This window comes from Neophocaena asiaeorientalis, unplaced genomic scaffold (assembly GCF_003031525.2).
Source record: "Neophocaena asiaeorientalis asiaeorientalis breed wild unplaced genomic scaffold, Neophocaena_asiaeorientalis_V1.1 scaffold59, whole genome shotgun sequence".
In the NCBI taxonomy this organism is placed as follows: domain Eukaryota; kingdom Metazoa; phylum Chordata; class Mammalia; order Artiodactyla; family Phocoenidae; genus Neophocaena; species Neophocaena asiaeorientalis.
In genome coordinates, this window is record NW_020174268.1 from 3,897,488 (window position 1) to 3,969,576 (window position 72,089).

Below are 72,089 nucleotides of genomic sequence, written 5' to 3' on the forward strand. Positions count from 1 at the left end.
TGGTTCAGCAGCTCAGGAGAAATCCGACGGAGGAGGCGGGCAAAACTGCCTGCAGGGCTTTCCAACCGGATTTGAAAATGCTTGGAGGCAAAAACTGTGTGGCTGGCGCCCTCTTGTGGGCACATCTGACACCTCGAACAACTACAGAGCCTTGAGGAAATCACAAAATCAGAGCACCAACAAAACACTTAGATGATAATGGTTAACGTTGAGTTGAGGGCTTAGTAAATGTGCCTGCTGGCCGTTATCTCCATTAACCCTGTGGCACCCCTGCCACTTTAGATGAAACTTAGGAACCCCAGGCTGAAGCCACCTGTCCAAAGTCACAGCTCACAGAGCGATCCCACTCAAGAAGCAGGATTCCAAGCTGTATTTCAGAACTCGACGTTACGCTGTCTCATCAGAGGAAAATGCCTCTAAATGTTTTTTAAAATGCAAAAACCACGTTGGAGATCATCTTGCCAGCATCTCCCCAAATGGCCCACGGTCTGGAGGTCGTTGTGCATGAGGAAAATAAAGTTATGGGTCTGTGATGGTGGGGACAGGGTGGCAGAGTGTTCCATGATCAAACGAGGCTGAGAAACGCCGGGTCAAAGAGCACTTACGGTGATGCTTCTGTCTTCATCATGCTAATGTGTGTGGAGAAAGAAGGTGATGGGATACGCTCCGTAAGTCTCAAGCTCATTAGACCAGGGTTTCTCATTAAATCTTAGTTCCTCAAACTTATAACACCCTGGGAGGGATAATTCTTTGTCCTGGGGACTGTCCTATGCATTGTAGGGTAGGTAGCAGCATCCCTGGCTTCCACCCACTAGAAGCCAGGGCCGTCCCCCTTTCCTAATCTGTGACAAAAATGTCTCCAGACATGGCCAGATGTCCCCTGAGGGGCAAGATCAAAACGACTGCTTTAGACCACAGAACTCTTTTCTTCATGGAGCAACTCAAAGGACTAATGTTCCAGGGAACTCACTGCTGGAAACACTGATTTAGTTCAGTTCTGCTCAGTTTAAAGGCAAGGAGATGAAGGCCCAGAGAGGTGAGGTGACTTGTGTATGTCAGTCGTATAACTTAAGCGATGCAGGGAAGACCTATGTTTCCAAATAAACCCTGGCCCTTTGGGCTTCAGGCCTATCCTAGCCTCTCTTAGGTGACACTGACAATGTGGGCTGGGGGTGGGATCAGGAGACAGCCCTCACTCAGCTCTGTGAAGCCCTATCTTTGTCACTGGTGCTGCTTCAGAGATATTCAAATACTGTACACATTTTTTTTTTCTTCTCTTATTGATGCAGCTCATGGACCCAGGGCACTTAGACACTCACTGAAGGACAGACCAGCTCATGGCTGACCCTGTGGTCCTACTGTAATGAATTTCTGGTTTTCAACCAAAAGGAAGAAAAAGGCTAAGTTCAGAAAGAGTCCCTTTTCCATACTGGATTCTCCAGTAGTCACTTTCCTTTGTGGATTTCCTAACAGTGGTAGTGTTGGGGCCAACGTTGGCATCTCACACCTTCTTTCCCTCAAGAACCTTTGGAATGGGGGCAGATTTCCATTTATTGAGGCTGATTTGAATGTGGAATTAGGATCGGGGTGTAAATGACAGGGGGTCAGTTGACTTTGGGAGAGCACACGCTGTGCTTTCTGAGGCCAGGACGCCACAGGAGCGGGAGGTTGGACCAGGTGCAAATTTAGGTTCCACTCTGCCTCTCCATGGGCTTGACGTGTAGCCCATTCTAGAAGCAGGGACACACCTTATGCCTCTCTGTCCACTTCAACTTGGGGTTTTGACCACCTGGATTCTATCCTTGAGAAAATAAGGAGGTATTCTGTGACCCGTTGCTCCTGGCTTGGGGTGGTGAGTGCTTGGTGCTCTGCAAAGCTGTTCTCACCCTTAAAACGCACACACGCGATAGCAACAATATGCACCATCAATTGTATCGTGCTTCCCAATGCAGCCAGTACTGCTCTGATGCTTTACACTTACAACCCATTTAATCTTCACAACAACCCCATGTGACAGACGCTGCTGTTATGTACATTTTACAGATGAGGAAACTGAGACACAAGCATTACATAACTTGCACAAGGTCATAGAACTAGTAAGTATGAGACAGCTTTGAAACTCAAGTGGTCTGGATCCTGAGGTTCCTAAGCTTTGCTCTGCCCATCCCCCCTTCTCCACCCCCCCCACCCCCACCCCAGCCCCAGGTCTAAGAACAGCCCTGGGAGTTCCACCTTTAAAGAGGTAAAGACACTGTAGATTTAACCAGGAAATCACTCCTGGTGCAGTGTGGTGCTTTGTAATGGCTGGAAAGATAGGATAAACCGACTCTTCCTTATAAAAAGGTGATATGTTGTCCTTACGGGAAATGACATGTTTAAATTACAATCTGATCGACCACCTTCCTAAAGGGTGATTTTCTAGATGATGATAATGATTGATTCGCTGCTTCTTTGCCTGTGGAGACACCAAAGTGAGCTTGAAATGCTGTTGATTTTGGTAGCTTTGATGTGAACGCTTCACTGCTTGAGGCTCAAACTCAAAGCCGTGCTGCCACCTGCTGTAGAGATGGATGATATTTTTTTTCTTTTTTTCTCTTTCCTCAACCATGTTAACAGTCATAGAAACAAAGGAGGGAGAGAGGAGATGATCAGTCTCAACCGATCTCCCCAAGCGCTGAGTGGGGTGCCTAGCTGCGGTCGTGGCCAAAGATGTAATTTTGTTACTGCATTTCTTCTCACAACGGAGCCTAAGTATACTTCGAGGTCTTAATCACAACATTGATGCCTGGACAACAGACCATCAACTTCTCTCAACTCCACTGCTGCCATTGCAGTTTTTGGCACCATTAGCTCTTGCCTGGACTTGGGTTGCCTCCGGCTCAGCCACCACTTCTTCCCCTAAACATGCCCTTCTCCGGGGTGATCACTTTATTTATTTATTTAACTTTTTATTTTATACTGGAGTATAGCCGATTAACAATGCTGTGATAGTTTCAGAAGCAAAGCAAAGGGATTCAGCCATCCATGTACATGTACCCATTCTCCCCCAGACTCCCCTCCCATCCAGGCTGCCACGTAACATCGATGATCACTTTTTTTTTTTTTTTTTTGCGGTACACGGGCCTCTCACTGTTGTGGCCTCTCCCGTTGCGGAGCACAGGCTGCAGACGCGCAGGCTCAGCGGCCATGGCTCACGGGCCCAGCCGCTCCGCGGCATGTGGGATCTTCCCGGACCGGGGCACGAACCCGCGTCCCCTGCATCGGCAGGCGGACTCTCAACCACTGCGCCACCAGGGAAGCCCACGATGATCGCTTTTAAATGTAGAGCAGACCATGCTACTCCCCTTCACGCAATCCTCCAATGGGCTTCTGCTTCACACAGAACGAAATCCAGACTCCTTCCCATGGCCTCGGCAGCCTCACGTGCTCCAGCTCCTGCCTGCTCTCTGATTGCTGCCTGGGTTGCTCTAGCCATGATCTTCTGGTTTTTGGACTTGGCACTTTGGGTCTTCAGCCTTTGCCATTTTTCCTGCCAAAGAATGCTCAGGCCACGGATCTTTGCATGTCCTTCTGCTCTTTGTTATTTAAGGCTCAGAATCAACGTCATTGCCCCAGAGAGAATTTCTCCGGCCATTTATTTTTAAGATAGAAAACCTCAGTCTCTACCACATAACAGATGCACAGTAAATATTCATTTTCTCCCTTTTCCCAGACATCCCAGGCTCTGGTGCTGTTAACACAGACAAAGCTGGGGGCAAAAGATTTATCGTTTGAAGTCCTTACCTGCCCCCAGCTCTGAAGTTGGTACAAAACTGGGAGAACGCAATAACCTGTTAGCATAAGTTAGTGTAGCTGGGAAGGCTGAGGGGATAGTCATAAGTAGGTGAGTTTGGCTTGTGTCGATGTGAGGCTGAGGCCCTCGGGACACGGAGGTCTAGTTGAAGCATCAGAGGACCTCGTTAAAGGAACTGGACTAAACTAAGGGAAGGCCGGGGTCCATAGCCATCCTCCCCCTACACACCTGCCTGTTCACCCTTACAGTTACCCACACCCTGGGTCCCCTACTGCTACCACCAATCCACATTTATAAAAACAAACACCTCCAGATTAGGTCTCTCCTCTCAGGCCGAATATCAGAGAGGGGTCTTGGGACAGAGAGAAACGAGAGAGTGGAAGGAAAGAAGTTGTTTCAAGGCCAGACCGGAAGTAATGGGCACCATCTCCACTTGAATTTCACTGGTCCCTCTTTTGCTACATTGGCTGAGCCAGATGCATGGGGCTAGGACCATGTGCCCAGGAAGAGAAGAGCAATACTGATGGACATGCTACAAGCTGGAGACACATCTTTCTTTCTGTTTTTTTTTAATAGACTCATGGTTCACGGGAGCCACTGTCCATTAACTTGATGTAATAAAGATCGCCCACCAGCTACTAATAAGCCATCTTCTGTTCAATATTAATAGAGAAGCTGTCCCCAGAGGCCTCCCCCTTCAGCGGGAAGGCACGGTGCTCTTGTCTGCCACTTGTGGGGTCCATAATGAGAAGAGTTCAGGGGAAGGAGTTCAGACCCTGGTACCTCGAGTCTGGGTTCTAGCCCTTTCCCAAAGGTACCTTTATGTGCCTGGCAAAAGCACCCCCCAACAAATGGCCTATGGAATAGCATCGTTAATTTGTTTTCAATGTTGAAATTTGTTTAAAGTGAATGGGACCGAGGGCAAGAACAACAGAGTGGGGATAGGGCGGTGGCAGAAGGGGACACTTCCCAAATGAGCAAGTAGAAGCTTCTCTGCCTCTTTGTAGCTGCGGCAGGAGGGCTCTGTGGGCGGAAGGCTGCTTTGCGGGCTCGTGGCTCTGGACGCCAAGACCGGACCTAGTGCATCCTGGCGGCCTCCCTGCAGCCGCCTTCCTCTTCTCGCTGAAAGGAACAGTGTAGACATGTGAGCGAGGTGTTGGGAACCTCGGTCCCTGCCGCCACGGCTCAGCTGGTTTCACGCCAACCGGATATCACATACACGAAGCCTCCATCACGAGACTTCTCAAGGTCATTTCCGAAGGGGGACGTGGGAGAGAATCTCACCGTCTCATTGTCAACATCCTTTATAAGGTGCTTCCTTATAAGGATCTCTATCTTTAAATAATCCCCCAACTGGTTTGGAAAGAGGAATCAGAGTTCTCTTTTTCACTTCACCAGAAACTAAAATAGTGCTTTCATGAGTGATGTCACAGATGGCAGACTGCAAACACAACTGGAAAACCTCAGCCTAAAACTGAGAAAACACGCTTCTCCGCTTCCTCACACACGTAGGGCCAGCTCTCCTGGCCGACAGGACTAAGGATGTGAGAGATTAACCCCAGAGTTGAGGCAAATCCTGTGCTTCTCTCTGCATTTTGTCAGGCTCCTGCCTGCACCTCCAGGCATCTCTCTTCCCAGGGCCCCATCTTGCTGCGTTCCTGCCTCCATGCTCCTTGCCTCTGCTGGGTGCTTCATTTTCGTGTCAAATCCTCATATCCACTACAGATCGTTATTATCCCCCAGTTTTCACACAGAAGCTCAGGTACTGATAATTTAAGTAGCGTGGTCAGAGTCACACAGGTAGGAAGTGGCAGATCTGGGATTCGGTCCATAGTTCTGGCCAAAGATTCTTACCCGAGTCATCACACCAGGACGACTTTGGGATGGCTCAGCCTCCTTGCCCCATGTCCCCTGGTATAACTCCCTACTTGCAGCTGAGAATCACGACTGTAAAGGACATGTTATTGGGATTTTCCCAGTAAAGAGCATAAAGGCAGAAGATTGACCCCTGAGATCCTGGGACTGAACCCCAGTGCCTCACGGTGGGCGATGGCCTGATGAGAAATGCTAGGTCTTCGTCTACCTTCCAGCAGCCATGGGAAAACCAGGCAAGGAGTAAATCCCATTAAAGAGCAAAATATGTCACAACTAATTACTCCCCTCCGGGGTGGGCTGAGGCCACTTCTCTGTTCCAACAGGTACCTTACTGGGAAGGAGCCTCTGTTACCAGGGCAGGGAGGAACCACAGCCCAGTCAAACCTGTGGACTGGTGATTTAAATGGCCTCATTCTTCCTCAAAATAAAAAACCAAAAGCATCACTTCCTGGTAGCTCCTGTGCATGCTTCCTCAACATCAAAAGTGTGTCTCACACCCATACACACACACACACACACACACACACACACACACTCACCAGTGCCTTACAGACCTGGCAGCCTGAACACAAAGCCCTTCAAGCAATGCATAAGCCACAGCAACTCCCTCAAATCAACGCAAGGGAAGAATGTGAGAAAATACTCAGCCAATGCCACCAGCTGAGGTTTGACCAGCACTTAGAAGTTAAAGTGTTTTTTTGGTATAATCTAAGAAAGATGCCACGGAAGAAGTGGGAGTTGGAACATGGTCTTTGGAGGCAGGCAGCATGCATAACTTGTGGGAACCTAGGTAAGTTACTTCTCTTCTCTAAGCCTCAGTGCCCTTACCTGTAAAATGGAGATATTGACATGAACCTCGTAGGACTGTTATAAGGAATATCAACATGCCCCTCGGATCCTAGATTCCTAAGACAGAATATAAGCTATGGGTGAAAATGAAACAGTGTCTTAAATTTCATCTCATTTATCTTATCCTATGTGCCTGAATTTCTATTTAAAAGAGACCTAGCTTGGACTTCCCCAGTACCCAGTGGTTAAGACTCCCCGCTCCCAATGCAGGGGTGCCCGGTTTGATGCCTGGTCGGGGAACTAGATCCCGCATGCATGCCACAACTAAGAGCCCGCATGCCACAACTAAAGACCCCACACGTGGCAACAAAGATCCCGCGTGCTGCAACTAAGACCCAGCACAGCCAAATTAATTAATTAATTAATTAAAACACACTGAGATTTTTTGTAATTAAAAAATAAATAAATAAAAGAGACCTAGCTTAAATAATGAATGGGGGCACAGCTCCAGCAGAGGCATCTGGGACGGGAAAACAATTGACAGGATGAGAAGATGCCAGATTTATAGTAGACACTCATTTCTTGCAAGTACTCAATATCATCCCACTGAATGAAACACACACACATACACACACACACACACACACACACACACACACACAACACTGGATGAGGTGAGGGAACGACCTGTCCCACTTTACTGCTTGCCTGTGCTGTTTGACAAGTTCATTCTGAGTAGGTTTACTTAGGGCGTGAGAATCCTGGGGACATGACACCACGTTCCAGACTAAAGATGTGCCGAGAAGGGACCCAGCCCCAGGGCCCTTTCTGAAGCGGGAGAAAGTATATAGGAGGTGGAAGAAAAGCATGTAAATATAAGAAATATTAGGAAAAATAAATTTATAAAGGTTTAGTGATTCACTTAACCTTGTTAATGGAATGTCTATGATTTTAAAGTTATTACTACAATCACATTGTGTTCATCAACAGCATTTCCCCACAGCGTATTTAAGTCTTCAAATATCTTATGGTCCATTTTATGTCTATGAGACAAAACACTGAAAGTTCTACCCACCCATGCGTCCCCTGACTTTGTGGAACAAAGGTGACAAATACAGGTTTGATTTGTGCCACCTGAAAGAGCGCCATCTAGAGGCAACTGCTTCAAACGGCACCTGCGTACCCCGCTAAGCATAAACTCATCTTGACACAGATGTAACTGCAAAAGTCATACGTACCCTCTGTACAAACCCTGGAATAAGTAAATCTGTAAGACTGATACAATTACAAAATGGAATTTAAGTTGGAAGAAAATGCCTGAGCAAACAGATTTTTGGTTGCCTTTTTGTTCCTTGGAAGTACCAATCCCTTTCACGAAACAAGCTTCACGGGAAGAGGAACTGAGTCATTTGCCTTGTCAGTTACAATTCATAAAAAATAGGTTCTACCATTAGCTAAATACAACTATTCAAATACAATTTAAGAATTATCAAAAGAAAAAAAAAACCTTAAAAAACCAGTAGCAGCAAAAACATTGAACATCTGTAAACAAAATCACCGGTAACAACCCTAGGCTTAATAACAAAGGATCTGCATTCTTGTAAAATATTAAATATATATAATGAAGAGAATATTGGCCATCTTTTTTCTTAATAGACAACACTCAATAATAAAACAATCTTGGGCTTCCCTGGTGGCCCAGTGGTTGAGAGTCCGCGTGCCGATGCAGGGGACGCGGGTCCGTGCCCCGGTCCGGGAAGATCCCACATGCCGCGGAGCGGCTGGGCCCGTGAGCCATGGCCGCTGCGCCTGCGCGTCCGGAGCCTGTGCTCCGCAACGGGAGAGGCCACAGCGGTGAGAGGCCCGCGTACCGCAAAAAAAAAAAAAAAAAAAATAATAATAATAAAACAATCTTATCAACAGGAGACGTGATCATAACAAGTGTTTCACAGTCTTTCTCACGACAGTCAAGGGCATGATGTCGCCACAGAGGGCAAACTTTCCAAAAGTCTTCTCCTCACCGCGATCCTCGCACACCGGGGGCACTCGGAGGCCTGGAAGCACTGCTTGTGAAAGCAAGCCCTGCATGCTGCAAGCAAGGAGGACAGCCGTCAACTAACAGGTAGCTGGTTTTCTCAAATATGTACAGACGCTTATCCCCATCCCGGGGAGAGAGGGGATCTGAACCCAGAAACCAGAGTCTTCCAAAGAGAAGTCAGGCAGGTTGGAACTCAGAGGGACTATAAAGTCCCCAGTAGGTCATGAGGGCCAGTAGAACATGAGGCTCAGACAGCTTGATGTCGTGGATGCTGCAGTGCCTCCCAGATCTGTCCAAAGACCACCCCCCAGGGTGCTAAGAGCGCATCACCACATCAATGGCTGATGGCTCAGGAGGGAGCATCCCTTCTCTGGAAGTGGCCCTGACTAAAGAGAGCTGGATTGATCAAGGTCATGCCCCCTCGCTGGCCCCAGCCCGCATCTAGTGACTGGTCAGTATGAGGTTTAAAGACCTGGCTGGCTCTCTTGTCTCCAGTTTGGCAAAATGCCGTAAAACCATCCCAGCTCCCCTGAGATGCACTGAGTCTTCATGGCTACCCCACCACAGTTCAACTTCTCCCTCTGCCCAACCCTGCTGCCTTCATACTCTCGCAGGTGTTGAACCTGAGAAGTGCCCTAGTGAACTTGGGATTGACTGTGATTCAATTACAAAACAGGGGGGCAGCTGGGGCTTCCCTGGTGGCACAGTGGTTGAGAGTCCGCCTGCCGACGCAGGAGACACGGGTTCCTGCCCCGGTCTGGGAAGATCCCACATGCTTTTGAGCAGCTGGGCCCGTGAGTCATTGCTGCTGAGCCTGTGCGTCCGGAGCCTGTGCTCCGCAACGGGAGAGGCCACAACAGTGAGAGGCCTGCGTACCGCAACAAAACAAAACAAAACAAAACAGGGGCAGCTGTACCTTGCCCTGATGTAGAAGAATTGGGGGACAGGCCAAACAGGGACCACCTCCTCTCTCCAAACCCTGTTCCATAAGACATCATCCTTTAGCTCTGCCCCACTCAGATTCTCCCCCCTGTGCACCCAAACCTTTATAGGCTCCAATTCAACACAGAAGCACACACCAGCATTATTATACTTTAAAGAAATAACACAGTGCTTTAGTTATTAAGCTGTTTTTAAGCTTAAGTTATTTGTGCTTAAGTCATCAAACTTAACTTTGCACTTAAGTTATTAAGCCACTATAAAGCTTAAGGTATTATCGCATTATGATACCTGAACATCTTCTACATGTCGCGGTCTGAAATGGGAAGATGACAGCTGTACTCCGGCAAAATTCACAAATGAAACCCTTTCCTTGACACAGCTGTAAGAATAGGAGTCAAAAAGTGAGAGTCCTCATTGGTAATGCTTCTGACGCAGAAGCTGCGTTACCACTTTCACAGAACTTTATAAACACCAGTTTTTTCCCCAGGTATTGAAATCTTTTATTCTAGCATCCCCCAGATTGACTGTGGAAGTAACAAGTTTCTGCATTTAAAACGCTTATATAAATTCATGAATTGCAATTTTCATAGAAGTCAAATGAAACATTCTGCATAGGACAAAAGATATGCCTATGCAACATATCATATTTGCACAAGGCAACTGAATGTCGTGGACATACGTAACAATTAAAAAGCTTGTCTACAGCAGATGATGTAAAGATTTCAGCTTGGTATTCTATAAGCCAAGACTGTACGCTGCTCTTACTATACAAGAGTTCTAATGACATACAGAGTTCTGTAAACACCAATGTTTAAATGTCTATGACTCTAGCCTCTAGAAGGAACGGGATGCTGTAACCTGCCACAGTGGAAGAATCAGAACAATAAATGTGCATTTGTTTTGTCTGGAGAAATTGCACATCAGGGCAGTTTGAGGCACCAGAGAAAGATCATGATTTTAAGTAGGATCTCATTTTGTTTCTGATAGCTCCCCTGCAACTTGTCAGGCTCTGAAGACACAGAGGTCCTGATGGACTGGATCCTGAGTCTACACAGCTGCATTTGGCACGTCAGGGCAGATGGGAGTCGAGGGAGGCCCCCGCACAGCGCTGGGCGCCCAGATGACAGGTCGCTTGGCCCAGGCTTGCATCCCAGTAAGATGCTCTTGGTCTGGTACTTAACAGCTCTGAACCTCATTTTTTCTCATCTGCAAATAGTGTTGCTGGTACTTTCCTCAGAGTTTGTGAGGGTTAAACGAGGCAAGTGCAGAACACCCTGCCCAGGCCTGGCCACAGAAGGGACAGTTCAGGGATGCACCCACCAGGGCAGACAAACCTCACCTCACAGCTGGCCACGTGCGCGAGGGAAACTTTCAGAATGTCCTTGAGCAGGGGCGCCAGCAGCCCTTTCTTGACCCGGACCAGGTCCTCCAGGGAGAACAGGTTAAGCTCATCAGTCAAGTGTCCTGGCACCTGTTCAAACTCCTTTAACGTGCTGCCGGAAAGGAAACCAAGGGGAAATCAAACCCACCTGACACAGGCAAGGGCAGAAACAGGGGGGTGCTTTTTCCTGGCACTCACACTGAATATTTTGAATTCAACTTTTTAAAAAATTGCCCCAGGAACAAGTTAACTTTACTCCCCACTTTACATTTTGCCAATCTGCTTGGAAGCCAGGAAGTTAAAATTCCATAAACGCCGAATTTCAAAAAGCTGAACAAGAAAAGTGTCTCTGGCAGCCTGCCCATGTGCACGTTGAGCAAAAGAAAACTGAAAATTTGTTTTTCCAGTCCTGCAAACGTGTACTGAGATAAAAATTACCACTTGATTCATTTCCACTACATTTCAAGTCCATCAGCATCACTGAGTGATGCCTCAGGGTTACTATGACTCCCAAACCACTGGTCCAGCACTGAGATTAAGATGCAGGCATCCAGTGCTTCCCTGGTGGCGCAGTGGTTGAGAATCCGCCTGCCGATGCAGGGGACGCGGGTTCGTGCCCCGGTCCGGGAAGATCCCACATGCCGCGGAGCGGCTGGGCCCGTGAGCCATGGCCGCTGAGCCTGCGCGTCCGGAGCCTGTGCTCCGCAACGGGAGAGGCCACAGCAGTGAGAGGCCCGCGTACTGCAAAAATCTCTGCTAAATTCATGCCTGTGCCTTTATGGACATGGCCTTCAGAAGTTCATCCTCAGGCTATACCTATGGATGTGGTCAGAGATTCAGCTAAAGCTTAGTGCTTTTTTTTTTTTAATAACAAAAGATATTTAAAATGTATGAGGTGTTCAGTAATAGGACAATACTTAATACCACATCATAGTACAGACTCTAACACAGCCAATAAAAGTTGACATGCCTCTCTATCAGCATAGTAACACTCGTCACAACAAGCAAAAGAAAGCAACCCAAGAAGGGTGGATGGGTCCACAACAGGTGGAATATACATACAATGCAGTGTCATTCAGCCTTACAAAAGAAGGACATCCTGACACAGGCCACAGCGTGGGGTGAAGCTCAAAGACATGATACTACATGAAATAAGCCAGTCACAAAATGACAAAAACTGTTTGATTCCACTCATATGAGGTACTTGGAATAGTCAAAATCATAGAGGCAGAAAAGAGAAGGGTGGTTCCCATGGGCTGGGGGAATGGAGGCTGGGGAGATGGTGTTGAATGGGTACAGAGCTTCAGTTTTACAAGATGAAAAGAGTTCTGTGGATGGATGGTGGTGATGGTTGGCCAGCAATGTGAACGTACTTAACCCCTTAACTGGACACTTACAAAGGGTTAGGATGGTAAATTTTATGTTATGTGTATTTTATCGCAATTTAAAATAATGATAATAATAATAATAGCCCACTGGTTAGAGCTGTTCCATCCTTATACTGGTCCATTCTTCTTAACATGTTAAATTCCCTGCTAGTGAGCTAGAAGGCTTCGCAACACTCAAGAGGGGCTCCGCATCCCCAAGGAGAGTCACAAGGTGATTGCTATGTACTGGAGGAGCTGGGCCTGGAGGCACAAAGGGTCAGCAAGTGCGTGGGGTTATCAGACCTCCCATTCACAGGCCCGCCCGCCAGCCCAGCCAGCAGTAGCACCTTTCAGCAAACCTGCAGGTCTTCAACAGCTTCCTGATATGAAATAGCTGCTCCTGGATTTCCTGATGTGAGGAACCAAACGGGGGGAAAAGTAAATGTGATAAAATAACACTGGAGGATGTATGTACACGTGTAGCTGATTCACTTTGTGATACAGCAGAAACTAACACACCATTGTAAAGCAATTCTACTCCATTAAAGATGTTAAAAAAAAAAACCACTGGAAATGTACAAGTCAAAATTAAATGTTATTTCTAACCTTGAAATGCTACAACTCTAGAAAATAAGCTTTTGAAATACACGGTCTTTATAGCAGGGGTTCATTACTGAGTCCAGAGATCTACAGAGGGTCCAGGAGGGACCCAGGTCTCGGGGAACCTGAAGCTTATACAATGTTGGGGGCCTTCTTTAAGAAAAACACCAAACTATATACAAAAGGATGAGGTCCTGCGATTTGACACACCATGGGTGAACCTGGAGGACATTATGCTAAGTGAGATAAACCAGACACAGAAAGACGAAAACTGCATGATCTCACTTGTATGTGGAATCTAAAAAAGTCAGGTACATAAAAGCAGAGACTAGAAGGGTGATCCCTAGGGGAGAAGAAGTGAGGGAAATGGGGGGATGCTGGTCCAGGGTACAGAGTTGCAGTTACGTAGGAAAAGTCTAGAGACCTCATGTATAGCATCATGACTACAGTTCATGAGACTATATTAAATACTGGGAATCTGCTGAGAGAGTAAATTTCAGGTGTTCTTACCACACACACCCAGCAGGTAACTGTGTGTGGGGACGGCTATGTTCATTAGCTTGACCAGCAATCATTTCACCACGTATACGTATACCAAATCGTCATGTTGTACACCTTAAACACATACAATTTTTATTCAAAAGAGAATAAAATTCAAAAGCTAGGTATAAATGAAAACTACGCATAAATGTGAAATTTGGTTTGGGACCACGGAAGGAGCCCAAGCAGGCGAGGGTCTCTGAAGCATAAGCTCCATCCGCTGGATGGTAAAGCCGCCCCTTTGAGGGTCTGTCTGGATGCCCTGAGCTGGGGGAGATGTCCATTTACTGCCACAGGACCCGTTCAGCCACTGGACTCCCTTCCCCGGAAAGGCAGTTGCTCACCCTCACTCTGTCCAGCTCCTTGGCCTTCGTATACAGGCCGTGGCCGACGTGCAGCAAGTTGAAGATGGGCTGGTGCCATATGCTATCCAGCAGCCGTTTGGAGAAATTGCTGACATAGTACCTCCTGAAGTCCCACATCCTGAGGATGCGGGCAGGGATGCACGACTCCGCGTACGAGTGGCAGCAGTCACAGAAATACTTGCCCAGGTATTCGCAGTACCGGAGCCGCTTCACAAATTCTGCAGGACACACGGAAGGATGAGCACTGATCACCTGACGCTGGAAACCCACCCTTGCCTGTCCCCGCCTCCAATTCCCTCCCAAGGGCAAGACTCAGCTCGCTGTTTTCACGACGCTGAAGCCGTGCTGGGGAAGCTCTGGCAGACACCGGAGGCCTTGAGTCATGGCCATGCATGAGCTTTGCTTTTGTGTAACAGATGTTGGGAAATAGAACCCTCCCGAAACACTCTTGGATTTGGAAGATGGGCCTTTTAAACTGACGTGTGGTCAAAAGAATATGAGATTCAGGGTCTGGGGATTTGGTGGGAGTCCAGTCTCAACCCCTTACTGGCAGGAAGACTCTTATAAGCCCGAATCTCTTCGGGCTAACTGTCCTGAAGCCACGAAAACAACTCAGAACTGGATTCCGTGATATCACACATATGAAAAATGCTTTGGAAATGATAACGCATTCTGTGTAGACTGTTAGGAAGTAGCACCCCAAAGAGTTCTTGAATAAATCAGTGAGGAAAAAAATAAAAACACGCACAAAGGCTGGGAATACATAGGAAGAGGAAACACAGCCAGTAAAGATGTAAAAAACACTCAGTCTCAGTAACACAGACATGCATATAAAATGAGTGAAATACTTGGCTTTGCCTCAGACTGTCACACATTTAAGAGATCCAGAGCTGGTGAGGTGTAGAGTGGTGGGCACTCACTCACAGGGCTGACAGGAGAGGCTACCTTTTAGGACATTTCCGTGATACAGTTCAATTCTTAAACATGAGGCAGTAATCTTAATTCTGCAGCATTAGACAGAAATGCTAACTTACACGTGTAGCAATAGAGAAAAGCGTTCATTACAGCACATTTATAATAGATGCGGGGGGCGATCTAAATATCCATTAAGAAGCAACTGGTTAGATAAGCATGGCGCACTCAACAGTGAGATGCCCGGGGGTCTATGAAATACAGGGAAGAGTGTGGGCAGTGGCCGTGCAGGTATAGGTGTGTATAATGTGATCTGTATTTTGTTTTTAAAAATAACCTCACACAGTCCGAAAAAGTGCCCACCAAAAAGCCATCACTGAATACTTCTAGAGGGTGGGGGAAAGAAAGGAGTTTTGCTCTTTGCACTTTTTAATTTGCTAAAATGAACATGCATTGCTTTTGGAAATATTGTTAATAGAACATATTGACAAACAAAAGGTATAGAAATTAATGCAACCAATACCTGGGTGCCCACCCCCTGGCTTAAGAAAGAAAATGGCAGTTCAGTTAAGCCTCCTGTGCGCTCCTCCCTCAAGACTAGGGTCTAAGATGAGCCGAGGGTGACCTTTATCATTCATGAAGGAAGCTGATTTTCTCCTTAGGGCACATCACAGCCTTCCTGTGGTTAGGAACACTGGACAGCATTTCAGCACTATGCTTGGGGGCCATTTTAAACAGCTGAAACCATCCCAAAATGCAAAAACGTAAAAACACATGGCACTAAACAAACTGTGAAAAGGACTTGTTTACAGCATGAGAGCTGAAACAAGGAGGCAGAGCTGCCTTGTTCAATTTCAGCTGAGAGCGAGTGCGTCGGGCAACTCACATTTCAGGCGACACATTTTTCGGTGCTTTGCACATACCTGTGAATGCCTGTGCAAACACCGTGAGCACTGATTGTGGAGTCACAAGTAAATTTTAGGGAGTAGGCAAATTTGCAAATACGGAATTCGTGAGTGATGAGGGTCAACAGTAAGTACATATGTACACACGCTATTATCAAACTCTACATTAACATATGACACTTCTCTAGGGTTGACAAATTATTTGTGAAGAACTTATTAAGTGCTTAATGATTCATGTCTGAGCTCTCAAATTTGAAACTTTGAAAAGTCTACTGTACTGTGTCTACTTCCCACCTTGGATTAAGATCTCTGATATGAAGAATAATGAGTATTATTTTGCGTATGATAGGGCCTCAACACGTTTTATATTAAACGGGAAAAACACAGGGATATCCCGGCCCCTGAACTCTATTTTCCTGATCGAACTTAGCAAGATGTGAAGACAGAGGAGGACAGAAGGGGCCAGTGCATTTTCCTGTCAGAGTGCATCTTTCTCTAACATCTAAAATCCTAACGTTTCAACATCCAGCCACTCATTCACCAAATTTCACTGAATACATACTAAGCATTATACTATCAATACAGAATGAATTACATCCATCTCTTTTGGTTTCCTCAGTCCTTGAATTAAAACAGAACAAAACAAAGCACCCTAAACCAGCGGTTCTCGACCAGGAGTGATTTTCCCCCTAAGGGACATTTGGAAATGTCTAGACAACTTTGGCTGTCACCACTGGGGAGCTGCTAGAGGCATCTAGGGATGCTGCTCAACTTCCTACAACTCACGGGGTAGTCTCCCCCATGCCCCTCCCAACAACGCACAGCATAGTCTCTCCCACCCCATCCCCCACACATAACAAAGTCAGCAGCACTGAGGTTGAGAAACTCTGCTCTGAACCACAGTCGTCCTCATCTCAGGAAAAGTCAGTGTCATAGAAAAAAAATAAGAGGGAAAAATTCTAGAACAGCGCTGTCCAACAGAGCTCTCTGTGAGGACAGAAACGTTCTTGATCTGTGCTGTCCGATACAGTCACTACTGGCCAGAGGTGGCTGCTAGGCGCTTGAAATGTGACCCGTGTGCTTGAGAAACTGGATTTTTTATTTTAATTAACTTTAATTTTCAGTAGCCGCAGGGGCTAGTGGCTACCATACTGGACAGTGCAGTTCTAGCATAAAGCTGACTAAAGAGAAATAATGACAAAATGCAATGTATGAAACTTGGTGGACAAATTAGCTATAAACATCATCTTGAGGACCACGAATGAATCTGGACTAGTATTAGACAACATTAGAGAATCGTTGTTCATTTTCTTTGGTGGGATAACTGTTCATCAGCCTTATTTTTAGGACCTGCTAAAGGGTAAAATACCATCCTTTCTGCTGCTTACGTTTCAAATGATTCAGTTTGTGTGAGATCGGAGGAGAGTAAGAAGATACGACAACTAAATTGAGTGTGGAATTCTGGATTGGACCCTGGAACGGATAGCGGTCATTAGTGGAACCCAAATAAACACTGTAGGTTAGTTACCAGGATTGTATCAATGCTAATGTATCAGTTTTAATAATTATACTATGATTATTGTAAGGTGAAGGGTGGGTGAAGGGTATATGGGTTGTGCCTGTACTATTTTTGCAACTCCTCTGTAAGTCTAAAAATATCTCAAAATGAAAAGTTAAAATTATCCTAAGAACTATAGGAGGTTCACGGGAAAAGTCCGGAATGATTTCCACAGTTGCTAACGCTCCTGCCGTCTGTGCTCTGCCTACCTCTGTGGCATGTTGTCTGATCTTGTTCCTACTCTCCAGTCATACAGGACTTCTTTGCAGTAGCCTTGGGCCCTTTACATATGGTGACCCCCCAAACCCATACACACACACACACACACACACACACATGGGGACAGTCACTTCCTTATGAAACCTTTCACTCCCAGCCCCCTGAGCCCAGACTAAGTTCCCTGGCTTAAGTTCCCATAGCACTCTTGCCTTTCTCTTTTGTCGCAGGCATCACCCTGTTATTTACTTGGCTGATGACTTCCTGTCAGCAAGCTCCATGAGGGAAGGACCATGCTATTATCAGTGGTGCAGGCCTACGTCTCCACATGTGAACAGACTCTGGGAAGTACTTTAAAAGTTGGTGGAATCATAGGCACGCATTCACACTTTCTGAGTCATGCATTCAATATTTACTGAGGCACCAGGATACAGTGGTTAACCAAAGAGACATGGTCCCCACTAGACTAGCGGGGAAGAGGGTCATTCAAAGAAAATTAGTTACAACCGTGATACGTGGCAGGCACTATCATTCAGCATGGCAGAAGGAAGTTCAGATAGATTTCTGCTTTCTATTTTTATTTCTTGAGGTGGAGATGCTCAAAGTCTTTTTCCTTCCAAGATTGCCTATCAAAGGAATGCTTTCCCACAAAGCTCCTTTCCCAGCCTTCTCAGGTTAGACCTATGGATGCCTTCACAGCAAAACAAGTGATTCCCAGTCTCAAGAGAGCAACTCGCCTTTCTGACGGGGTGAAACCTAATTTTCTAGGCCCTGGGGCCACTCCCTGAAACCCTCTTAGAGGAGTCTGGCTAGCTCCTGCATAAGCCATTCAGTCATTCAACAAATATCTTCTGAGTCCCAACTGTGTGCCAGGTACGCTTGTAGGAGCAACAGATAAAGCAATGGATAAAACAGACCACATATCTGTCCTCATGGAACTAGAGTCTTCTGACGGAGACAGACAATAATAAGAAAAATCAGTAAAATAGGAAAGAATATTTTAGGGAGATAAGCAGTTGAATAAAAAATAGAAAGGAAGGGGAATATAAAGTGTGTGTGTGTGTGTTTGTGGCCAGGAGGGTGGTGAGGTGGACAGTTTCGATAGGGTAGCCAGGGAAGATCTGTGAATGAAGATGGGACGGAAGGAAGAGAACCAGTCAGGGGGACGCTGTAGGGAGGGCATTCCAGGGAGAGAGAAGCACAAATGCAAATCCCGGAGTCAGGAGAGAGCCTGCCGCCTTCAAGGACCAACAGGGAGGCCTTGTGGCTGGAGCTCAATGCCCGACGGGGAGAAAGTTAGGAGATAAGAGTCGGAGAGGTAATGGGCAGTCACAGAGCCTTGCACGTCACGGTGGCCTCTTCATGAAAGAGAGGGCAGCATCATGAAACACCTAAAACTTCTCATCAAAGGCATCTCTGACAAAAACAATGCACCGCCCAACTCTGATGTAGAGAGGGATAAACAGGAAATATAAGAATTGGTTATTTGGGGGTGCTTTTTAACTTACAGTATTTAAAAATGCAAGGGTATGGACATGAAATTATGTAAATTTCATTCACATGCTTATGAATCAAATCATTGTTGAACAGAAGATTTGTTGCTGTGTAATTATTGCTTGTATGCATTTGAGAGAAAAATATACCCATACTTATGTTTTAAGAAAACAATGTTATCACCTAATAAGCAGGCAACCCATTTTCCATACTTACTAGGTTCTATCGGAGTTCCACAGCCAGCACAGAAAAAATTTTGGGCCGCTACCATGAGATCCCTCCTGAGGGCAGAAAATGATTAAGAGTTACATTTCAGAAAAGGCCAAGGGGGATATTTTTCACTGATTGGAAGAGAAATTGACATCATCATACTTTTCTTGGCATGGGGGCTTAATTTTATCATTTTTCATTCGGGAAAGAAATAGAATTATTCAGTAGAGTTTTCTAGTTGAAATCTCTCAGTCTTTTAAAAGCCCCTGCTACCACCAAAGCAGAAGTCGGTATCACGAGTAACTATTCCACCGAGGGGTCTTTAGAGACTTCTCACTGGGCATACACAGAATTCTCTCTCCACGGAGAACTAGAGGCACGTAATACACGGGAGAACGTTCAGGGGTACGAGACATCAAGAGATGATGCACTCGGGCAGTTTACAGATGGACCCAAAGACATTTAGATGAATAAGAGGTAATATAAGACAATGCCATCAAACATTTTTGGTGAAAGATAGTCTACTGAAGTGTTTGCTATTGAACTGTTAGTGTCACAGTTCCACATGGGATTTTGGAAATATGGAGAAAGTTGTAAATGTTTAATACAGTTTAGGGTCAGCAAAAGTGGCCACGGTAAAAATATGTGGAACCCTACTCATGTGTCTTTGAGAGGACCCAGGGAAACCCCAGAGGAAAGACATCCCACACCAAGGGAAATGACCCCTCAACAAGGCTTGGAGAGGGGGCTCTTCTGCCCAAGCAGCCCCAGAGAACTTCCTGGCATTCTCTTGAGAGAAAAAAATAAAGTCAGTCTATAAGGCACCGCCACAGGGAAGGCAATGACCCTTACCAGTCCCTTCATAACACTGCAGTCTGTACACTGAATTAAATACCAACCAAGAGGAATGAAAAAAACTGTATTTCGTTACAATGTCCCTTTGTCTACAATGCCATCTAGTCTCAGAATAAACACTACTTTAAATCATTATATATATTTATATACAATGTATTTATTTCCTTTTTTTGCACCATCTTGGTTTTTTTGTCTTTTAGGATTTTGTTACTTCACAGAGAACAAAGATGTTTTTATTTGCATTCTGTTATGTTTCTTAACTATAGGTGCGCTTTTCAAGATTAAATTTTCCTTTAAAAAAAGTAATTCATTGATTTTTACTTCACATTGCACTGGAAAATAGTGGGCTAGTCTTCAAATTATCGTGTGTAATTTTTAAGGCTCCCTGTTAGCCACTTAATACGAGCCTATTTACTTTTCAATTGTTATGTAACGTTCATAATTAAGGACACATAGTTAAATTCTCAAGTTGTCAAAACTTACAGAACCCAAAAGCCCATGATAAACAGGGTGCCAAGAAAGCTAACTCAGAAAAATATACCCAACTCTACTCTTCCTAAAACAAATTCTTCTTTGTCCCTTGGTATATTATTTTTTGCCTTCACCTATTTTCAGAACGAGTCAGGTGGGACCCCTAACAACTTGTTTTAACTGGACTGGAGGGTCCAAGCAGCAACCCAGACTTACTTGAGTGGTGGATGAACATTAAATATGATTTGAAACCTAGGGGGCGCCCAGTCTCCAGTGCCTCTGATCCTCGACTTCAATTTAATTTCCTGTACTATATCCGTGCTGGATTCAAAGTCTTTCTGGACACATTCTTCATTTACAACCTGCATAAATAACCCAGAAGAGGATTTAGGAGCAACAGGCATATTTCAGGAACTGAAATAAAAGAACATTCAGGGCTTCCCTGGTGGGGCAGTGATTGAGAGTCCGCCTGCCGATGCAGGGGACACGTGTTTGTGCCCCGGTCCGGGAAGATCCCACATGCCGCGGAGCGGCTGGGCGCGTGAGCCGTGGCCGCTGAGCCTGCGCGTCCGGAGCCTGTGCTCCGCAACGGGAGACGCCACAACGGTGAGAGGCCCGCGTACCGCAAAAAAAAAAAGAAAAAAAAAAAAGAACATTCAAATGTGTTCCCAACATTAAAATTTACCTTGAGAAATGAAAACTGCTTTCATCTGAACTAAAGGACCTGGGCAGAGCCTTCCCTGTATCTAAAACCCTCTGCAGGAGACTTGCTTAAGACACCACACAGCTGAGATCACTTTGCTTGGTATTTTTCAGTTAGTTCTTTTGTTTCCAGACTTCAAATTGCTGTAAGTAGGTCAGTGTGACCTGGAATGCTTTCCTGCACAGCAGAACCTTACCCTGCCTAGTCAATAGGCTGACAAATGGTGCGGATCAGAATCCCCTGTTGTAGTCAGACTTTTCCAGAAGCAGCTCTCTGCAGACACTTCCCGGCTTATACAGGTGCAGAGGCACCTCTCCCTACCATTATACTTTCCTCTTAGCATCTAAAATCCAAACTCCTGAACTTAGCGTCTATGCCCTCCATAGTTTGGTCGTTTTCGAGCTTAATTTCCAAGGAAGATTAAGATTAACTGTCCCCAAAACACACCCAGCTACACACAAACACACGTTTTCCAACCACACCGAATCACTCTGCTCAAGAAACACACCATGTGGACTTCCCTGGTGGAGCAGCAGTTAAGAATCCGCCTGCCAATGTGCGGGACACAGGTTCAATGCCTGGTCCGGGAAGGTCCCACATGCCGCGGAACAACTAAGCCTGTGCGCCACAACTACTGAGCCTGCGCTCTAGAGCCTGCGAGTCACAACTACTGAGCCCACGAGTCACAACTACTGAGCCCACATGTCACAAGTACTGAAGCCCGCGCGCCTAGAGCCTGTGCTCTGCAACAAGAGAAGCCACCACAATGAGAAGCCCACACACCGCAACAAAGAGCAGCCCCCGCTCACTGCAACTAGAGAAAAGCCCGCCAGAAGAAACAAAGACCCAATGCAGCCAAAGATAACTAAACTAATTAATTTTTAAAAATATTAAGAAAAAAAAGAAACACACCACGCGGACTTCCCTGGCGGTCCAGTGGTTAAGACTCTGAGCTTCCACAGCAGGGGGTGCAGGTTTGATCCCTGGTCGGGGAACTAAGATCTCGCATGCCCTGTGGCATGGCCAAAAAAAAAAAAAAAGGGAAACACACCCCGCACCTCCCTGTCACTTTTGCTGCAGCTGCCCTTTGCCAAGAGTGCCCTTCACGTACCCCTACCTGCTACAATTCTGCCTGGCCTGACACTTACCTTGAATTCTGAGATCGCCTATCAGCCTTCCCAAGTTCCCCTGATGAAATGGAACACTGCCTTCCCTGCACTTCCAGAGTGCTTTTCTCCCACCCCGACTTTAGCCTCTGCCACAGAGTCCTCTGCCGCGGTGGGTGGCCTGCTCGGCAGGCAGTGTGGAAGGGAACCAGCCTGGGCTTTCAAATGAGGCAGCCTGGGGCTCGACTCCCGCCACTCTACCACTGACCAGCCCCACTGAGGGTCTGGAACTAACACTTTAAAATTAAAATAACAGTAGCATCTACCTAATAGGAGACTTGTGAGGATTAAAACATGAATTGCTGAGCACAGACCCCGGAGCATCACAAGCGCTCAATAAACATCAGATCCATCAGCACCCAGCAACAAAGAAAGACAGAAACATCTGATGTGAACAGCAGGCAAAATGAGAATTCAGGAACCTTTGATTCAAGGTCAACTTCTGTTGATACTTACTATGGAGCCAGCTGCATTCAGGGAGCCTGCCAGCTGATAATTAACTTCTGACATCCAGCATTTCTTGAAGAGGTGGTATAACTCTTTGGCTATTAGCTCAGCCGAATTGAAGTTTGGCTCATAAACGACACTAAAATGTAAGAGATGCAAAAATGGAACACTATATTCACGAGGAGTGTTTTACGGTCTTGTGCTTCAGGTTTTCAACTATCCTTCCCTCTCCAAAAACCAGAGGAGGTGTCATACAACAGACCGTGCATCTTACCGTGCCCACCGACGGTTATCTTACTCGACTCAATGCCTCCACGCTCAACAGGGCAGCTTGTGTTTGTTGAGGGTACCAAGGGGAGGGGTGGTGAAAAGAGCACCAGATGTAGAGTCAGAAGACCTGAGCGCAAAGCCCTACCTCTGCTCTTTAACAGCATGGTGTCCTGAGGCACATCTCATCCGAACCTCAGTTTCTGCATCCATAAAATGGGGTTTAAGAAAACCCGCCCATCCCACCCATGAGGATTAATGAGAATGTGTACAAGAGTCTTTGAAAGGGGCTTCCCTGGTGGCGCAGTGGTTGAGAGTCCGCCTGCCGATGCAGGGGACACGGGTTCGTGCCCCGGTCCGGGAAGATCCCACGTGCCGCAGAGCGGCTGGACCCGTGAGCCACGGCCGCTGCGCCTGCGCGTCCGGAGCCTGTGCTCCGCAACAGGAGAGGCCACAACAGTGAGAGGCCCGCGTACCGCCAAAAAAAAAAAAAAAAAAACACTTAAAAAAAAAAGTATTTGAAACACTCTAAAAACACTGTAGGAACTTTAGTAGCGATGGCTTCATTTCTAAGCAGTAATCCTTGTTATTGGAACTGGCTGAATTTGGCCCAAGATGTCAGAGGCCTGGGGTCTACGGTGCCTCAGAGGTGATGGCCCGGGGGTCTGTGTGCAGATGATACCTCTTAGAGGAGCTGCAGGAACATCCACAGGTCTCTGTGGTATTACTGAAATCTCCAAGTTCTGTGGGAAAATCAAAGAAAGGGTAGGGAGGTCTTTTAATCTGTTTCACCTCATCGTAGTCAAGTTTATGAGAGCACAGAAAGAGCTGCCTGCATCTCAGAAGGGACCAATTATTCAGCATCTCCATACTTCACATTCTTTTGTGTTTCTACTATGAGACTACAGCTAATGACCAAAGATGGGATTTCAAAATAGGCCCATCTGAAATTTCATCAAAATATAATCGAGGCGCCAAACAGATATCAGACCGTAACGAGCACCTGCTTTTGCATTCAAATCTACAAATGAGATGAGAGATTAATATCGAGACATCTTATTTTTTATATCAGGGACATTGTCTGATCTTGGGAGGAGCTTCTCTGAATGCCACGTAAGGTGGTACTGTGTGTGAAGAGTGCCAGTATGTGTGTGGGGAGGAGGGTACCTAGTCACAGATCATGAGTTTCCGAATCTTACCTACGATAACGAATTCATCCAAGTCACATTTGCAGTCCTCTTTCATCACATCACAGTAAGTAGGTGTTTCAACCACTGGGCTGACCTGTAACACAGCACAACCTAGAAGAAGAAAGGAAGGAGATTTCACCAACAAGAAGAAAAAGGACTGCCCAACCTGCAACACCCAGCTAAATCGAAATTGGGGAATGAAAGGGCTAGTTGATTTTTTTTTTAATTTTAAAATTCAGCTGTAAGAATTAAAAAGTACAGGGAGCTCTTTTTGTGGGGTCCATAGGAATATTCTGCCTACTTTTATGTAAGTTTGAAAATGTCCGTAATACAAAGTTTTACAAAATGAAAGAGGGGGAAAAACTTTTTTTTTCACAGTGAGGCAAAGAGTATAGGTGACAAACATTGTACTGGGTTGAACATGTCCCCCAAAATCATGTCTACCCAGAACCTGTGAATGTGACGTGATTTGGAAATAGGGTCATTGAATTGTAATCAAGTTAAGCTGAGGTCGTACTGGATCAGGGCAAGCCCTAGATCCAATATGACTGGTGTCATAAAAAGAGGGAGATTTGGACACAGACACAGATATTCGGAGAAAGAACATCCTGTGAAGATGGAGGCAGAGACTGGAGGGATGTGTCTACACACCAAGGAACATCAAGGATTCCCAGCAACTGCTAGAAGCCAGGAGACAGGCGTGGAACAGAGCCTCTGGAAGGAACCAACCTTTCCAACAACTTCATGGCTGACCTCTGGCCTCCACGACTGTGAGAGGATAAATTTCTGTTGTCTTACGTCACCCGGTTTGTCATATTTGGCTACAGGAGTCCCAGGAAATGAATACAAATACGTGTATGCTTTTCTATCCCTAATACCAGTTTGGGGAATTATCCTAAGAATGTCATTAAACTGAGGAAAAAAAGTGAAAGAGGAAGGTTTTGATCACAAAGGAGCTATCTGCAGTCCTTTTAAAGTGTTAAAATATTGAAAGCTACCTAAATGCCAAAGAATTGGGAAATGATTTTGCAAATCACGCTATTACCTCAAGAAACACCCTCACTGAAAAATGTGATCATTGAAAAACCATTCTAGCTGGGGGACAATCAACTTCTCAGCTTGCTTTCCTCATGGGTTAAATGGGGACAATTTCACCCACCTCTGTGTTTCTCACACTCTTTCGATCATGGTCAGCAGTAACATACAATTTACATAGCAACCTAGTACAGGCACAAAAATAGACTTAACTGATAAAGTTCCAGGAAGCATCGCTCACCCTATGTGAAGTGCATGCTGATACTGTCTAGTTTTTTGTTTTTTGTTTTTAATACTCTCTTGATCAACCTGCAATTTGTTGAACGCCTGCCTTACCTCATGGGGTAACCTCTATGACCATAAATGTCACAAGAGTGATAAAAGATAAATATTTTTATCTGTGTGGTAGAAATATTTTAAAATTTCATTTCACATATTCATATTTTTAAAAATTTTCAGCTAAGGGCTTCCCTGGTGGCGCAGTGGTTGAGAGTCCGCCTGCCGATGCAGGGGACACGGGTTCATGCCCCGGTCCAGGAAGATCCCACATGCCGCGGAGCGGCTGGGCCCGTGAGCCATGGCCGCTGAGCCTGCACGTCCGGAGCCTGTGCTCCGCAACGGGAGAGGCTGCAGCGGTGAGAGGCCCGCTTACTGCAAAAACAAAAACAACAAAAAGAAAATTTCAGCTAAGCATGAGCTTCCAGTCAACCATTCAACAAATATTTATAAAATATTTCAGGCCAGGCACTATATTGAATGCAAATATAAATAAGACAAATTCTAATCTCTCAAAGAGCTTAAGACCTCATGAGGGGGCTGAGACACCAACACATTTAACCACAAGAAAGCAAGGTGTGTGTCGTAGGCCTTCAGAAGTTCAGAGGTCGGGGGAGCCATGCACATAGATAATCACAGAGCATCCTGGAGCACAGCTTCTGATTCATTTCCCATGAATGGTACCTCTGCCCTGTGATACAAATCAGGGAGCACGCCACAGAGCTCGTACTGGGAGATTGCTTTTGAAGAATGAGAAGGAGGAAGGAACTGGCGTGCTGTTCCTGGGGAACCGGCAATCCAGGGGAGCCCAGGGAAGCAAAGGGAGGGAGGCAGGGGCTTATGAAAAATGTCTGCCAGTGAGTAGAACAGGCTAGTAAAACTGGAGCCCATGGTACAGCACAGGGAAGCAAATGGCGGGAGATGCCTGTTGGAGAGGCAGGGAGCAGGTGGACCCCAAAGGCTGAAATCCCAGGGTAAAATGTGGAACAAACTCAGCAGGCCATTTTAGAGGATTAGAAGCTGTGTTCTAGGAGAACAGATGTGTGTAGAATAAACGAGGGGAAAGAGGCTGAAAGTAAAGAGAGAAAATCAAAGACAGCAAACATACACGGAGGACCTAGATGCAGCTGTTACAGAATGACTGGCCAGAGGCTGCTGTGATGGTCCAGGTGAAAGGTGGGACTGGGGCACAGGTGGTAGGATGTTGTGTTACTGTTAAGTCAGGACTGATTTTTTTCCCTTGTAGAAACAGGACAGAGCATGGGTATGAGGAAGAAGAGGCACAGGTAGAGCCCCGTGTACAGGAATACGAACCCCTTCTTTTCTCCCCACGGGTGGCCTCAAGGGGGACAATGGTCCATATCACATTCCCCGGCTCCCCTGGCCACCGCTGGCTGACCAGTTGTGGACACCCAGTCAAAGCAGGCCCAGCCAGGTGCCGTTCCCTGGGGATGTGGACTTGGGGTCCTGAAAGGCTAGGTTGAGCTGTGAGACCCTGACTGAGCCATCAGGGGGACTGCCGAGCTGAAACCAGATGCTAGGGGGAGAGTAGAAGTCTAGCCGCAGGAAAAGACTGCACGAAGAGAAGTAATGAGAAGCCACAAAACCCCAGAAAAGACAGATACCAGAGCTGCCTCTCTACTGGTCAGTTCTGTACTGGCCACCACTGGGTTCGATGAGGATGCTTTGTATCCTTTTTTAAAAAAATCCCTGTAAATTTGAGCGAGGTAGTATATTTGACATCTATTGATCGCACACCTGTTTTGTGCCAGGCGTTGTGCTACACATGGAGCCGGTGCCTCCCTCGTCACTGGAAGGTTCCTGATTAAGATGCTAAGTAAAGGCAGTCCCGGCGAAAAGGAGGCTTTAGTTTTCATCTTTTTTTTTGAAAGGAGGGGGGTTGTAAGGGAGTGATAGATGACTAGCTTAGACAAGTTAAGTTAGTTACCTGCCCACCAGGTAAACGTGTTCAACAGCTCCCAGGCTTGTGAAGCAAGCCCTTAGAAGAGAGGTGAAGGGCTGGGAAGAAACTGGGGAGATATCAAGGGAGAAGGAATAATGGAAAAGCATTGCAGCGGATGGAATCTCCCAGGAAGTAAATATAGAGAAAGAATCTAGGACTGAAGCAGGACTCAGACTTAGGAAATGGGAAGAAAATGGTTAAGTCCTAACTTCAGTTCTCAGCTTAGGGCCCCTCTGGTCCAGGAAGGCTCCCTGGATCCCAGAATAAAGAGAGATGCCCTGAGCCCGTGACTCGCCACGCTGGGCCCTTGCTTCTGTTAGCCCAGCGATCACGCATCCCTTTCTCAGCCTCTACTCTGGCGTGACGGCTCCCTGGGGAAAGGAGCACATCCTGTTTCCTGCGGATTCCCAGCACCCAGCGCGTCATGGGCTCCTTGTTATCGGGATGAATGAAAGAGGTCTACGGGGTGGGGGCGGGGGGGGGAAGGAAGCCTGTGTAAGAGGGATGCTGACTGACAAGACAGAGGAAGAGGGAAAGCAGGATGGCGCCCAAGAAAAAAGCACATCGATTTCATAACTGAATGGAGCACAGTGACCAATGCCAAGCCAAGCGGCAGAGATGGTGGGCATTGTACAGGTTACTCCAGAAGCTTTAGACAGAGGGGATGCACGTGGCAAATACAGCAGGAAGCTTTCTCATATTTGCCTCACTTGCCTTCAGAGCCACTGTCGGACGAAGCGGAAGAGCCGGATTCCTGCTTTATGTGGCTATAAAACATCACTTCCAAGTCTGCCGGCTCATTCCCGAGCGACCCGCTGGCCCCTCCTGTACTCCAGGTCTCTGTGTGCTGTTGACTCAGAATACTACACTTCATATTCTCCATGACTGAGATAATCATATCTGCGATGTAAAAGTGGGCATTTTCCTGCAGAAGAAAAGATGATCAGTTAAAATTCTCACAAGCATAATCAACTTTTTTTTTCCACTGAGGGTGTATTAGATTGAAAAATCAAGAAGTCGTATTTAAGCGGAGTTAATGCGTAGACATATAAATGTTTATTTAACTGCGTTATCATAGGTCATTACATCAAGTACAGCCCATATCTTCCAGAGACGGAAGATTTAGCCCACTGCAACCAAAAGATGACCCAAGTTGAATTTCTTGTGATATGAAACCCTAGACCAGCGGTGCCTCAGTGGGAGACCTCATTCATCAATCATGGAGAACTTCCCAGCTGAGTGCACACATTACCAATCAAATGCTGAAATGAAACTTATTTGCCACGTGTCATCCAGTGAAGCTTCCAGACTGAAATCAGAACAGCACGTTCTAGGGGATTACCGCTCTCGGTGGTTTTAAAAAGAAAAAAGAAGCTGTGTTCACCTTTTCTACATCCACAGGGAGCACGAATGCCTCTGGTGAGACGGAATTTGAAGAAACGGTTCTTCCACCGACTTGAATAGCACCTGCCAATACAGCAAGTTATTAAAAACAGAGAAAAAGAAGTTCAAAGGTTATCTGAGAACAATTCTAGGGAGTGGTTTTTAAGTGCTGTTTTAAAAATCAGCACAGGCTCTTCCCTGGTGTCCAGTGGTAAAGAATCTGCCTTGCAATGCAGGGGACGCAGGTTCGATCCCTGGTTGGGGAACTAAGATCCCACATGCCGCGGGGTAACTAAGCCCGAGCACCACAACTACTGAGCCCGCGTGCCGCAAACTACGGGGCCCACGTGCTCTGGAGCCTGTGCGCCATGCGCCACCACTAGAGAGAGAAAACCCACACGCCACAACTAGAGAGAAGCCCTCGCGCTGCAACAAAGAGCCTGTGTACCGCAAGGAAAGATCCTGCACGCCTCAACTAAGACCCAATGCAGCCAAATAAATAAATAAATAAAACAAAAAATAAAATAAATAAATATAAAAAATAGAAATCAGCACAATTCTAGAATAAATTAGGACGACAGAAGAAGAAAGAGCCTTCTGATGGTAGACCTTGCAGATGGCAGAGGGTCATCATTTCTGCAAGAAGCTTCTGGAGTAACTTGGGAGGAATCCTCAGAGAAGGATTCCCAGAGAGCCATGGGAATGGAGGAGACCGATGAGGAAAGAGGGTGGAAAGAGAAGAGGATCGTGGAATCTACCTACAGGAGATGCAGGGTGAGAAGGGGCAGTGTAGAAGCAGGGCCTCAAGAATTGTGGGCTCATTCCTCCAACTCACTGCATTTGACCTAAAACTTCCTGTTTACAGAAACAAAATCTATCTGAAAAAGGTCAGCGCTGCTTCTCTAAAACGTTCTTCCTCCAGCCAAGAACAAGAAGAAGATGCAGAGGATAAATTCGGCTGACTCATCCACTCTGCGTCCTTATTAAGCCACTCCATTACTGGCAATGAACACCACCAAGACAAAAATGAGGCCTGTCATGTGACATCTTATTGCAGCTTGTAAGGCAAACCATTTCTGTGAGAGCCATAAGCGCTGTTGTCCCAACCTGGTGAATCAGAACTAAATGGTACAGATGTTTTGAAGGCTTTACAGCTCTCGGGGTGGCAAACAGAGAGGCAAGCAGAATCCCTCCAACCCCTCTGCCTCGTCTTCAAGAAGTCCACTCTTGCATGAAAACTTTGGACCTCTTAGCTTCAGAAGCTGTCTGGGGTGGGCAAACTTTTCCTGAAAAGGACTAGGTAGTAAATATTGTAGGATCTGAGGGCCACACAGCACGCGTTGCAATTACTACTCAGTTCTGCCACTGTCCTGAGAAAGCAGCTACAGACAAAACAAACACAACGGTATTTGTAAAATCAGGAGTCTGGTGGGGTTTGGCTACAGGTCATAGTTTGGGGACCCTGAGGATAGAGGAAAAAGCACAGAGCAAAATCAGACAGTGGATTCCGGTTCCAGGCCCACCCCCACCCCACCCCACCCCCGTTCACCAGCTATGCCTCTGCAGTAAAGTTTCCTCATCCCTGGAATTGGGATAATTATTTTTTTTTTTATTTTTTTTTTTTGCGGTACGTGGGCCTCTCACTGCTGTGGCCTCTCCCGTTGCTCCGGATGCACAGGCCCAGCAGCCATGGCTCACGGGCCCAGCCGCTCCGCGGCACGCGGGATCTTCCCGGACCAGGGCACGAACCCACGTCCCCTGCATCAGCAGGCGGACTCTCAGCCACTGCGCCACCAGGGAAGCCCGGGATAATTATTATTATTGGGGTATTTACCTTATTAGGAAACTGAAGGAGATAAGGAATGTGAAACCACTTTGTAAACGTGTAGATCCTACGCAGACAAAAGGAATTGTTTCTTACAGCCCCAGGAAATGCTGACAGGCTCAGGTGTCTTTCCCTCCCAAATAATCTAAAAAAGGAAAACCCTGCTGCTGCCCTTTGAGGGGCAGCAGATCCAGGAAAATCCCAGGCCTTGTGGCAAATGCCTGCTCTCCCCACTGCTGCCCCCATATCAAAGAAAGAAAGAACCATCTCCCTCGGGACTTCTTTTTCTTAAGCCCATGGAATGAATCCCCTTACCAAGTTTAAGAGATACTCTCAAAAGACAGAGTGGTTTTTAAAGGTACTTAGATTGCTGGGAATCACTGTTTTTGGACAAAGCGGCTGGGGTGCCTGTTTTCTTTCTTGGAGAAAGGATAACTTGAAATTGCAGAACCACTTCCTGTAGAGGAATACAAAAAATGATTTGGGGCAGGGGTACACTAGGCCCTACAGGTCATCTTCCGTCACTTTATAAGTTGTCGTGGTGGTGGCCTGCGGGAGAGAGGCCTTTCAATTTTCCGTTTTTTCCTCACTCTCCCCTGAGACAACCTAGTAGGAAACTAATTTCTCACTTTTCAACCAGTGGATTTACAAGTCACTCTTTTCCTGAGAGCTATCCGACCAGGTGAGCGAAAAGAGAAAAAAGGCCTATAGTCAGACTGTGCCATTTTGCTCAAATTTGGTTCTGAACTCAAACTTAGCCCACGGAGACTGTCCAAAATCTGCTCCTCTTAAACTATTAATAATATGTTAAAGATGGTCACCATCTTTGACTTTTCAAAAGTTTCAATAGAACAAATAAACCCCGTATCTTAGGAAAGTGGGAGGACTGGTTCCTGCTAGTGAGAAATAAATACACACACACACACACACACACACACACACACACACACACACACACAAAGGCAGGCAGCTTTTAAAACTGTTTTGAAAGAAAAAACTTCATTGACTATTTGAACAAGGATTCCAACAGAAATACACATTAATGCAAAGTGTGAATATAGGGCTTCCCTGGTGGCGCAGTGGTTGAGAGTCCGCCTGCCGATGCAGGGGACGTGGGTTCGTGCCCTGGTCCGGGAGGATCCCACATGCCGCCGAGCGGCTGGGCCCGTGAGCCATGGCCGCTGAGCCCGCGCGTCCGGAGCCTGTGCTCCGCAACGGGAGAGGCCACAACAGTGAGAAGTGTGAATATAGCATAATGAGTATTTAAAAATAAACTAAGCATGCCACACATTTTAACAAGAATTGCTAATTTATTGACTCTTGAGTGGCGTTTGGTATGGATTATCCCATTTTAGGAATTTCAGTATTTTAGGAATATGTGTGTCACCTCATAGCCCTGGTTTTAACAGGAAAAGGTTTTCTCCAGTTTGGAGGAATTGTGGTTACTGTGTTTAAGTCTTACTTTTTTTCTAGCCACACCCTGTCCAGGTAAATCTAACAGGGGAGGCGAGTTCCTCTCCTACCTCAGCACTGGTGTGAACCGGAGCCCACTCTGTCCGGACCACCTTCCATCACCACACTGAATGCAGAGCACTTCTGGTGCTCTCCTGCAGGGCATATACCTGCTCCAAGATGGCAGGTGACACTGATTATCAACTAAGTTGAGCTAAGATGACATTTCCCTACAGTCTAAGGAGAAGGGGAATCCTTGACTCCGCCCATCATGACCCATGGTGCTGGGCCAAAGACAGCATGAACTGAGCCCATGCCCTGGATCGTGGGCAAAGTGGAAACTCAGGAGCTTTTCCCTCGCGAGGAACACCTGGCCTCAGCCCCGGGCAGAGCTGGTGTGAGAACAGACAGGAAGGAGGGCAGTCCCCACCAGAGTTACCTGCATCAGTGGAAGCTGTCAGCTGGGAAGGCTTGAAAAATGTATTGTCAGCCTCACGACACGGGGAGGCAGCCAAGTCAATCTTGGAGCTTGTGAACAGAGGCGTCCAAGGACAGCGTCCTGGGAGCACTGCCCGTTCTTCCTTTGAAGTAAGAGAGAAGTCACCGCCTTTTTCAGCTGAGCCCCGGGCAGAGGAGCTGCCCATGGAGTCCACAGTGCCCTTCGACAATGATGTCTCCACCACGGAGTCCCCAAGAGATAACGGTGAAGGGCCCAAGGGAGAGGCAGTGTCCCAGGCAACACGGCTCTCTCTGTTCCCCACTGCTGGCACCTGGGGGGGCAAGTCCTGCAGCTGTTGCTGCTCACACTGGGGGTTAATCCAGGCAGCTCTGTGCCTCGTAAACCTGATGTTTGATGCGCAAGAGAGGTGGTCCGTGTCCAGGAGGCTGGGCGAACCATCAATGTCGCCAGGGTCATTGCTGATTCCTTCCCAGGGGTCCACAGGAGAGGCCTGCCGGCCCGCCGACTGTGACACCATCTTCGAGGCTCAGGGCTGGTGTGAATTCCCTTGTGCTGTTGGATTAGGACCTTGAACTCACCACCTGGTCAGCTAGAGGGCTGGGGAGCTTACCTGCAATGAGCAAGAATCATTCACGATAAACAAGGGCTCGATCATATTTTTAACTCCAAATTCTTTTAAGGAAGCAAAGAAACAAGAAATAAAGTTTGTACTTCGTCCTATACAACACAGTAAATTCCGCTTGGATTAAAAAGGAAAAAATTAATAAATGAATCAGCCATAAAACTAGAAGCAAATGTAAGGGATATGACATTTGGATAGGAAAGGGATTTCAAAGCATAAAAATATTATTTTTATACCAGGATAAAGTCGTATAAGGATACTGCTGATAAAAACACAGGTAAAAATGTAAAACGTCCATGCATTAAATGTCAAACTCAAAATGGGAATGCCATCTGGAAGTAAAGACACATGTTCATAGTTTCTTATTTCTATTTAGTTTGTGTTTGTATTTCAACAAAGTAGGCATGTGAAACTGAGAACAACCAATAGCACCCAAAACTTTTGTTTTGTATAACTTTGCATGAGCCTGTAATACTTAGATTATAACAGCAATTCAAATTTACGATTAGCTTACAATATCTAAAGACCACACTACAAACCTAGACTCTGTCTTTAAGACGGTCCGCTCACTTTTCAGCCCCGTCTTCAGCTTTAGTAAATTAGGCAGTGATTACGATGTTGATGAGCCATACAAACGAGAAGCGCTCTCGTCACTAATTACAGGCCCAGCACATGTGTCTTCCTAGTGTTCTCCCACTGTCCTTCACGTTGTCAAGCTCCAAACAGCCTTCAACAGCCAAAGCAAGGTTGGCAGGGGGAAGGTTTAGAGATGGAGGTGTCTGCTTGGGCAGTGACCCTAAAGGAAGGGTGAAATCCACGGGCACACTGCAGTGAGCCTCCGACTTTGGTTCTCATAAAGTTCCAGGGCTTTGGGCTTCCCTGGCGGCACAGTGGTTGAGAGTCCGCCTGCCGATGCAGAGGACACGGGTTCATGCTCCGGTCTGGGAAGATCCCACATGCAGCGGAGCCGCTGGGCCCGGGAGCCATGGCCGCTAAGCCTGCACGTCCGGAGCCTGTGCTCCGCAGCGGGAGAGGCCACAACAGTGAGAGGCCCGCGTATCGCGAAAAAAAAAAAAAAAAAGTTCCAGGGCTTTAAACACCATCATTATGTATAGGCGGCTCCCACATGGATCTCTATTCCTGACCTCCCCTGAACTCTGGGCTAGCGTATCTTACTGCTTATTTGACGTTTGTCAAGAAGGCATCACAACCTGATATATTCAAAAGAGACACTGATTTTTCCCCCCCCAAATCTGCTCCTGCCTGGTTTTCCCCATCTCAGCAACCCCCTAGTTGCTGAAGCCCCGAATGTAGGAGTCAGTCCTGACCCTACCTTCCCAGGCGCTCCATCTTTAACCTACCAGCAAGCTTATATCTACAGCCACCACCCTAGTGTAAGTCAGCATCTTCTCCCACTGGATCTCCCGCCATCTTCCCAATGGTCTCTGTGCTTCCACTCTCACCTATTTATAATCAAGTTATTCAGAGATATCTTTTATAAACCTAAATCATTCCCCTAATCGACCCCCCCCCATAGCTTCCCATCAAATCTGGAATAAAATCCAAAATCCTTACCTTGTCCTCCAGGCATGACATGATCCTGTCCCGCAGACCTCTCTCGCCTGGCTAACCTCCGGAAGTCCCAACCATGCAGCAAACTCTTGAGTCCCACACGCCCTTGCCCACTCTCTGGGCCCCGTTGTAATCTCTCTGCTTGGACCACTCTTCCCTCAAATGATCACACATCTGGCTCCTTCCTGTCTTATGCGTGCCTGGGTTTATGAATGACTTCCTCAAAGAAGTCTTTCCTAACTACCTCTCTTAACGTAGTTCCCTGGTTATGCCTTCTCACAGCACTTTGCTTAATTTTCATCACAGTAGTTCTCACTTCCTGATACTTCCTGTCATCTCTGCCCAGCCCCCTGACTAGAAGCTCCGGGAGAGCAGGGGCCTTGTCTAAGAGTGGCAGATGGGGGCTCAATAAAAGTTACAGACTGAATGAATAAATCCAACAAAGTGGAAATAAAGTCATGGGTAGAGGAAAGCCATCTGTGGTCGATACAACTGCTCTATTATGGTAGCAGATTTACTCATCCAGGGATGGAAGTGAATCAATGTTTCCTAAAGATACAAAATTTTTCTCACCCAATGCTTACAAATAGACCAAAAGAAGGTAATGTGGAAACTGGGTTTTCTTGATTTGTGGGTCCTCCATTGTAGGTCACAGTTTTTGGAGTGATGTAGGACATCTATGTATATATATCATCCTGAGAACACAGCACAAGCTCCAACTCACCAGTCACAAAATATCACAGGATTTGGTGAGAACGGCCAGCGCTCACTACCTGAAGTGTTTCATCTTCCTTCTTCCGACCTCAAATCTCACTTTGTGCCCCAATTTCTCTTTGTCGCACATCTTTTCCTCTCCAGTAATTTCGAGTGTTATAATTACCAAAAACCCCACTCATGACTATGGTTTTATAAAATGCCAAAAACACAGAAGCCTGGAGTAAAAGCTGAAGCAGTGTCACTGCACCAAGCCCCCACCAATCCTGCTTCTTTCCCAGAAATAACATCGTCAACCATTTTATTCCATCCAGACCTTTTTCTATGAATTAACATACATATGTCAGATCAGAAGATATGTCTTATTTTCTTTTTTATATACACACGAGATCATACTAAACGTACTCTAAACCTACCTTCTTTTTCTCTCATCAACATGTCTTGAGGGTATATATTCTTTTTTTAAATTATTTACGGCTGTGTTGGGTCTTCATTGCTGCATGAGGGCTTTCTCTATTTGTAGCAAGCGGAGTCTACTCTTCGTTGCAGTGCGCGGGAGGTGGCTTCTCTTGCTGCGGAGCACGGTCTCTAGGCACGCAGGCTTCAGTAGTTGCAGCACATGGGCTCAGTAGTTGTGGCTCGTGGGCTCTAGAGTGCAGGCTCAGTAGTTGTGGCTCACGGGCTCTAGAGCACAGGCTCAGTAGTTGTGGCGCACGGGCTTAGTTGCTCTGCGGCATGTGGGATCTTCCCGGACCAGGGCTCGAACCCATGTCCCCTGAACTGGCAGGCAGATTCTTAACCACTGCACCACCAGGGAAGTCCCATTGAGGGTGTATATTCTTTACCTTAACTATTTTACCACTTTTTATGGTACAAATATATCATAAGTTCTTAGCCAGACTCCTATTGATGAAACTTTTCAGTTTTTCACTATTATAAAATATACAGCAATGAACATCTTCAATCATGTTGCTTTTGATTGACTTTCTTTTACTAGATCTTTTCTTTCACAAGACAAAAGTCTTGCAGACCTTAAGCAGCCAGCATTTTGATGGTAGCGAGGAGATGGCTTTAGCTCCTAATACCCCTAAGAATCTTAAAGATCCTCCAGGGCTAGGAGCGAGCATGTCAGGTTTAGGATTTAGGATTTTCTCTGCCTCAGCGCTAGTACCTGAATACATAACTGGGAGCATCAAAGACTCATCTTAAATGTGACCTTCTCTGTGAGGCCTCCCTGCTCACCCTATAAATAATGGCAACTACCCCTCCCCCGTAGTTCCTCTCCCCCTTCGCAACTATCTTTCTCTCCTTACTCCTCAGCACTACCCCTCATTTCATTTAACCTCAGTGACTAACACCCACTAGAAGGTAAAATCTTTTAGGGCATTTTAAAAACTTGTAATTTTCTTCAATGATCTGTCCCTAGTATCTAGAACAGGGGCATATCATAGGTACTCAATAAATATATTGAGTATATGAATAAAAGAATGAACAAACTGACCAACAGTACCTAAGTATGGTTATATTGGTTATTTCTGTTGCCCAAGAAAGGAAGCCAAGAACAGACGTCACCCTGTAGAAGAAACTGGAGATCACGACCTAAAATACCTGCCAACCATTTCCTTAGAATAAAGGGTATTAGAGAAATCACAAACGAGAGTTGAGGGTGAAAGGTCAAATTCACTTCTCTCAGTTTCATGGTGTCTTACTGAGCATATGCCAGGTGAGAGACAAAAGCAAGCAGAGAATGAAATGACCTTTAACCACAGCATGTGAGCTCTTTGGTTAACACAGTTCCCAGGACCTCTTCCCATCTTTCTGTATCTACTTCCCTTCATGCTTTGACTTTAAGCAAAGGCTAATATCCCCCAAGGATGTCTACAGACTCAAGCGATCACAGATCACACAGAAACCTTTAAGATGCCCAATAATGCAACTCCATAGCTTCCATGACAGTGGCCAGGAATCAGAGTAAACTGCAGTTTTGAGACAGCTGCAGCTTCACTGCACATGTGCTGAATGCTGTGTTCTCATACGAAAAGCACCAGGAAGGAAACAGTGCCACACCGCAATGGTGGCTGGTGACATCACAGGACTCCTCTCCGTCCAAGTCAACCTTTGGCAATGACCCTTCATTTTGAAGGTCTGTTGTCAGAAGAACACAGAGGAAGGACAGAAAGCAGGGTGGGGTGGGAAGGGGAAGACCCAGCCAGGGAAAAGTTCAAGGAAACCCAGATATTTGCCTAAGAAAACTGCAGGGTTGCACAAGATGAACAGATGACTAACTTTCTGTGGCCACTGCATCTGTCATACTCACCACTCTCGTTCTGCACAATGAAAATTTATGATATTTCACGTGTTATTAGGCCAATTTGGGAACTGAAATGCAGACCTTTAGGGGACTTGCCCAAAGTCTCACCATTAGTAATCAGCAGAAGTAGAATAAAAATAAAAGTCCAACACCCGATCCAAAGCTCCTTCCACTGGTATTTACACGTTCCATTTGGGCTGAAATTAGCAGGATATTTTCAATTTCTTTAGCAAAGTAATTTTAAGAATCTCCCCATCAAAATTGTCACAAAGCATGGGATTAATGACCACACAGCTACATATATTTGATCCCATGCCTTTAGAACAGTTGTCCCCAGAATTTTATATGACTTCCTACTTGTAAAAAAAAAAACCTTTGCATTTACATCTCCAATATAGGACTAGTTACTTATAAACCTTACATATACACAGATATTCTAATACATTGTATAATTATAAAGCATCATTGAAAAGATGCAAGAACATAGCATTTTGTTCTTGTTTTCCAATGAATCATCTTGTACCCTAAAGGTACATAACTTCCACTTTGGGGACCACTGCTCAAGTAATGCTTTACTCAAAAATCAAAAACAGGGGCTTCACTGGTGGCGCAGTGGTTAAGAATCCTCCCGCCAATGCAGGGGACACGCGGTCAAGCCGTGGTCCAGGAAGATCCCATGTGCCACTGAGCAACTGAGGCCATGCACCACAACTACTGAGCCTGTGCTCTAGAGTCCGCAAGCCACAACTACTGAACCCGTGCGCCACAACTACTGAAGCCCGCGCACCTAGAGCCCGTGCTCTGCAACAAGAGAAGCCACCACATTGAGAAGCCCACGCATTGTAACAAAGAGCAGCCCCTTCTCGCCGCAACTAGAGAAAGCACGCGCATAGCAGCGAAGACCCAACGCAGCCAAAATATAATTTTAAAAAAAGAAACAACAAAAAACATCAATAACAAAAAGGCTTCTACATGAATATAATTAGATAACTAAATAAGACTTAGAAAAATATGAATACAAAAATTTACCCAAAGTAAGGGTGGGTACCTGCACTTGAAAGATAGCTAGATTCCCATATTTGGGCAAAATAAACTGGGGAGCTATATTATTGAAAGAAAACAGTCTGACAGTTCCTCAGATGGTTCAACATCCAGTTACCATTTGAACAAGCAATTCCACTCCTGGCTATATACCCAAGAGAAATGAAAGTATATGTTACCACAAAAATTTACACATGAATTTTAAAAATCAAGATGTAATTGACACACAGCCCCGTATAAGTTTAAGGTTTACAGCATAATGATTTGATTTACATACACTGTGAAGCAATGATCACAGTATGTTTAGGGAACATCCATCCTCTCGTATAGGTACAAAATCAAAGAAATAGAAAAAAACGTTTTTTCTTCTGATGAGAACTCTTTGAATTTCCTCTCTTAACAATTTTCATATATAACATACAGATGTGCTAATTCTATTATAATCATGTTGTACATTACATCACGAGCACTTATTTGTGTTATAGCTGGAAGTTTGTACCTTTTGACTATCTTCATCCAATCCCCCTCCCCTCCCCCTCCAACCTCATCACTGGCAACCACAAGTCTGATCTCTTTCTCTATAAATTTGTTTGTTTTTGAAGTATAATTGACCTACAACACTATGTTAGTTCCCGTTACAAAACAGTGATTTGATGTTTCTATACCTACGTGAATGTTAATGGCAGTATTATTCAGAATAGCTAAAAAGTGGAAACAACCCAAATGTTCATCGATTGAAAAATGGATAAACAAAGTACACTACAGCCATATAATGTAATATTATTCAGCCATCCTAAGAAGGGAAGTACTAATGCATGCTACAACATGGATGAGCCCTGAAAACATCCTACGAAGTGAAAGAAGCCAGTGACAAAAATATTTCTTATGTATTTATTTATTTATGAATGAATGAAATGTCCAGATAGGCAAATCCATAGGACAGAAAGCGGATTAGCAGTTGCTTTGGGGGATGGGAAGATAGGGAGTAACAGGTCAAAGGTATCTTTTTGAGGTTCTAAATGTTCTCAAACCAACCGTGGGAATCCTGGCACATACCTGTGAAGACACTAAAACCACAGATTGTACACTTTAATTGGGTGAATTCTATGTTATGTCAATTCTATCTCAATCTCAATAATGCTGTTGAAAAAATGAAATGGGCCAAGTACGCATCTCCTTTCAAAAAGGTCTGAGAAGACTATAGAGCACTGGTATTCCGTGTGCCACAGAGATCAAAGGAGCACAAGCTGTAAGTCAGGCTGAGAAAAAAAGCACTGAAAGCTAAAAGGGGAAAAAGAGAGTAGATAAAGGGAGTACGGAATAAATGTGCCTAAAGTAGGCATGGAGAAGGGAGAGAGTAAGTAGAAGTGAAAATGCCATGACTGAACTATGTAGGAAAAAAAAAACCCCAAGGGACAGTAAGGACAATACCATCAGCATGATGGCTGAATAATGGGGAACCGATTGTCTACACTGAGGGCTCCAAGCATCCACCCTTATCTTTACACAAGCACTGCAGGGGAGGTTCTGCTGGTCCCAATTTAGAGATGGGAAAACAAAGTCAAAGAGATTAAGTATCATGGTCATGTTTGGTTAAGTGCCTATCTTTTAGAAATATATACAGAAGGATTTAGAAATAATTGATAGAATTTCTTGAATTTGCTTTAAAATAAAACAGTGCCAGTGGGGGGATATGGATGAAACACAATTGGCCATTTTGATCATTGTTGAAGGTGGGAGAAGGGCACATAGACTGTTCTCTCTACTTAATGGTTGAAATTTTCCATAAGAAAATTCCCAAGTTAAAAAAAAACCTTCAACATGTGCTATATCTGTCTATGTCCCTAAGTTACCTTTCTGATCCCCTTATTTACCTCTGTACCCCTACACCTCTATACCCCTCTGCAACCCTACACCACTATACCCCTTTACACCCCTACACCCTCCTACCCCCCGGTCTTACTCAAATTTACCTTTGGGTTGAGAATTTCCCTATCACCCTGTTAAAAACTGCATCCCTACAAGTATACCCTATCCCCATTTACTGCCTTTTTTTTTTTTTCCACACTGCACAGCATGTGGGATCTTAGTTCCCTGACCAGGGATTGAACTCATGCTCCATGCAGTGGAAGCATGGAGTCTTAACCACTGGACCACCAGGGAAGTACCTGCCCTGTTTCTTTTTCCATAGCACTCATCATCATTACTAACACTTAGATGGCATTTACTATGTGCCTGACACTGTTCTAAGCTTTCTACACACACACACACACACACACACACACACACCTGATCCTCCTAATAACCTATGAGGTAGATATGACAACACTGTCTTTATTTTACAGATGAGAAATTGAGGCACGGTTAGTCAATGGAGCCAGTTTCCCAGCCAGGCAGTCTCGCTCCAAATCCACATTCTAACCTACAACAGCACAGGGGTGAAGGGAAGACCTTTAAATAGCACGGATCCAAACATCACTCCAGATCATCAAAATTCACCAAGCGCGGACCGGCTGCTGTGAGCCTGGCCACATCAGTAACACTGACACGGTTACCTCCCTCAGCCCAAATCTCCATCAAGACCACACTCTAAATTAAGAGTGAGAACCTCCCCCAAAAAAGATTTTACGCAGGTCACAGGACAGTTCAAATGACTTGACAGCTGAACCATATTGTTTAAAATACACTTAATATAAGCATATACGGAAATTCAAGTTTCCTCACCCACCAGATTTAAACTGGCTGTCCCAAAAGCTGTCTTCTAAGAACAATTTCCAAACAAAGAAAGAGAGGATAGGGAAGTAACTTACATATATTTTCAGGACTCGGTTGTTCTCTGACCCACTATAGCTTGTTGGAATAAAAGGATGTAGAATGTAAGGATTAAAAAACAAACAAACAAACCCTCCACCCTCCAATTTTCATCACCTGAACTCAACCAGAGAAAAGCACGTGCTGGCTGTGAGTGTTATTCAATGTTACTTGCCAGAAAAACTCTGAAGTCTAATTTGCATTTATCTCTTTTAATAAACGTAATGCTAAGGATCCAAGAACAGAACTCAAGAATTTTTTAAAACAAATTTCAAACATAATTGTTGGGTAAATCACATTGTGTGTAGTCTCCTCCAGCTTTTACTCATTTGCCACCTGCCAGCCTACTGTTAACCGATGACAAAAACACTTTGACTCTGAAACTTCCCTTTACATGCTGAGAAGTATTTCTTTCACAGTTCACGCTCCATGTTCACGTGAGAAATAAAGCATTCGCTCAATTTGGAATTATTATCACTATTTTGTGGATGAGAAAACCGAGGCTCAGAAAAAAGTAAAGACCACACAGCAACTTGGCAGCAAGCTCAGGGTCCTGAATCCCTGCTCCAGAGCCCTTAGTCTCACTCCTGACCACCTGTATGTGTGGGAGAAAACCCAGCGCAGAAGTTAAGAAACAAACACAAGAGTACCAATCAAATGTAATTGTTATGCCAATCTGAGAGAAATTCTCCACTACTAGCTGTGTGACCTTGGGCAAGGCACTCAACGTCTCTGTGCTTCAGTTTCTTTACAGACTTTTGTGAGAACTAAATGGATTGTAACATGCATATCAGAGTCTGGCACACAATAGTCTATAAAAGTTAGCTTTATTATCACCCTTTGTGTTATTTTATAAAGTATTAGACAATCTAGTTTTTTTAATAAACTTATTTATTTATTCATTTATTTAATTTTTGGCTGCATTGGGTCTTCGCTGCTGCACGCGGGCTTTACTCGAGTTGCGGTGAGCGGGGGCTACTCTTTGTTGCGGGGCGCAGGCTCCTCATTGCGGTGGCTTCTCTTGTTGCAGAGCACAGGCTCTAGGCGCGCGGGCTTCAGTAGTTGTGGCACACAGGCTTCAGTAGTTGTGGCTCGCGGGCTCTAGAGCGCAGGCTCAGTAGTTGTGGCGCACGGGCTTAGTTGCTCCGCGGCATGTGGGATCCTCCCGGACCAGGGCTCGAACCCGTGTCCCCTGCATTGGCAGGCAGATTCTTAACCACTGCGCCACCAGGGAAGCCCCTAGACAATCTAGTTTTATTTCCCAATCTCTTAAATGAGTCATCTTTCAACTCCTTTTAGTTAAAATGGAAAAGCCAGTCAGAGGTCTTGTTTGGTATCATGAAAAGATACAATATGACATACAGGCTCTAGCATTGCTCACTTTTATAGCCTCTGGAAGGGCTGGACACGCTTATCTCAAATGGACTGCTTAAATTTTAACAGTAACACAACCAACCATGCGAATCTCTCCTTTCAGTATTAGATATATGAATCTAAATTTGGTAATAAGAGAAACTCTTCTAACTTGTCCTTGCTAATATGTGCTATGATTTGTGTGGGAAACATTTCCTGAGCTCTTTACCTAGCTTCCTCTAAAAGCATTCGAATTAAAATGCTTATTCTTGGATGTCTATCCTTGGCTCTGACAGAATTTTCCCCGCGTCAGAAAACAAGAACTCCAACTTCAGAAAGCCAACAATGTTTTCGGAGCTAAAGCTGTTCTCCTGAAGAACACGTGCAATCAAATCTAACCCCCCAGCCGCTCCAACAAAGACTTTCAACTTTCGTGCACTCTCCCAGCACCTCCCCCGCTTTGTACCCGCCCTAAAGAAGCTGATGAACAAGACAAAGTTCCTGTCCCCTGATGTCACACTGTGCTGGGCAGTTTCACGACGGCTGTGCCGTGAAGAGGAACTGCAACAAGAGATTGAGAAACAGACGCATGTCGCCCCTCTGACAGGTAACCAGGAAAAGGCCCTCACTGCCGCGAAGTTCCTGCCTTAACTCGGCTATGAGCAAGGTTCCGTCGGTGTCCAGGAAAAAGGTGTGGGCAGCAATGCTTAATTTGTACAAACCACACTTTATACTTTTCAAAATACCACCGTCCCTCCAATTCTCTTCCAAACCACCCAGTGAGGTGGGGCAGGAACCATCCCCACGCTTCTCACACTGAAGTTCAAAGAGGTTTCCTGACTTGCTGAGACCTCTGCTATTCGGCCTCAGGACAGGGTCTAAGAAACCCAAGTCTGCTGACCCTCAGTCCTTTGCACTTTGCCTGCACATCTTCAATTTAAAGATCCTTCCAAATTGCACTGGCATAACACAGGGAAGCTCTTGAATATCCCCTTTCCTTTGAGTCTTCGTTCCCATTAAGGTTAAAGGACCCCTCTTCTGAAGGTGCTCTACCTTCTCCAAGCCGACAGCATCAATTTCGCAGGAGGTCGGTAGCAAACCTCCCGCGCGGCCACGGGCAGGCGGGGTGAGGGTGAAACGCAGCATCCGCTATCGCCGCTGCAATCTCAGCAGGTGGATGTCACACCTGGCGGCCGGACGAAACCTTGCGCGGCGCTTTCGCACTCTAACGTAGTTCAGTTAAGCAGCCAAAAGTTGCTTGCCACCAGGTTTGGGCGTGTTAGGCGGGTGCTCCTCCGCAGACCTTCGCCTGCTGTGTGGGCGCTTTTTGTAGAACAGGGAAAAGCCACCGAGTCCGGAGCCCAGCGTCCGGGACCACGCAGGGCGCAGGATTCGCGCTTACTGAGAGTCGCCCTGCGCAAAAGTGCCTGGTGATCCGGCTCCTGCGCCCCTCGGACCCAAGCCGAGCACAGGGTCGTCCCCACCCCCACCCCCTGCAAGGCAACTCCACAAAAATCCGCCACCCTTACCCAGATGCCCCCTCCTACCTTCTCCCGGGGCGGGGCGGGGAGGGCGGGACTCGGCACTTCCCTGACCTACCTTGGGGTCTCTCGAGTCTCCGCTCTGTGCTCGCCTACCTGGCGTCCCTCCCCCTCTCCCCGCACCTCCCGCAGCTCTCGCGTCCCCGGCCCCGCATGGCTCAACCAAGCGGCGGAAAACCATGTGGGCGCCGCGCGGCGTCTCGTCTCTGGCGCGGCTCCGAGCCGCGTTGCGCGGTCACTGCGCCCCCAAGCGGCCGAGAGGGGGAACGAGGAGGGGGAAGCGGCGCCCTGACGCCGCCACCCCCATCTCCCCGCGCCAACCAAAAAATCCGGGGCTCCGGCAGCAATCCGAGAAGCCCCCCAGGGAAGCGAAGCGCCACTCCCCGGCCTGCTGCTCGCGGGAAGACGCCAAAGAGGCGAGCTGGAAGCCACTCGGGCCCCCTGCGCTCCCCCCGACACCGGGCCCTGGGTGATGCGGGCTGGGGACCGCCGGAGCAGCTGTGCTCCCTCCTCCCTCGGTTCCCTCCGGAAATCCCACCCTACCCCTCGCTGGGGGCCCAGATGGAACCGCGCTTTCCGGGGTCGAAACGAGATAATCACACACCTGGCGGACTTAGATGTCCAACCCCAAAGCTCAAAGCATTCATCTTCAGCGTCGGTGCTATGGCCCGAAATGATCTTCCTTAGTAATTTGGATTCAAGTCTGCACTGCAATCAATGGGCCCAGCGGGGACCTGCAACTTACCCGGAGCGCGAGCCGCGTCTTTCTGACCTCAGCGGGCTGCTCCCCGCGGAACCCCACTCCGAGGACGCCACCGCCAGCATTCGTTCAACCTAATCGTCCTTGTCCGCCTGCAGCGAGGGTTTGGAAACCCATCACAGCTGTGCCGCGCAGAGCACGCAGATCGCGGTGGAGGCTGGCGAGAAGCAGCCAACCAATACAGAAAGTTTTCACAAATAGAAACCTAAGCCCTGACAGTACGGCTGAGTGCACGGCGTCCCTCGGCCCCTAGGGAGCTTCAGCGCGCTCCAGCAGCGCCCTAACGTCTCTAGGGGAAAGAATCTCCCAGTTACCTGCTCCGGTAACAACACGCAGGTGAGCCAGTCCTGGCCCTTCTGCTCGGTAAAACCAAACCCGCACCGCAATCCTTTTGGTTCCTTGGCTTTGTCCTTTGTCACTTCCAGGAATATGGAAGTGACATTGTGGAACCATGTCAGAGGTATTTTTGGCTTTATTTGCCGGGGGTCTCTCTGAAACATCCCCCTCCTTGGCGCAGCCTGGCGTGGAGTTAGTTAAGGGGCGGCGCCGCGTAGACGCTGCTTCTTCTGATGAAGACCTAAGGGAGAATCAAGATCAAAAGCCAGGTGAACGCTAGCTGTCAGTCACCCGCTTCCACTGAGGGCAGCCTGTGTGGAGCCTAGTTTGGCTTAGACCTGAAAGAGCTCTAGACATTTGGGGTTCTGCCTCAGGAATTCACGTCTGCTGAAGGCCGACTGGGAAGGGCTTACACTAAACTAGATCAAGAAAGGAAAGGGCATGGGATGTGTGCTAACGTTTGCCGAGTCTCTGCTATGTGCCAGGTACTTTTCCTGATTATTTTCAACATCCCCGAGAATAACAAATCATTTATTCCCATTTCACAGAGGAGGGATCTGTGGCTTAGAGAGGTTAAGTCACTTGCCCAGGGTCACACAGCCAGGAAGTAGCACAGTCAGGCTTTGAAAGCAGATGTATCTAACACAAAACCCCATGTCCAATTGCCACTGTGCCACTAGCAAGACACAGAGGAAGAATGAAATGACACAGAAGGGGCCAAGCCAGAGCCTTTCTAAGGAATATTTAAAGGAGGAATCAGGCACCTGTTCTCTGGTCCCTTTTTGTGATGAAAAATGTGGTATGCCTTTCTAAGGAATATTTAAAGGAGGAATCAGGAATCTCTCAAGCTGAGAGAATCTTAAAACAAGGGCAAATGTCATGCAAAGTAAATCAGAGAGTCTACTAGTCAAAATCAAACAAACAAAACAAAAAACATCAACAACAAGAAAAACTGAGTAGGTACTAGACTGCACAGAGTCTCAGGCAAGAAAAGTATTCTTGTAGAGAGACCAGAAGATTTTGCACCAAGACGATAAGGTTTGGTCAGTTCCCTCTGAAGCCACTTTGAAATAATCTTTACTAACAGGTAAAGAGGTAAATAGCCTGGCCTATGCACTGTTGTGTGGGGCATTCTATAAATTTGAATGTACACATTCCACATCTAATCACAGATAAAGGAAGCCCATGTTCTGGAGGAGTATCTCTAGAATTAAGAAAATTCGAGGACAGATTTTTCAAATTAGGAATACTCACTGGAAATCTGCCCTGGCCCCTCAGGGATCTGGAAGTAGAATTTTCCAGTCGCTAAATGCTGAGGGATAGATAGGCTTTCCAAGACTGCCTTATTGATTGGTCAGTCCTGAAAAAGTCACAGATAATTACAAACCAAGAACCATGCAGGAGAAGCAGAGGCAAGTTTTATTTTTCATGGGGAAGGTCATCTGCCAGGTCATAGTGCCCTCCAGGCCCCAGGTCTCAAGGGCAGTGAGAGCAAGTACCAGGAACAACTTAGCGCTTCAGCCAGCAGGGCTCCCCCCCCAGCTCCCGTTGGTCACACACAAAGCTCCTTTGTGACCGGGACAGCCTTGTAGGAGACTAGAAGCCTGGCAGCTGCCCGTCCAAACCCAGCCGGGCTGCACAAGGAGTTATTTGTGCCAGGAGCAGAGACGCGACCCTGCTTTTAAGCTCAGCTGACAGAGCCAGCAAAGGGGAAATCAGCTTCTGTACGGAGCAGGGAGGAACTGAGCTGAAACGAACAGCAGAAGGAGCTTCAGGAAGGCACATAATGGTATGGTCACCATGCAGACGTGCAGGGATGAAGGGGCCATCCTGTGTGGGAGGGAAGCCAGGACACGCGCCAGGGGATCTGAGAGATACCCACTTTTTTTTAACCCACAAAACCCCAAATCTGTATGATTCCATTTACATGAGGAAGCTAGAATAGGCAAATTCATGGAGACAGAAAATAAAATAGAGGGTACCAGGTCCTGGAGGAGGGAAAATGGGGAGTTGTTTCATGCGTACAGAGTACTTGTTTAGGATGCTGAGAAAGTTCTGGATATGGATAGCGGTGATGGTTGCACATGACTGCAAAAGTACTAAATGCCACTGAATTATATTCTTAAAAAATGTTTAAAATAGTGTCATGTATATTTACCATAATGAAATATATATGTATTTTATTATAATAAATACATATGTACGTATTGAAAATCTACTATCACGATGTGACACTTCTTTGGAGTAAAAGCCCAAGTGAAAGCACGATGCTAAGAGAGGGGCCCCGACCTCTGGGGATTAGTTTCTTAAATTTTAATAAATCTTGCTCTCTTTTGCTTTCCTTCAGGGGTGTCAGAGACCAGCTTTGGGGAAGGAAGAAGAGTCCCGCCATTTTACTATTTGCTTCTGCTGCGATAGGTAGCCTGGGGTTTGTTAGTGGCATACTCAGAGATACCACGCCCTGAAAGAGCCTCTTTACCTGCAAGAGACAGAGGCAGCTAAAACAAAAGGATTGTGGCCCCAGGTGAAAATACTCTTTGCTTCAAGGAATACCTGGCACCAACAGTCCCACAGCTTCAGGCAAACCCCGATGCCCAGGGTCAGCCTGTTCCACGGAGATGTCAGGATGAGGGGCCTGTGCCCTTGGCCTGACAGATAATGAGTAAATATTGCCCTCTATTCCTCCTCCTCCTCTCTCTCTTTATCACGCAATTCCTGCTTTTCCTTTCTGAAGATGCTCTCAGCTGGACGAGTAGAACCGGAAGCTGCACCTGTTCTCTGGTCCCTTTTCGTGATGAAAAATGTGGTATGCACAAAACTCTGAGGTCTCGCATGAGTGCAGGGGTAAACGGTTATTTGCGTTAGAACTAAAAATACTACGTTGTTTGTATTCTGTCTTGCCCACTAGATTGTGGACCCAGAGGACCTTACTTATTTCTGAATTCCTTCCCCCACGATGCCTCCTCCCCAGGACCCAGTCCTGCACTTCATATGTTTTAGGTGTTTCATTAAAATTCCAACTGTTCATGTGGCTTGTGGGGTATAATTTGAATGCCATCCTACAAAAGAGGAAGACATTCAGCTAAGATTATCCCATGTTTGGGGACAGTTAGTGTGTCCAAAGTTCAGTGTCTTAGTCAACATTTAAAGTGTTCTTTACTGTGGTCTCGACCCAATTTTCAGTCTCTTCTTTCACCCCTGCCTCAATTACTCTGAGATCCACAATGGCCCACCAACTGCTCTGGGAGAATTCTTCATATTTTCCTACCTTTTGTAACTCAAGCGATTAACCACGTCTTATATTTTTCACACCTGCTTCCCAGAGCCTGCAACTCCTGCCTTTTTGCTTATCGTATGACAAAACCACAATTACACCAAATACAAAAATCTCTTATCTCTGACCCGGGGGATTCAAAGCCCTGCTGGCCCTTTCCAGGGAGGTAAGAGAAAAGTGGTCTCATTCATTCAGATTTTTCTGCAAAGCAGTAAGAACAGAAAAACTGAGTTTGTTAAGAAATTATTTTGCCACATGAAATTTAAAAATTAAAAACATTTAACGTGCTAGTACAATGAATACCAATGGATGAACGGAAGTTACGTCTCTATAACATAGATGGATCCAACCAACAGCTTCTCTCTCACTGATTCATTTCAGCAGCCATTAAAATCATTCAGCTTTATTTGATGTTCTGATTTCATGCTCTTCAAGCTATCTTCTATTTAAAAATTGATTTTCTGTGTCAATTTGCCTACGGGGAAATGAGATGCTGACCAGCCAATATGGGCATTCCCACCTACTCCATTTCCCCAGAGTTACATTTCTCACAGTAAATAGTAATAAATTATCGTTCTTGCTTATATATAAATCTCCAGTGAGTTTCATCAGATCCTGTGATAGGGAGAGCAGTGGCCCCCCAAAGATGTCCACATCCTAATGCCCAGAACCTGTAGTTATGTTATGTTGCATAGCGAGGGGGAATTTAGGTTGCAGATAGAAATAAGGCTGCTGGGGCTTCCCTGGTGGCGCAGTGGTTGAGAGTCCGCCTGCCGATGCAGGGGACACGGGTTCGTGCCCCGGTCCGGGAAGATCCCACATGCCGCGGAGCGGCTGGGCCCATGAGCCATGGCCGCTGAGCCTGCGCGTCCGGAGCCTGTGCTCTGCAGCGGGAGAGGCCACAAGAGTGAGAGGCCCGCGTACAGCAAAAAAGAAATAAAGCTGCTGATCAGCTGACTTGGATGATTCCCCATGGGCCCATTGTAATCACGAGCGTCCTTATAAGTAAAAAAGGGAGGCAGGAGAGTCAAAGTGATGCAAGCGACAAAGATTCAACCAGCCATCGCAGGCTTTGAAGATGAAAGGAGGCCATGAGCCAAAGAGAGCCTCTCTGTCTAGGAGAGACAGGAAATGGATTCTTCCCTGGAGCCTCCAGAAGGAATGTAGCCCAGCTGACACCTTGATTTTAACCCCGTGAGACCCATTTTAGACTTCTGACCCCCAAAACTGTGCAATAACAAGTTTGTATTGTTTTAAGCCACTAAATTCTTAATACTGTGAGTCGGCAATAGGACACGGCTACAGCTCTACGATAGGGAATTGTTACTGCTATAGTACAGACCGCAAGAGACGAGTGATTGATTGATTGATTGATTTTTAAATTTATTTATTTATTTATGGCGGTGTTGGGTCTTCGTTTCTGTGCGAGGGCTTTCTCTCTCTAGTTGCGGCGAGCGGGGGCCACTCTTCATCGCGGTGCGCGGGCCTCTCACTATCGCGGCCTCTCTTGTTGCAGAGCACAGGCTCCAGACGCGCAGGCTCAGTAGTTGTGGCACACGGGCCTAGTTGCTCCGCGGCATGTGGGATCTTCCCAGACCGGGGCTCGAACCCGTGTCCCCTGCGTTGGCAGGCAGATTCTCAACCACTGCGCCACCAGGGAAGCCCGAGACTAAGTGATTTTGATTGCACTGATGAAATGCAGTTCCTGGAGCTGCAGTCTCGTATCCGTGCCAAATGGGTTCCTGCACTCCCCTGAAAATATCTCAATATTTTTCCCTCTCTCTGATCAACAAAGTGCTCTGAACATAATATAGGCCCTTAAAAATATTTGTTGAATCAATGAGTTTTTGGCAAAATATAGAGACGGTGAGCCATAACTGGTGTGTTATTGATAGTCTGAAAAATTTAAGGCTTAACCATCTCTCTCTGTAACTAGTTGTGAGTGAATGCCTCTATTATCAGGAAATTGGTAGTTAAATTATACGGACTTGAAGTAACAGAGAATTTGGGATGAGAATACCCAGCTCTCTTTTCCACTTACAGGGAAAATGTGAATTCAATTTAAAAATCAAAGCTTAGTCTTAGCCTCGGGTAGTAACTTCCCTCCTGCAAGAGGAAGCTTCATTTCTATTCTGAGGCATGTGGAAGCTCTTCAGGCTGGCTGGTGAAAGAGCTGGTGACATTCTTGTCAACACAGCTGACACCCGTATCATGTCCAACACTAAACACTAGGCCTATTTGAAGAAGGAAAGGCAAGTACAGCATGTCAATGAGTCATGACAACCTTTGGTGGGCTAAGAAGAGCTCCGGAGCGTCCTGTTGTCATTCTCCGGTATTGGAGCTGCTGCCAGAGAGTCAAACCAAGGGTAAATAAAAAGGTCCCTTGGAAAATGCCATCAGTTGAAAGTTGCTGACTCAAGAACCCTTCTGGGAAGAGAAGTGCTTCTCACATTGAGCTGTGTGCGGAGCTGATACCCTGACTTGGCCACAGTCACACGCGCCAGGCTCCTACGGGCCGGGAGAGCTTTCTCGTGTGTTCATCGTTCCTAAGCGGTACTATATTTCTTTGGCTTTAGAACGCTCCTATTTCAGTTTGCAGAAATATATGCAGCACGTAGAGTGAAAAGAAAGCCTGGCTGGTTCGCACAGCTGCTCTAAGTTGAGTCTGGGGAGAATATAAGAGGGAAGAGGAGGGAGAGGCGCCTAGAGACTGAGTCTAAAGCCCCCTTAAGGAGTTGGAGCCTTATCCTCATGGCAGTCGGAGCTACTAAAGGGTTCTGAATGATGGCACTGATGTCTGCATTTTCCTTCCTTGGTGATCTAATATGTCTCAAGTTCTCAGACTTTAATGTGCATAGGAATTACCTTGAATCTTCATAAGATGCAGATTTGGATCCAGTAGCTCTCAGGTGGGGCCCCAGATGCTGCAACAAGCTCGTGGGTGATGCCAGAGCTGCTGAGCCATGGACCACGCTTTCGGTAGCAAAGGCCTAAACAGAATTTCTTGTCTGCATCCACCATTGATTTTTTTCAGAGCCTGCAGGAAGGCGAAGGAGCAGCTGGAGGGCACACACAAAGCTCTTTTCCACCCTCAAAATGCCTGTGTGTTTTCCTGGGGTGACCTAATAGCCTGGGCAGAGAACATTGTGGAAATCTCCTTGGTCATTCGTTCCGAGTGCTTCGCTTGTTCTGGACCATTGCTCCGACTCTCTGCACTTTTAGCTCAGAACTCTCTGTCTCATCTTGCCGTCTGTATGCTTAGTTACCAAATAGGCATTGAAATTCCTTTTTCCTGATGTCTTTAGCAGGATAGGCTTCTCAAATTCTTGAGGATGACACCAAGCCAAGAATCTCACATTCTTCAAAAATGACCACCGTGCTGTGGTTTGGATAATTGAGGGATGTGAAGGAAGGTTGAAGATAAATAAATTAGGTTCCTTTAAATTGACATTACAGAGAGAAATACAGGACTCTTAGAGCCTTTGCTTGGTCAATATAGTATATGTACACACCATTGTACACTATAAATGAAATGATCAATGTAAAGTATTTCAACACAGTGTCTATCTAGCACAAAGGAAGCATCCAATATATGGTAGCTATTCTTATTATTTTTACAAAATGACATACTAGTTTATTCAATGTTTTGCAACAATAGATTAACACCACCTTTTTGAAACAAATCACATCCAGTCTTATCGAATTTGTTTCCTCAACTGTAAAATAAGCATAATAATACTTGCATCTTCAGGTTCACATAACTTCGTGGGTTCAAATTCTGGCTCTGCTACTTTTAGCTCTGTGACCTTGGACAAGAAACTTAGTGTCTCTGTGCTTCAGTTTCCTCATATGTGAAATGGGGCTAATAAGAATAGGTATCTCATAGAGTTGTTTTAAGAATTCAGTGAGTGAATAGATGTGAAGTGCTACAGCAGAGACTGAAACAAAGTCAGGCTCTGTAAATGTTGACTATCATTATTATTAGGGGAGGATTAGCTATGATAACACCTGTGAAAATGAGTTGTCACATTGCAGAAATGTAGGAGAAGCTTCAGGTGTATACGTGTGGGTGTGTGCATTTTTATCCTCGCCACAGCAATGAATAGTGCTTAAAGGTGTGGGCTCTGTAGCTGTATTGTTCAGAATCAGATTCTGGATCCACGTGTACCAGCTGTGTTTACTGGCAAATTACTCAACCTCTCTTTTCCTAAATATCCTCACTCATCTTAAAAGTGAGAAGAAGAATAATAGTAATAATACCTCCTTTATTGTATAGTTTTGTGGCATACATGCTCTTATTTGTGACGGATCCAACGTCACTGAGGCCTTAACGTACCAACGCCATTTACTCTCCCAGTTCTACAGCACAGTCTGACCTTGTGTGTCCGTTTTGGCGAGTAAAGCGGATGGTGAGAGGCTGAATATTAAGTCCCAGCCTTGGATTTAGCTTATTCTGCCTTATAACATGCAAACACTTAATACAAATCTGGATTTTTCCCACCCTGGCTAATCATTACTTCTCAAAAATGCTGACCAAATCTGAAAATAATCTTCAGATCCGTCATTCATTTAAGACGTAATGCTTTCCAGCATGGCTAGCTTTCTCAAGCCACTCTCCCGCTGAATTACATTAACTACTGTGGTGGGTATTCAGTTTTGCTAAATTAATCTTTTAAGAGTGAGTAGTGACCACAGCGTTGGAGTATTTTTCTTCTCGGAGTGGGGGATGGAGCTTGTTTATTTTTTTTTATTAATTTTTATTGGTGCGTGGTCGCTTTACAACGTTGTGTTGGCCTCCACTGCACAAGGTGAGACATACACATACAGATATCCCCTCCCTTTTGGACTTCCCACCCATTTAGGTTGCCACAGTGCATTAGGTAGAGTTCCCTGTTATGGTAGCTATTATTATCAAAATCTATACCTGAGAGACGGGTCGTGAGAGTTAAGTAAAGTAACACGTGAAAAGCGCTTAGAACAGCACAAGGTAGATGTCGATCACACTATAGCAATTATGTGATGATGGTGATGAGGAGGAAGATAACGAGAAGGAAGAGGATATGATGATGGGCTTCTGTCCCCTCTTCTGTCAGTAGAATTCCCTCCCTAGGATGAGATTTTGGGAGGATTAAGGAAGTAAGGTAATTTGCTTAAACACATTTCAACAACCAACAATAATCACAACACGACCGAAACCCTTTCTTGGCATTTCTTGAGCATCATCAAAGGTGATCCAACTCAGAACTCTCCACCCCCACTTCATTGCCTTCCTTTTCCCCCTCGCCTCCGATTCATTTACACCCAGAATCTACTCCCAAGCATCCCTCTCTCTCCCCAAAGGCCACTTTTTGCGTCGAGTTACTCAACTCACTGTGGCTTCCTTCGTTTGACACAGAGCACATCATATAGTGAGGGCTCAGCAAACAATTGCAAAATTGAATGGAGTTTTATCAGAATACAGAGTTCTTACTCCAAAAGTACTAGAGTAAATGGCTATTTCTTACCAAAAAAAATAAAAAATAAACCCTTCAACTTCAGTCACCTCTCTCACCCACCCAAGACAGAAAAGAGCACGAGGAACAGGACGTGGGCGTCTCCCTGACAAAATGACACATCAGTACTTCCCCATCCTATCATCCTACTGGATTAATTCAATAAGACAGTGACCAGGGAGTGACCTCAGTGAAAGTTAGCATGCTGTGTGCTCTCCGGCTCTGGAGTTCTCCTAACTCCTTAGGACGGAATGAGATGTTCTTCCCCAAAAGTGCACGACCTAGTTTTCCCCTAGTCTTTACCAAGGGGAATTGAATCCCACCGTGCAAATTAACCTCTCCTCTTCACCTCTATCAACCCAGATACACATATACACCTACTCTTCCCTATTCTGGTGAGAGAAGGCTCCTGTCGCTGCTTCCGCGGATCTCATTACAACAGCAGAATCCTCAGAGGCATTTGTCTCTAAGGCAAATATAGTAGGCTATTAGATAACACTTCTGGAAAACAAAAAGAAGAAAAAAGCTTATTCGGAAGTTCAAGAGAGGTTTACAATCCCTTTAAATATGATGGTAACAAAAATCAAGTTACAGTCTGATAAACGACGTTTTCTGATTTGTAATCATAGAATTCATAAAGTTATAAAAATTGAGCTAAACTTGCTTAAACACATACTAATTTGCTTTTATTGTAAAGAAAACAATAGAATTTAATCGCACTTGTCTGGAATATCCATGAAACAAGGCTACCTTGCCCATGTGGGTTTCGTTGAAGTGCCAACGGGCATAATTCTAAAAGCAGCTCAAATTCCCTAAATCAGCTTATATGCTTGTGACTCTGTTTTTTATTTTCTTATAAAATTTAAATGGCTTCAAATTTACTTCAACACATTTCAACAACCAGCAAAAGTTGTAATGCAACCAAAACCCTTTCTTTGCATTTCTTGAGGGTCATCAAAGGTGATCCACCCCCTTCATTGCTTTCCTTCACCACCCGCAATTCATTTATACCCAGAATCTACTCCCAAGCAGCCCGCTCTCTCTCCAAAGGTCACCTAAACTCTCTCTCAACACACTAGCCAAACAACTTTTGGCTTCTCTCTTTTATATTATATAAACCTTTTTAGACACTTTCCAAACAAGCAAGACTCTTTGTATAAGTGACAAAGTGGCAGAAACTAAACAGGCAAATACAGGATTTGTTTTACAGGGTGCATATGGTGAGGAAAGACCAGAATACTTACATGCTGATAATTTTTTGGTCCATCAGATATTATTGTATTCAATATACGTTTTCACCTCCCAGGAACTTTTCTTAAAATTTTATGTGGCTTTATAATTTAGTTACTATAGTAAACTGTGTTAAACCTAGGTCTTCTTTTCCTTCCAACCTCAGAAAAACAGTATAACTCACTAGTGAATGCTAAAGGCTTTCATTGACTAATTGATCAAGGGAACAAAAGAGAAAGTCCAAACACAGACTCAGAGATCTGTGGTCACTTGATTGACAGCAAAGGTGCCACTGCAGTTCAGTGGGGCAAGTACGGTCCTTTCAGATAAATATAGATGGTGCCTGGGCAATTTGATTGCATGTGGAATAAAACTGAACGTTGACCTCCACCTCACACAATACACAAAAAATTAGCTTGAGGTGGATCACAGACCTTAATGGGAAAGGTAGAACAATAAGACTTCTTTTAAAAAACACATGAACAAAGATTACATAATCAGGACACAAGAGGCACTAATCATAAAAGATATGATTGGCATTTGGAATAATATATTCAGTAATACCTACAATTTAGCTGTCTTTTATATTAGCTATGGTTTGTATTTATTAGAGATTCACAATGTATTGTGAACGACTACTCAGATGGACCCAGATGCTCACACACACAAAGCCTTACGTTTCACACTGATTTTGTGGCTGCATTACAGTTGCAAAATACCAGACCCTTTCCCAACTCATGATTTACAAGAGAGAACATAAAAGAGGAATCGGTTGTGCTTTTAGAATCCCCTTAAAAAGACCACAGGATAGGAAGAAAACGGGCTCTCAGTGCATAGAGCTCTTGATGAAAGTGTCAGCATAACTTGCATCATGGGACCCTCCCAGCCACTGGAGTGATGATCTTGTTTTTCTCAAACTTTTTTCAGCAGGTCATTCACCATCAGATGTAAGGATGAACTTATTGACCTTAAAGGTTGGTAGTTCTGGGGACGTCTTTAAATAAAATGCGAGACCATCATCTGTGCAATGTGCTTTGGATTCCTCTATCAGAAAAAGAGGATAATAAGGTAGATAATTTCGGAAAGCCCTGTGACTTTTTCTTTTTTCGCCATACCACACGGCATATGGAACTTCCCCACCAGGGATCAGACCTGTGCCCCCTGCAGTGTAATCCTGGAGTCTTAACCACTGGACCACCAGGGAAGTCCGATTCTTTATTACTTTAACTGCTTTTTTCCAAGCTAAAAATTTATGTCACACATTTGGTTCATTGACTTCAGTTACCATCTTATCCATTTTATTTTCTTCCATAAATCCTCATCTTCCTCTTATGGTTTTTGGTCCCTGACTCAAATCTTTTCGAAGGTAACAATGAGAAGAAGCTGAAACAGGATTGGTATAGAAACGCAGTCCCTCTTCCTCGGCCAGCAGCCTTCCCCTCAGTTCAGTTTCTGAAATGCTAAGCTGGGTGTTTAGTGCTGGGGCTCAGAGACAGACATCTACAGGTTCCCATCCTCTTTGCCACTTACCAGCTGCGTGCCTTGAGCAAGATACTTCTCTCTGAGCCTTACTTGCCTTCTTTGCAAAATGAACATAATACTAATACCATCTAGCACGTAGCATTAGACATCCGGACCGTAGCACAGGGTCCAGCAAGGGGGAGTTAACTATTTGTATGATGATCATACCTCTTTTGTGCACCAGAGCTATGTTTCTATTTTTGCCCTACACTCATACTCCTTAAGATTCAACCCCCCCAAATGCTTCATATTTAATCAGGCTGTCCTTAACGCCTAGAATCTATGCTTCCCAGTGTCCCAAACAATAGTGTATATCACATTATTATGGAAACTAAAGAAAAATGGGCAGCCTTAGTAGACTGAGATGCAAGTTTGAAGACATGGGATCCTCTTTAACCCAGGCTTTCACTGATTATCAAGAATGGAAAAGTAGGGCTTCCCTGGTGGTGCAGTGGTTGAGAGTCCGCCTGCCGATGCAGGGGATGCGGGTTCGTGCCCCGGTCTGGGAGGATCCCATGTGCTGTGGAGCGGCTGGGCCCGTGAGCCGTGGCCGCTGAGCCTGCGCGTCCGGAGCCTGTGCTCTGCAACGGGAGAGGCTGCAACAGTGAGAGGCCCGCGTACCGCAAAAACAAACAAACAAAAAAAAGAATGGAAAAGTAACTTGCCCAAATTTACCTATCTGGTATTGGAATGTATATCTCAGAGATAGGCTTAGGACTAACAGAGACTAAATTTTTTATGTCAAGGACAGAGCAATAAATAGTAAAAATGATGTATGTTTATTTGACATTGGGCATGACATTTAAGGTCTCTAAGCCTCCATTTTCTTATTTGTAAACCGTACTACATGAGAAGAGTATCTACTTCAACAGGGTGATTATGAAGATTAAAATAGGTATATGGATATTTAGTATAGCCTATCATATAATAAACATTCAAAACATTATTGATTCCTAATGATGATAATTTCATTATAACTTAATTTCCCCAACTGTAAAAGAGGATACTAATACCTATTATATAGGTTTTTATGAATATTAGATGAGATACTATTTTAAAATATGCATGGTACAGTTTCTGATACACTGTAAGAACTTAATAAATGTTAGCTTTTTAAAGTAAATTTTTGTTAGTTGTTTGCTTCACTAGCCATGTAGACACACACACACACACACACACACACACACACACACACACACACACATGCACATTTCCCCTGGTCAGCATTGATACTGTTGAGCAAGGAGGAAAAATCTGCACGTTGTTTCATGAACCTGTGTAATGCCTGAGGTCTTTGGAAAGGCTCAGGTCCAGTCATAGTGATTTGTGCCATCAAACTTATTGGATAGATAAAAATGAGTATTCTTTTTAATGTATTCTTTTCCTTGAATAAAATTATACTTGGGGGTTTTGTAATAACCTATAAGGGAAAAGAATCTGAAAAAGAATATCTATATATCTATATGTATATATATATATCTATAACTGAATCACTTTGCTGTGCACCTGAAACTAACACAACGTTGTAAATCAACTCTACTTCAATACAAATTAATTAATTAATTCCTGGAACCAACAAAAATATTATACTTGGTGGCGGAAGGGCAGTTTCATCTTTTTTTTTTTACATTTTTGCAATTGTTTCTTTCACTTTATGGTTTCTCTTTTTTTTTATTATGTGTATTTATTTATTTATTTTCTTATTAGTCATCCATTTTATACACATCATTGTATACATGTCAATCCCAATCTCCCAATTCATCACACCACCACCCCCAACCCCCAGCCACTTCCCCCCTTGGTGTCCATATGTTTGTTCTCTACATCTGTGTCTCAACTTCTGCCCTGAAAACTGCTTCATCTGTACCATTTTTCTAGGTTCCACATATATGAGTTAATATATGATATTTGTTTTTCTCTTTCTGACTTACTTCATTCTGTATGATAGTCTCTAGATCCCTTCATGTCACTACAAATGACCCAATTTCATTCCTTTTCATGACTGAGTAATATTCCATTGTATATATGTACCACATCTTCTTTATCAATTCATCTGTCAGTGGGCATTTAGGTTGCTTCCAATACCTGGCTATTGTAAACAGTACTGCAATGAACGTTGGGGTGCATGTGTCTTTTTGAATTATGGTTTTCTCTGGGTATATGCCCAGTAGTGGGATTGCTGTCATATGGTAATTCTAATTTTAGTTCTTTAAGGAACCTCCATACTGTTCTCCATAGTGGCTAGATCAATTTACATTCCCACCAAGAGTGCAAGAGGGTTCCCTTTTCTCCACACCCTCTCCAGCATTTGTTGTTTGTAGATTTTCTGATGATGCCCATTCTAACTGGTGTGAGGTGATATCTCATTGTAGTTTTGATTTGCATTTCTCTAATAATTAGTGATGTTGATCAACTTTTCACATGCTTCTTGGCCATCTGTATGTCTTCTTTGGAGAAATGTCTATTTAGGTCTTCTGCCCATTTTTGGATTGGGTTGTTTGTTTCTTTAATATTGAGCTGCATGAGCTGCATGAGCTTTTTATACATTTTGGAGATTAATCCTTTGTCCGATGATTCATTTGCAAGTATTTTCTCCCATTCTGAGGGTTGTCTTTTCGTCTTGTTTATGGTTTCCTTTGCTGTGCAAAACTTGGAAGTTTCATTAGGTCCCATTTGTTTATTTTTATTTCTATGACTCTAGGAGGTGGATCAAAAAAGATCTTGCTGTGATTTATGTCAAAGAGTGTTCTTCCTATGTTTTCCTCTAAGAGTTTTATAGTGCATGGTCTTACATTTAGGTCTCTAATCCATTTAGTTCTTTTTCTAGTTCCTTTAGGTGTAACGTTAGATTGTTTACTTGAGATTTTTCTTGTTTCTTGAGGTAGGCTTGTATAGCTATAAACTTCCCTCTTAGAACTGCTTTTGCTGCATCCCATAGGTTTTGGATCATCGTGTTTTCATTGTAATTTGTCTGTAGGTATTTTTTGATTTCCTCTTTGATTTCTTCAGTGATCTCTTGGTTATTTAGTAACATATTGTTTAACCTCATGTGTTTGTGTTTTTTATGGTTTTTTCCCCCTGTAATTGATTTCTAATCTCATAGCATTGTGGTCAGAAAAGATGCTTGATACGATTTCAATTTTATTAAATTTACTGAGGCTTGATTTGTGACCCAAATGATTATGTGATCTATCCTGGAGAATGTTCCATATGCACTTGAGAAGAAAGTGTAATCTGCTCTTTTTGGATGGAATGTCCTAGAAATATCAATTAAATCTATGTGGTCTATTGTGTCATTTACATCTTGTATTTCCTTATTAATTTTTTGTTTGGATGATCTGTCCATTGGTGTAAGTGAGGTGTTAAAGTCCCCAGTATTATTGCGTTACTGTTGATTTCCTCTTTTAGAGCTATTTATCCTGTGTCCATTGATTTTTTTCCCTAATCCAAATGGAAATCATAAACCACATAATCTGTTTGAAACACACATTTCCCTGTAGTACTGTTCTCTCTCCTCAAGCCATTGTCATAAAAAGCCAGTCACTTCCCATCTAACTTCTCATAAAGCCCAACTGGTGTGGTCTTTGTCCCAGTCCATCAGACCTCAGGTCATTTCTCTCTAAGTGAATCAACATCATCCTTTTTCGTAGGCTTTTATATTTACGTTTATGAGTAACTTGGTAATGTGTCCCAATAAATGTCTTTTTTTTAAACAAAGAAGTATTTGTTTAAGCAGCTAAGTAGAGTAATTACTCAATACAATTTTTGCCCCCTCCACATACTTTTAGGAAAGGAACTGTGTTTTGTGTCAATGACACAAAGCAACGGAGTACAAATGATGTCTTTGTTTGATCATGGGCGAGATGGTTAAGGTCTCTAAACCTCAGTTTGAAAGTTAAAATAGATAGTATGAATATTTAGTACAGTCCTGTTTTTCTTTAGATGACTAATTATCTATTAAAGGCATCTAAATCATAGGGAAAAAAGTCTTCCTATTTTCCATAGAGTTACCACACATTTATCCCTGTGGTCTCCATTTCCAGCACTCTGCAATCCTTTGTGTAGATCCAGGTAGAGCTGAAGTAGAGCATAGGGCCACCAGGTCCCTGCAGTTCCTGTCTAAGCCCACTCTGTCAGTGCAAGTCTGAGGTCTCTAGGCTTCCTGGCAGGAATCCCCTCAATGCCAGCACATGGCGGTTCACCAGTTACAGAGGGTGTTCAATGGAGTTGTAAGCAAGTGGGCACCTTCAGGTTATTCTTGGGCATCAGTTACCTCCTGGCAGTGATAATGCCACTGACCAACTAAAGGAAAAAGACTTCGAGCTGCTTCTCCAGCACTTTTCAGTAGCTTTTTGTTTAGAGACAACTCTGCAGATTTGGGGTAGCATGTGGCTGAGAAACCAAAGGGAATAGTTTGAAAAATGATCAAGTTTATCTTCCTGGCCTTATCAACATCTACTTTAATCACCTTCACTAGTGTTCCAGAAAATAGATTAGACACTTTGGGATTTACAGTTCTTTGAAATGTTCAAAACGTGAATTTTTTCCCCTAATTTTAAGTAAAATATATCCATTGTAGGATAGCTGGAATGGAAAAATATTCTAAATTTCTAAATCATACATAATCTTACAACTTATAGACAGCCACTCTAAGTATTTTGTCATATTCCTTTTATATTTTTGCATCTATATGTACATATATGTTATATTACATATGTATATGTATACACACACATTACAAAATGGCAACTTATCTTGTATATACAGTATTATCCAGTTTTTAAAAATAGTATTATAGCATCAGCGTTTTTACAATTCATGAAAAATATCTTTTTAAAAACCTGATTTTGAGTGACTGGTTAATAGTCCATCACATGACTGATCCACAATTTATTTAACCAACACTCACTGCTTCAGCTGATAAAATTATCATTCTACCACAGGGAATCTTATAGAAAGAATGAAATGTATCTCAGGTACTGCCTAATATATATTCTCTTTCTGGGGATATAATTTGCTCTTTTAATGCAAAGGGTGGGTCAAGCTCTATTTGTATAGTTGGAGACCAAAGGATACCTTAATGGTTTAAATATCTGAAGTGGAAGATGTACAAGAAATGACAGCAGACAAGTACTTTGACTGGGTCTTCATTTTTTCACAACCCCAAAACTTTGCCTTGAAGGGGGTCACACGATGAACGATGTGTGTGTCTATGGAGATAAACACTTGGTAAGTTTTTACGTTGATTCCCATATTTAGTTCTTCACTCACATATTCCCAGAGGATCCTAAAGAATAAAAGCCCTGATGGTGAATGAATTATTTGTTCATTTGATAAACTAACTCCTACCATGTGTTGCTATTCCTCTTGGCCATGCCGAGTTGTAGATGAATGAATTCTAATGTGAGAGGAGATTTGTATTTACAGTTGAAAGAAAGGGATATTCAAACTAAGTGAAATGTATATTTTAGACTCCACATACAAGTGATATCATACAGTATTTGTCTTTCTCTGACTTATTTCACTGAGCATAATTCTCTCCAAATTCATCCATGCTACTGCAAATGGCAAAATTTCATTCTTTTTTATGGCTGACTGGTATTCTTTTGTGTATATATACCACATCTTCTTAAACTAATAGGTACTGATGGGGAGCAGGGGAGGGGGGGAGTAGGGGGTACAAGCTACTGAATGTAAGAGAAGCTCAGTGATGTATTATACAACTAGGGGAATACAGCCAATATTTTGGAATAGCTGTAAATGGAAAGTAACCTTGAGAAGTTGTATAAAAATTTTTAAAATATCTTTTAAAAAAGCAATGCAAAACTTTAAAAAAACTAAGTTAAATGTAAACTCTTCCCATAAATCCTAAACATATCTAGCTCTATCTTTTATTTTCAAAAGGTGAGGTGTGGACTGATTTTCTTCCATAAAAACTCTTTTTCTGGCATTGCCCCACTTTGCCGCTGAGCCAGCCCCACTCTCTGGCCCATGCCAGCCCCGTATACCTGCCACCCTCAGCTGTGAGCTCTGCCTGGCCCTCTGGGGATGGGTTTATGAGGAACCCTCTGCTCACTGCTATTCTCATTTTAATAATCGTGTCTTATTAACAGAGCAGCTGAGGATGAGAACTGACCCTAAAACCGTAATAACTGCAAACATCTCAGTATCCTATCCAAAACACTAAAAGGAAGTCATATACCAAGCTGACTACTTTCGAAACTTATAAAGCACTGCAGAATTTAAGGAATCTTTCATTAAGAAAAAAAAAAATGCTGCAGTACATCCTGGTGGAACGGGGATGTATAATACATGGACTAGATTTTATCCAGGGCAAACGGAAATAAAGTGAGACTTTGTTTGGGAGAGGGGTGACAAGGCGGTAGGCGGAGGCAAGGAAGGACGTCTAATCACTTAACTTTGTGCTGGGATTTTTTTTTTTCTTTTTTTCTTTTTTTGGCCTAGACGCGCAGCATGTGGGATCTTAGTTCCCGCCCCAGCCCTGGCATTGGGAGCCTGGTGTCTTAACCGCTGGAGCACCAGGGAAGTCCGGGATTTGTCTTTTTTTAATCTGTTGGCAGCAAATGAGAGAACAGAGAAAACATACCTCCCAGCCCCACCTGGGTATGTTCCCGGGTTGCAGAGGTAAAATCAGCTCCGAAGTTGAACTCCCAGCATCGACTCTTTGAAGGGTATTCTTACGCTAAACTCTGCCGCGTGCAGTCTCCAGAAGCCATGGCACCCTGACCTGTGGCTGCCGGAGACAGCCTTCAGCTGCTTTTTGCAGTCACCCGATCTCCCTCCGCATGGAGCTACCCAACCGCCTTCGCTCCAGGAAGGAGAGGTCTTGACAGGAAGTTTGGCTGAGCACCAAGTGGTCGTCTAAACTTCCTGTTTCATTTCCTCCTTTTTCCTGGATTTGCTATCCTGCAAATGGTTATGTGAGAGCTAATCTCGCCCATTCCATAACTCGTTGGTAGGAGAATGTTTGGCTGTGCGAGGGGTAGAAACACAAAGGCAACCGGGCTGTGCGGGTCTGCCTGGGGATAAGAGTAGTTCGCTAAGACTGCATAAATCCAACTCCTCAGCAGCTGGGAGCCTGGGTAAGAAATAGAACCTGCTGATGCAGCCCTTTGTAACCACCGCACACTGGCCAGACTACCCTAGTGCAGAGCATGAATGAGCTCAGAGCAGTGGTTGGATTTATGCAACAATTTCTTGGAAACACAATGGAAGCGCCTGACTTGGTTGCCAACATAAGAGGGTTTTATTTATTCATTCATTCATTCATTCATTCATTCTTTGCCTCCTGCCGATCACACTCAGAGTTTAAGTCAGTTCTGGGTGACACCACTGATACAGAAAGCCACGTTTGGAACAAGGTCAAGAGGCGTGACTTTCGTTACTCATGGCAACCCAGAGAATACACTCAGGCCCTATTTATAAGATTGTGTGACATAAATACAACTGCACAAACAGGCTTCCCAGAAGATTTAGCTTGAATCAAAAAACTCACTAACGTCACTACTTTTAAAAAATTGTTATAGGGGCTTCCCTGGTGGCGCAGTGGTTGAGAGTCATAGAATTAGATGATCTCAATTCTAAGAGATATGAATGTGCTCTAGAATTGGGGTACTTCAAAATGCATTAGTGTGTTCCCTTTGAAAACCCTAGAGAAAAGCTTCTCTTTATAAGAGATGAATTGTTAGCTGCTCCACGTTGATTGTTTTTATCCAAGATTGGCTAACTCTTCAATATTCTTTTCCTACCTCAGGGCAATGGCCTCAGGAATTCTCTTTCTTTGTCCACAGAATAAGAGCTTGTATATTTACATACTAGGTGCCAATGCAAGTCACTGAGCATTTGGATCTCTATTACAAATGTGCAGATGTAGAGATAAGAGAGCGTCTTATGTTCTTTGTTTTGTTGAAGGGGTGAGTAGTAGGCAGCTGGGAGGGAGTTAGAGTCTGTGCTGCAGAACTGGGTTTACTATTACCGAGCAATCTGGAGAGCGTAGCAATAAACCCCACCTGGAAACCGCAGGTCACATTCCAAGGAAGCCTGGACTGAGAAAAGGGTGAACGTAGTAATAGTGATTCTTGCTAGATTCTCCTAGTACAGGCAGAATGGCAAAAAAGGAAAATGTGTTTTAAGAACAACTTTCTCAGAAAAAATTGTGACCATCAAAGAAGTAGACATAAAAAATACATATGTTTTGTTTCCATTCATATAAAGTTCCGAATAGACAAAACTCAACTTTATTTTTTAGGGATGTATACATAAGTGGTACAGCTACAAAGGAAAATGAAGAAATAGACACAAAAGTCAGTGTGGTGGTTCCCACTAGGACTTGGGGTGGGGACAGGTTGCAACTGGGTAGAAGCATCAGAGGGTTGCTTGATCGCTGGTCATGTTCTATTTTTTAATCTAGGTGGTAACCATATAGGTGTTTGCTATATAATTATTATTAAATGACACATGTGTGCTTTATACATTTTTTTCTGAGTGTGTGTTTTACTTCACAATTTTAAAAAAGAATATGAAACAGATGGCTGCTTTAATCATCCCTAGGAAGGTAAACACTCTCTTAAGGATGAGACCATTGACTATTCAGTGACTGACATACTCTGGGTTGTACCAGAGAGAAGCTCTCACTTGGAGATCTCTGAAAGCCCTTCATACTTAGGACTCGAGGCTGAGAGTGACACTGACCTTGATGTCGTCTTCTCCGTGGCCATGCTGGGACCCCAGGCAGCAAGGGCAGGAGCTGGAATGAGGAGGGTTGGCAGAAAGGTGAGGGAGTGAGATGAATGAGGCAGAAAGCACAGTGCAGCCAAGGAGACCAGAGGTCACGATGGGGGCTGAAGGTCCAGTGGGCAGAGCTATTGCTGGTAAGAACAAGGCTACACAGGCAAGCCGAGGTCCAGACATCTATGAATATTGGCAAGTTGTCAGAATGGAAACTTAGTGCTCAGGAGATGTGACTGCTGAGCCTCCTGGCGTGGGGCCAACTGAGCTGGGGAGGGAGAGAGAGGTGGGAACTGGAAATTACACACCTACTGTCATGGCAGCAGCACTTGGGGTCGCAGACAGGCTCTGTAAGAAATAACAGAGCGACAGGCAGTTTAGCCTAAGGATTCATTAAAATACTTATATATATATTTTTTGGCCACTCAGCTCGTGAGATCTTAGTTCCCCAACCAGGGATTGAATCCAGGCCACCACAGTGGAAGCGCGGAGTCCTATAACCACTGGACCACCATTAACATGCTTATCGAGAAATCTAGTGTAAACAAAATAATCCGTGCATTCCTGGAACTTATATTCTAGGATGTAGTGAAGTAGCAAGACAGACCGTTGATAAGTAAGTAATTCTACAACTAAGCAGGTAATTCCACAGAGTACTATCAAGAAAATAAGACAGGATGATAGAGAATGGCTTGGGGAGGGGGCAGTACTCAAGACTGATGAGAAATACTCACCTAGAACAAGAGCAAGTAGAAAGACCACGAGATAAGACGTGACCTGTGTTCTGAAAGGAGTTGTCAAGTGCAGAAAAGAAGCAGAGATGAGGCCTGTTGAGTGAGGTTCAGCTGTTGAACTTGGCTCAGGGTCAGGACTCTAAGCACCTGGGAAAATTGGAAAGATCAGGAACAGCCTGGTTCTAAGAGGGCTGAGACCACCGGACCCGTGATCAAGGCAGGGGGCCAGGCTTGGCCAAGCCCAGCAGAGAACGTGACTTCAAGGGGGGTCGACCTGGAGCTTGCTCCCAGGGACGTGTCAGAAGTCAGAGCCAGTCCACACAACCAGAAAATTCTCCACTGAAGTCACACGATTCTGTTTCCTGAGCCCATTGCCTTTTCCCCAATGAAACCTCAGATCTCTGATTTGGAGCGTTCGCTGTGATGTATCACATACTGCTTGAAGCACATCAAAACACGTGAAAGCTGGAGGATGCTACCGGATTCTCTCTTCTTCGCTTAGGATGGCTGCCATATTCCACTTGTCCTGAGCACACAGAGACAGACAAGAGCAGAGTAGAGCCCCTGAGCCTCCAGAGAAGTCCAGACACATTTTGTCAGTGGTCTACTTTCAGAGTCTCTTGATAAGACATTTTTAGAACACTGATCTTGGAAAGCCATGGAACCGAACAGGGTAGGGTTGGTGATCTCTTACAGCCTTGTCTACCTCATGGCCTGATTCTTTACATATTCACAATGAGCCCTTAGCCATTCAAGTATGCATTCTGGGAGGGTCACTTAGCCTCCCTGCTAGGTTATAAACTCATTTTCTGGTAGAATTAAGTTACTTAAGGAACATCTGTTGGTGTGCTTATGGCGGCTACAAGCACCAGCAGTGTTTTGGCAATGGAGTTACTGGGATCAAGAAGGCTAGATGCCTGCCCCCAAGGAGTTTGCGATCCAGTACAATAATTCTCCAGGTTGGCTGCAAATTGCGGTCACCTGGGGAGATTCTGATTCAGCTGGTCTGGGATTGGTCAGGCACGTGGGGAATCTTAACTTTCTAGTTGGCTTCATTGTACAGCCCAAGGTGAGAAATGTTCTTCTAGTGGATGAAAAGAAGCACATCATTGCAGTATAATGTGGAGGGTGCTATGGCTGAAGCAGTCCTGGGGTGCTGTGAAAGCCCAGAGGTGAAGCACCCTTCCAGAGAGTCTCAACCTTGTACGTTAGAAGCACTCGTGGAATTTACAAAATGCCCTGGCTCTCTCCCAAGCTCAGGGACTCAGAATCTCAGCTCTCAGGGCATGAGTGTGTTTTAAAAGCTCCCCAGGTGATTCTGATACCCAGAGGTGCTTGAAAACCATTGGAACGCACCTAGGGAGATATAATGGGGGAATCGCTTTCTAGCAGAGGTAACAGCTGCATGGAGACTAGGAGAGTACACGTGATAATTCAGGCAAAGGAGGAGGGTAGGCCTTGTTATTCTACCTTGCTCCTTCCGTAATGCCCACATGGACCCTGGAACATGGTAGTTACTCAATAAACCACTGTTAAATAAATGTTCAGGACATAAATGATCACTGGGGTTCATATGTGGAAGCACATCTATATTGGTTTCCTAAGGCTACCATAACAAAGTACTCAGGACTGGGTGGCTTAACACAACAGAAAGTTATTCTCACAGTTCTAGAGGCCAGAAATTCGAAATCCAGGTGTTGGGCAGGGCTGCTTCCTTTTTGGAAAGTCTGAGGGAGAATCGACTCCATGCCTCTTTCCTAACTTCTGGTGGCTGCCAGCAATCCTTGGCATTCCTTAGCTTCTAGATGCATCACTCCAATCCCTGCCATTATTGTCACGCGAACTTCTCCCCTTGTGTGTGTTTCTGTGTCCAAATTTCTCTCTTTCTGTAAGGACACCAGTCATTGGATTTGGGCCCACCCTAATCGGTATGACCTCATCTTAACTTGATTACATCAGTGAAGACCCCATCTTGAAATAAGGTCATATTAACAGGTAACTGGGGTTAGGACTTGGACATATTTGGAGGTGGGGGAAGGACACAGTTCAACCCACAATGACATCCCAAAGGGCAGGAGAAGCTGGTGGTCACAGAATGGAGGGAGGTGGGCAGGGGAGCAGCCCTGAACTCAGCCTGTCCCTGCTCCCACTACGTCTATTCACGTGAGTGACCGGTTTGAAACTTTTTCCACCTTATGAACCCCTAGCTTTTGTATGACTTCCACACATAGCACATTGGTGATTTGTGAAAGTGACGTTTCTCGTTTTTAGGGAGCAATGAGAAATATTCTCTAAACCAGTTTGAGATTGTGTGACATCTCCTTTCCTCCATTCAAGCCCTCAGGCTGTATTGATTTGATACTCACTTTAGCTCTGACTAAAGTGGAACACACACTCACAGACTCAAGACATTCTGTGCTAAAACTGGGACAGTCCCCACAAACTGGGACAGATGGTCAGTCACCCTGTTTCTCATTCTGTCTTTGTCTCTCCTTTCCAGCCTCCCTGTTTGTCTTCTGTTTGGGTGTGCCCTGTTGAAAAGAATAAAGACACATGTGACATTTATAGCTTGGTTAAAGGGCTGTGAGGACCTCCAGCTGATTTTTATCCAACCTTAATACTTAGATACTGTTCAAGAAGCAGCGTGGCCTTATGATTTGGTAAAATTTAAAAAGAAATATTTTATCCTCTAAGGCCCCACCTAACTGCCCACACTGTGAACTGGCAAATAATAAACCTTAAAATGTTGTAATTCAGATGTAGAGTGGATCAGTTTTGAGTATATAACCATGACTTTCACATGAACTTGGAGCCTTCCCTTGTAACAAGAAGTCTCTGAAAATTGCCTGTATTCATTGTCTCCTCCTTCCATTGCTGTCTGGTTTGTGGACCCACAGCCGTAATGCAGATGGTTTCATTTTTTAAAAATATGTATTTATTATTTATTTTTGGCTGCACCGGGTCTTAGCTGTGGCACGCAGACTCTTAGTTGTGGCACGCGGACTCTTAGTTGTGGCACGCGGACTCTTAGTTGTGGCACGCACGCGGGATCTAGTTCCCCGACTAGGGATCGAACCCAGGCCCCCTGCATTGAAAGCACGGAGTCTTACCCACTGGACCACTAGGGAAGTCCCACAATGCAGACGCTTCTGAAGATTATCAGAACGTTCGATCGTCAGAGTTCATGGACAACATATATTAGAATGGCTGAAGTTAAAAAGCCTGCTGTACCGAGTGCTGGGAAGGGCATGGAGGAATTGGAATTCTCAAACACTGCCGGCGGGAAGGTAAAATGGTACAACCGCTTTGAAAAACAGTACAACCATTTCTTAAAAATGTTAAATATACACATACCCATATGAGCCAGCCTAGGTATTTACCCAAGAGAAAAGAAAGCATATGTTCACACAAAGACATGAACATGAATATTCAAACCAGCTTTATTTGTAGTAACTGAAAATGGGAAACAACCCAAATGTCCACCAACAGGAGAATGGATAAACAAATAGAGATATACCCATATATCCATGGTATATTCACAATGGAAAACTACTCAGCAAAAAGAGAGAGAGACGGGGCGGGGGAGGGGAGAGAGAGAGAGAGAGAGAGAGAGAGAGAGAGAGAGACTATTTGATATATGCTCCAACATGGGTGAGTCTTAATCTCAAAATAATCAGGCCAAAAACTACTCAGAAAAAAGAAAGAGAGAGGGGGGGGGGGGGGGGGAGAGAGAGAGAGAGAGAGAGAGAGAGAGAGAGAGACTATTTGATATATGCTCCAACATGGGTGAGTCTTAATCTCAAAATAATCAGGCCAATTCTCAAAATAAGGAAACCAGATTAAAAAAGAGTACATACTGTATGATTTCAATTATATAAAATTCTAGAAAATGCAAACTAGTGGTTTCCTGGGGAGGATGGATAGGGGAGGGTGGGGTGCAGGGGTTACAAAGAAGCAGAGGGAAGCTTAGGGGGTGACGGATGTGCTCATTAGTTTGATTGGGGTGATGGTTTTAGGGTGTGTACATATACGAAAACCTATCAAACTATGTGCTTTAAATATGTGCAGCTTATTGTATGCCAGTTAAACTTCAAAAAAGTGGTTTTGAAAAAGCCCCACACACACATTTCAGTCCTATATTTACTGATTTATCTGCGGTATTTGGGAAATCTGACAATACCCTCCTCTTTGAAATACTTCCCTTCCCAGGCTCCCCTGATCTCTTTCTGCCGAACCACACATACAGGAAGCGGCCACAGCAGTAGCTGTACAGATGAGACTAGAGTCTGGCTTGTTGACTTTAAACATATATACGCATCTTTCTCTCATCATCTGGAGCAGCCACGGCAATCACAGAAAAGCAGAGAAACTTCGAATCAACCTGAAAATCCAAATGTCTCATAAGCACTTTTCTATTTCCCGGCTGCCATGACACCAGAAAGGGGGATGGGTTAGTGTGTTTGGGAGATATTCGGTATTTTTCATCCCATGTAAATGACTACCCTTGTAAAATAATGAATTCAGGAAAGACGAGAGATTCAAGAACCGGCTCCCAATTAATCCAACAGCCTTCCAGTGTGCCCCTCAAAGCTGCAGAGGGGGGCTTCCCTGGTGGCGCAGTGGTTGGGAGTCCGCCTGCCAATGCAGGGGACGCGGGTTCGTGCCCCAGTCCGGGAGGATCCCACATGCCGCGGAACGGCTGGGCCCGTGAGCCATGGCCGCTGGGCCTGCGCGTCCGGAGCCTGTGCTCCGCAACGGGAGAGGCCACAAAAGTGAGAGGCCCGCGCACCCCCCAAAAAAAAAAGCTGCAGAGGGAAGGAGTTGAGGCCCGGTTGCCTGGATGAGCTGTCTGGCTTTTCACCCTTCGCTCCAACATATCTGGTGCAGAGGGTGGGACTTGGCTGGGCTTCATTCTTCTTAGATGCAGTTCAGACACATATCCCTAGCTTGACCCCAGGCCCCATCTTCACCCGCTCAGGAAAGAAGAGCAGCTTTTTCAGTCCTCATCCATCCTGCAGCTGCTCACATCAAGGGCTTAAAGAAATGGCAAGTGGCCGGGCTTTCAAAAGCCGCCTTGCCTTACCAGACAATTGAGTAACTTTCTTAAGATCTGTTGCCAACTTTTCAGTTTTCCCTATAGTTACCCAAATATGTTATGACATATGCTTATTTAATATCTCTACATGTGGTTTGAATTTAAGAGAAGTCTACCAGACAGTGGATCTGCAGTTTTACCAGGACGCTGCAGTGCAAAGTCAGAAGATATCAGCCCAAGTTTCTGTCTACACGCCCGGGTCACAGTTGCTAGTCCTTGTAGGAGCCACATGCTTAGGTATTGACAGGCGCCTGTTCTGAGATTCCTCTGTTTTACTAAACTCAGGGTTGTCCTGGGTAACAGTCAAATTTGTTTAGTAGCACACAATTTTTCATTTGCTTTTTTCTAGGAAACTTTCAGCTGAGTTTCACTTTCAAATGGTGTCTTAAGGGTGGATGTTCTTAAGACTTAGTTCAAAGATCTCACTACAAATCTATTTGTTGACTTCTTCCAGAT

The 72,089-nt window shown here is 44.9% G+C and overlaps 1 protein-coding gene across 5 annotated transcripts; it reads right to left on the reverse strand.

The window, feature by feature from the left end:
• Nucleotides 1-8,252: 8,252 nt before the first annotated feature.
• RUBCNL (rubicon like autophagy enhancer) lies at nt 8,253-45,293 on the reverse strand. 5 transcript variants are annotated; one of them, XM_024755584.1, is made up of 14 exons: nt 45,189-45,293; nt 32,458-33,088; nt 28,743-28,825; nt 28,073-28,283; nt 24,094-24,195; nt 23,577-23,637; nt 22,637-22,766; nt 20,528-20,673; nt 18,992-19,056; nt 13,670-13,908; nt 12,533-12,594; nt 10,777-10,930; nt 9,726-9,816; nt 8,253-8,546 (listed from the first exon to the last, which is right to left on the reverse strand). In XM_024755584.1, exons 2-14 carry the CDS (start codon nt 32,993-32,995, stop codon nt 8,425-8,427), a joined length of 2,004 nt encoding a protein of 667 aa, XP_024611352.1. In that variant the 5' UTR covers nt 32,996-33,088; nt 45,189-45,293; the 3' UTR covers nt 8,253-8,424. The 5 variants fall into 5 exon arrangements, with proteins under 5 accessions (XP_024611352.1, XP_024611353.1, XP_024611355.1 ...); XM_024755585.1 differs by lacking the exon at nt 45,189-45,293 and adding an exon at nt 44,502-44,587; XM_024755587.1 differs by lacking the exon at nt 45,189-45,293 and adding an exon at nt 34,676-34,876 and having other exon boundaries at nt 12,545-12,594.
• Between the last annotated feature and the right edge of the window lie 26,796 nt (nt 45,294-72,089).

Excerpts from the sequence above, each read along its gene's own strand:
- RUBCNL (XM_024755584.1), bottom strand. The coding sequence starts at position 32,995 with ATGGTGTCACAGTCGGCGGGCCGGCAGGCCTCTCCTGTGGACCCCTGG. Across the intron at positions 28,826-32,457 it reads GACAGCTTCCACTGATGCAG|GTGCTATTCAAGTCGGTGGA; the intron begins GTAACTCTGGTG and ends CTGTATTGGCAG. Across the intron at positions 8,547-9,725 it reads GACATGTAGAAGATGTTCAG|CATGCAGGGCTTGCTTTCAC; the intron begins GTATCATAATGC and ends CCTTGCTTGCAG.